Here is a 70,595-nt window from a genome sequence, read left to right as displayed (position 1 = left end):
TTATAAACGTGACCTCCTCTTTCTCCTCGTCTTCTTTTTTTGATCTTCTGCCATTCTGTCATTTTTCGGCCTCATCCTTCCATCTATTAACTGCCCAGTCCTTCAACTCCCTTTACCTTCTCCCCACCTCCTCCTCTTCTACCATCCTCTCCCCTCCCCTCGTCCCCTTTCTGCCCCAAGCCTCTCCGTCCTCTACCTCCCTCTTCTCCACCTCCACCTCCCTTACTGTATTTCCCCCCCCCATCTTCCTCTTCTAAGACAGATAGCCACTTATCCTTTTTTATTTCAGTTTGGTTCCTGTTTTACAGCTCAGCGAGGTGGAGCTCGGAGGTGAGTCGTGCCGAGCAGCAAGGTCACGGCTGGATTTAGCTTTCTCTAGGAACTAAGGGGGGAAGAGACTGAGAGGAAAAGAGGGGGAAGCGGAGGAAGGTCTCGACCTCTAGTTATTGCCTTGTGGGCTGTTTACGGATTACAGGTCACAAATCACGTGAGAGCGGTTCGCACCAGAAAAACAAAAAGTGTTGGTTGGTTGTTTAAACCTGAAGAGCAACCTTCTGGAAATTGAATTTGGAAAAAGGTTAAAGTGAATGATTGAATGTGCAGATTTGCATGATTCAAGTGTTTCAGTGTAATTATGAATAAGTGCAGAGCCTGGATTACACTTCTCTCATTTATACACATACAGGCGTCAACTAAGCACCAAGATATGATCAGATTCTGCCATTTTATTAAACATGCACACAAATAAAGACGCAGATATCATATGAACATTTGTGTGATTTACTGTTTGTCAAGTCAGATATAAAACAAGTCCAGGTGTCGGAGGACGTTCTGTCAACTTGTTTAGACCAGTGAGAAGTTATGGAACAAAGTAAACAAGTTGTATAAATCAGAGTAAAGTCTGAACTTGTTATTAATGTCACAGGTCGAATAAAGTTCTAAATTTGAATTCAGGTCAATTTCCAAACAGGTTTTTCTTCTGAGGTAAAAGTAAACAACAACATCTGAAAAAGAAAGAGTAAAACTAAAGTAAGACAGTGACTCACTGGGGTTGTTTTGAATATTCATTCAATTATATCAAATAACACAACAGTTAAGTTCAGACTGTATTTAGGTGAGAAGTGAGATGCCTCCCAGCTGAGCTCAGTCTGTGTAATGTTACACACTTTAAGACTGCTAATGAAGACTGGCAGTTCAGGCTGTAAGATGAGAATGATAAGGATGTGTGTGTCTGTGTGTGTGTGTGTGTCTGTGTGTGTGTGTCTGGCAGAGGACACCGTTTCTATTTGTGTGCATTTGAGTGTATGCGTTTGTGCATCCCAGTGTGTATGTGTGTCATCAGGGCAATCACCTGATATGTTTGAGGAACCAACGTGAGTGTGTGTGTGTGTGTATTTCTGTTTGCTATAAGAAGTGGAAAATGCATCAGTATTCTTAGAGTGCAAGTGTGTTATAGTTTTTTAACGTGGGGGTCTGCAGCAGAACTATACATTACACACATCTATACTGTATATATACATATTGTATAGTTAAATCAACTTATCTTTGTTCCTTTGACTTCTCAAAGACATGGTCACTCACAAACATATAAATAAAGATATGGGATAAAGAGAAGTCTACACTTTGTTGATGCCTTTATAGAAAGAAATAAAGTATCTGTGTCATTTTATTTTTCAAACATCGACCAAGAATCTTAAAAGAGAAATTTAAACAGGTTTATGTTCTAATCGGAAAATGTGACCTGGGAGTTTTATTTATGTGCAGAAGCTTTTTCCTTCGACTTGTTATCAACTGAGCAGATATCCTCTCACACAGGTCGTCAGTTTGATGCTCGTCCAAACCTTGGAGCGGGTCCACGGGTCAATACCGGGTCTTTTTTAAGAAAGCAGGATTTTCCAGAGGAGCGGGATCAATAACAGATGATAACAATGCAATACGTCTGTTTTGTGTATCGTGCAAATAAATTCCCAAAACCTTCCTCTGGCCACTAAATTAAATTCAGGTTCAGTGGATAGAAGATTATTCTTATAACACATTGCAGCAGAGTTACACTTAAGAGACATTACACTGTATATACTGAGATATGATTCTAGCAGCAAGAAGGGAGAATAGCCTGAAAAGACATTAAGTGTGTGAGGATGGATCTTGATGAACAAATTCAAAGAAATCTGGATTTCCTGAAAGTCTTGTGCAAATATGGATTTAAAAGTGGTTTCATAAGTGGACTGTTGGTCTTCCTGGCAGAGGTGTGTGCTCTACTGAGTGACTTCCTAGTTTCTTAAGACATTCAGAAAACTAAAAACTCTTGAAAGTTAAAGGAGAAAAAGATTTTCCTCTTCTCGTTCCACCAAGTTTGAAGGAAATCGGTTGTGTAGTCTTTGTGTAAAGCCGCTGACAAACAAACAGCGATGAGAACATCCCCTCGCTGGCTGAGCTAATGAGCTGGTGCCACATGTCTGCGATGAAGAGCCAGAGGAAGATGAGGAGGCATTTACTTAAAGCTGTTTGGGGGGGGGGGGACAGCTCTGACACGACAGAGCAGCGCTTCAGGAATAAACACGCATGAGTGTGTTTACATTTGTTTTGCTTGTCTGCACGTGTGTTTGTGAGTGTTCACACAGGACGATGATGTAGGATTCAGCCACTGACCTGATTCCACACTCGTTTATGTGATGATGTTTTTAACCACTGAGGTGAAACAAACTGCAGGTGGCTGCTGCTGAGGTGGAGGAAAATACACACGTCTCAACTCAGTGGACATTATAGAAACGCCACAGCAGGGAAACAACAATAAAACTTTAAGATTCAGACCTTTGACTTTAGACCATTATTCAAAAATGAAGCCAAATTAACCCGGATACAAACATCTGCATCTTAAACATTAAGAGCCAGAGTCTGTGCAGAGGTGATCCAGGAAATGGAGCCGCAGTATAATATTGTTCTTTTATTTTAATGTCCTCTGTGCTCACAAGAAATCATGAGTTTGGAACAAGTAAATAAAAATAGACGACGTGTCTCCACTGAGGCCGAAATAGCTCGATGACGAACGCTGCCAAGTTGCTTTGTTGACGTCATTTGGAGCGTGAGCGTTAGTTTTCAGGGGGTGGAGCCACGGCAGTGAGGTCCTGCCGATACAAGGCAGATTCAGCTGTCAATCATGATGTGTCACCGTGTAAAAAAAAAAAAAAAACTTACCAGAAACATGAACACAACTTCCTAAAACGACAATTTGACGTGTACTACGACGTTTTAGTTTGGTCCAGGTCCAATGGACGAACATGGAGGACGCAGGTTTGTAACCGATACTGCAGCCAGCCACCAGGGGGCGATCGAGACACTTTGGCTTCACTTTTGGGACCCGTCATGTCGTCCATCTTTATTTCCAGTCTTCGGTTCATACTGAACTTTCTTCCCCACATACAGTACATAGTGGGTTGATATTAAATGAGGATCATTACGTGCTCTGGAGCTCGTGAGCCAGTTTGAATAAAACCAGAGCCTCAGAGCCGCTGGTTCTTAATGGTTCTAGATATTATGATCTTTATAATGTCAAACTGTGAAGAAGACGCCTGAGAGGAGCTGTCAGTCAGAGCTGTCACAGTGTTGAGCAGAATCAGACGATCCACGTTGTGTGTGTGTGTGTGTGTGTGTGTGTGTGTGTGTGTGTGTGTGTGTGTGTGTGTGTGTGTGTGTGTGTGTGTGTGTGTGTGAGATGTGCACAGAGGAGAAACAGCTCAGTTTAAAAAGAACTGTGTTTATTCATGTAAACACATCCGTCAGTTTAGGAAAAGTGAAAACTCACTAATTTGTTTTTATTTTATCAGCGAATGAGGAAGAAATTAATCTGAATAAAAGATAATGGGATGATTTATTATGATTGATCAAAAGCTGCGTTAAGCTTCCGAAACTCCTGACGACACAGATGTGGAGGGGATAATAATACTGTGTGTGTGTGTGTGTGTGTGTGTGTGTGTGTGTGTGTGTGTGTGTGTGTGTGTGTGTGTGTGTGTGTGTGTGTGTGTGTGTGTGTGTGAGAGTTTGGGGGACAGCTGATGTCTGAAATTAGGAGCAGCCAAATTCAAACCCCGGACAGATGGGGAGCAGACACACACACACACACACAGAGACGCAAACACACAATAAAACTCACACAGTAACACATATACTGCTTAAAACGTATTCTGACAATGAGCCTGAAAACAGACATTTGAATGACAATGTCCTCACTCCAATGGCAACACACACACACACACAAAATCTCACACAGTAACACAAACTATAACACTTATGTTTTAACAACTATTATAACACTCACACTAAAGAGGGGGATAAAGCAGGTCGAGTACTCACTAGAAGGTCGGTGGTTTGATTCCCGGCTCCTCCGTTCCATGGTCATCACTACTAGAAAAGTGTTTTATAAATACATTTACTATTTACACTGTAACACACACACACTGAAACACACACACACTGTAACACACACACTGTAACACACATTATAGCAGTGCCTCTGCCTCTGTGTGAAACCTCCTGTATCACTAGACGTCTCGTTTGAACAGTCCAAAGATTAAATGTGCACCAGTGTTGAAATGTCCAAAAGATAAACTGGTAAAAAAACACTATAATACTCAGCTTATAAATCGCACACACAATAATATGCTTCTACAGTTGTGAGGACAATCTTACACACAATCACTCACCCCCCCCAACCCTCACCTTAACCACCACAAATAGATCTCCGCCCCCCCCGCCCCAGATCTAATTCTAACCTGAACCTAAGAGCTGAGTCTTAAATATCAAACAACGCTGTGATGTTGTGACGACCGGACTCGACCCCCCCGACCACACGCAGACGCTGCTTCACACCTGAATCCAACAAGTGTGTGAGGATGTTGTGACACAGTCGGTCGCAGCGTCGGCGCCAAGTCGAAGTACGAGTGTGTGTTTTCTCTCCTGCTTTCCACCTCTTCCACTATAAATCATGATACTCAGGATCAGATGTAAATAAGGCAGTGACACACACACACACACACACACACACACACACACCAACACACACCCTTACGTCTTGCATGGAGAGGCACAGATGGCTTGTCCCCCCCCCCGCCCAAGGCTGCTATTAGCAACATGAACAGTTTGGTTGACCGTTGTTGCTCTTAGCAGAAACACACACACATATACACACAGCTGCTCAACAAAGATGAAGACACAACATGCTGGTGGCTTTAAGATTATAAATGATGGTCCTTTAACAACACACACAAACACTGACACAGTGATATTTGTTTTATTTATGTCAGACACACTGTCCACAATAAAAGAAACTACACAATAATGCCGCACTAACAAAAGAGAGAGTTAAGAAGTAAATACAATAAATCTGGTTGTGTCTCCACACTGACCTGCACCGTGTCTCCTCAGTTAAATTGTTTCTTAGCTTTTTCCATTTCGCTCTTCAACACAAACACACACTGCTGATCTGCCACAACTTGTTCTCCTGCTGAAGTCTATAGATTTTTGTTAAATTGTTTCTCTGTGAGAACTGAAATGAACTCAGCTCCTCATCAGGTCACTCACCAGTTATTGTGTTTCCTTTGTTATCGATCCGTTTCTGCAGATTCCGTCAAAATAAATCACTGCGATCACTGAGATATTACATCATATTCTAGTGCATTTTAAATACCAAAGCATTTTCCAGTCTTTACTGTGACGTCTTGCATGTTTCATATTTCAGTAACAGTTCATTAATAAATACTAACCAACAAAACATTCATTTGTCCAAAGCTCCAAACAACCTGACTTTGTGATGTGTGTTGTGTTGTGTTGTGTTGTGATGTGTTGATCTGATTCTGAGGTTATTACAGCCATAGCTTGGCTGCAGTTCTCCCATTGTTCCCTAGGGGGCAGTGGGAATTGTGCACCTATTTATAGCTCAGCTTCAGCTAGAGGACAAGATATTTATAGCCTGAGATCTGTTCACTGTTGTGCTGCTGAGGCTCAGCCACACACACACACACACACACACACACACACACACACACACACACACACAGGGCACGTCCATCCTCCCACACACACACTCTCGAGGGCACAAACTCACACACACTGATTCCAAGACTAATTTCTAAACACACACTCGCTCTCACGCAGTCATTCAGAGGCTGCCGGGCGCCTGGAGGAGCTTTTCTGCATCAAACTGCTCCTGACAGTGAAAAGGTTTTGCTGACGTAAGCATTAATGAGCACGCACGCACACACACACAAACACAAAGACACACACACGTTCATACCACTAAACACAGGCTCGAATGGACACACACGTGGAGTAAAGACAGAAAACTGCACAGGAAATGTTTGCTATCTACAAATATCCAAGAATATCCATAAGATATTCATACGTGCGCATGTTTACTTTTACACCGACACACGGAACATCCGAGTGTCTGCAGCTCCGGCCTCCATGTTCCTCCACACAAACACAAAGGCAGCATTTGTTCACTAAGTGCTGCTCTAAAAGCCCCGAACCAGCTCTGCATTCACACTCCAGTGCCCACTGAAGCCGGCTAATGTTCCCTGTGGAGAGGCTCGGTGCACGCACACGCACACACACACACACACACACACACACACAGGCTCAGATTCCACATGCAGCTCCAGTCTTAAACACAACAGACCAGATACACTCAGAAGATGTGAGGCTACAGCTTTGTGTTACTGTGCAGATCTGCACGCTACACACACACACACACACATAGAGGGTAGAGCCATTAAAGGAAACCACAGAGGAAATGAATGAAAATTGAATATGAATATTTATTAGTGGGATTTATTTGAATTGAGTAGATCATTCATTGTAGATCAGATTGACAATAAGGTGTTATACCTGGAGTTTAACCTCTGGGGAGACAGAGGAGAACAAACCCGCTGCAGCTCTTCAGAGTTTCTCTCCTGCCTGCGAGGCTCCGGTCAAACCAACTGATTTACTGCTGCACAGGATAAAGTGGGTTTACTGATAGAAACACACAACACGAGCGTCTCAGGGTCGGTTTGGTCGACAAAGAAAAAGGAAAAAACATCTCAGCAGCGACTGCAGAGAAGTGAGGCTCAGAGGACGTTACACAAGGAATCTGATTTCTGTTTTTGACGTGTAACCAACCTGAGCAGTTTATCATATATTCATGGATCCCCGGTTTGAGTTTGGCTGATTTCTGTTGGATGTAAACTCTTCTAACTCACAAAACAAAATACCAGTGGCATAAGCACAATAGTTCAACCCCTGAAAATACCTGATACATACTTTAAAGATAAGTGGTACCTGAGTAGTTGTAAACACACAAGCACATGACACAGAACATTCCTACTGACTGAAGTAATTTACTGACACAGTAAATCATAGACTGAAGCATGTATGTTAAAGTGTGTTAAAGGTTGACTACAGACTCGTCCCCTCACACGTCTCTGTCCAAGCATGTAGGAGACACTACGGTGGCCTTCAGGGAACATTCGTCTGTCCTGCACCACTTTAGAAACATGTCAGACTCTTTCACGTCCAGTTCCAGCTTAAAGATCGGAATCTAAAACACTGGATCTTGGGGAAATGGAGCAAAGACAAAGAAAAGAGTGAGAGGGAAGAAAGACGTGATCATGAGTTCATGACGCAGGTTTCAACGTCATGTATGATGAAGGAGGTTAGTGCATTGATCATGTCTGCAAGGGTGTAATGATGCACTGTGGGTAATGTAGGCAGCAGGAAAGAATAATATGTGGAATAAATATGAAGGATATCGCAAATTCTTCTGCATCAATTATCGATTTTCAACAATTTGTCGTATATTTATACAAATTTAATACTAAATAGTTTTTGGGCAGTGTAGAGAAACATAAAGACTGGAATCAGAGAGAAGCAGCCAGTCTGGCAATGTCTGAAGTTAAAAAATTACCAGAGCACGCTTATTAAAACACAGCGTCTCGTTTGAAATGTAAAAATCAACATTTACTTTCATGTCCAGAGAGTTTCATCTAAACCTTGTGTGTTTTTCAGTCACTGATTGACTGATTCTTTCCCTTTTCGTTTGTGTTCATTTCATTAATACTTTGTTTTTCTGTCTTTCAGCGTGAATCTATTCCGGGAGATGTTCGTCTCACTTTCTCCATTTAGTGAGTATCCTGTTTTCACTCGTCTCTTTTATCAACAACATGAACAAAGTGGGTTTTGAAATGAACTAAAAATGATGCTAATAACAGATAAATAACCATCAGAGCACCTGTGGCTGGAGGTTCGTCGTCGGCTGAGAAAACAAAACGGGTAGAAACACCCAGAGAAAAACACAAATTAGGAACATTTAAGACAGACAGTCATATTAAATTCAGAGTAGGTGGGGAATAAAAAAATAATGTCAAAGCATTTCTCTCCACTTTTATTTCTCTGGGAAATATTTGACTCTGAGCTGTTTTACATTCACAGCAGGTGAAGAGAACTGAAGCTGAACTCGCCCATAAGAGAAGCACGGCTCAACACAGCACAGCATACAAATGTGTGTGTGTCTGTGTGTGTGTTCCTCTGCTAAGCTTTCTATTGTGCGTTTGTTTTGCACTCGGCTGCACTGAGGGTGTATGAAGATGAAAGAGGAACCTGTGCGAGGTAAAAAACTCACAACTGACGCTCTGGGAAAACAATAAAACAAAACAACGAAGGTGGCTCAGAGAAAACAGGGATTTAAGAATAGTTTGTGCCGGGAATAAAAAAAAAAAAAAACGAGCGGTGTTCGATCGCTCAGTCGATCCCAGGGTCAAGACGCTTAAAACCAATAAGCAGGACGAGAAGCAGGAGCACGAGTAAACACGCGGTTTCAGATGAAGTGCCAGTGATGTAGTGACAGCTGCTGTGCAAAGAACCCGACAAGTTAGGAAAACAGGCCTGTTCACACCGCCGAGGCCGAAGCCTGCAGGGAAATCAGTTTACTCTGCAAACATGTTCAGTAAGAATCTGACACAACTCGTTTCCACAGAGAGAAGACGGCTCTGCTGGCACGGTCTGTGTGTCGGTGCCTTGCTCACGGGCGCCACCCTGGTAACTGTTGGAGGAGCGAGAGGATGTAGTCGTCAACTTCACACTGGCAACCAGCAAGATGCAAGACTGCCAGTTTGTCCTTTATAGTCTGCAGAAATAAAAACATGTAGATGTGTTTCAAAACAGCTGAGTTCTATACAAACAGCTTCCATGGATTGATTATGATTATGGGTTTGATATTTGTGATATTTCTAGTTTCTTATGTGGTCTTTTTTTCTTGCCTGGTTATTTGTTAATGGTTGTTTTTGTTTTTCTGTAGTTGGATATCACACATGTGTGAAATGACTCGAGGACACTGAGCAGGTTTCTTTTAGTTTTATTAAAGCCACAGTCAATTCACAGCTGACTGACGCTCATCTGGTGTGTTAGTGTGTGCGTGTGTGTGTGTGTGCGTGTGTGTGAGGTGTGTGTGAGTGAGTGTGTGTGAGTGAGTGAGTGATTGAGTTAAACATCATAACTTTGGCCATACTTCAAAGACTTCATCTCTTGTAGCCTTGTGGCGTAAAAAATAATTTAAACCTTAACAAAACACACATTTACAAAGAGATACCTTAAAAACACAAAGTCTGTACAGTAGCTTAAACAAAAATAATCATAAACTAAACATGAACAGAATGTGCAGGAGTCGACTGTGAGCTCAGGCAAACGACTAATACTGACAGAAGGTAAAGTGAAGATGGAGGTAACACACACACACACACACACTCTCTCTCTCTTTCCAGTTGTATGGTGAAATACAAAGTCTCGTACACCCTCTGGTGGCGTGGTGAATAAGTAAAAACAAGTTTGGCAAGGCACAATCTGTGTGTGTGTGTGTGTGTGTGTGTGTGTGTGTGTGTGTGTGTGTGTAAGGACGTCACCATACATGTAAGTTCCATGTTTCTGTTTTATCCAGTTTCTGATCAAATAACATCTTCACTTAAGAAACCCTGTTAAATCCTCTTTCTGTAATACACCGACAGACCAGTCACATTAAAACCTGTAACTGGTTTTAATGGTTTAATGTGTAAATAGTTAAGTTTTTACACCATCTACATTGTTGTTCAGGCTTTTCAAGGGAAACAGAAAACACTCTGCTAAAAATCCGCAGCAGCAGTTTCATAAACTTCATTTGCCACCAGACGGAATTAAAAACAAATACACTGAATACGACCGAAGTAAAATGAAATCAATGTCTGATTAATAACATTTAAAAGCTGGATTTCTTCCTCTCAGCCTTTGAAAGGGTGAAAGCAGGTAAGATGTTCTCAGGTTGGAGGGTTTTTCCTTCATATTCTTTCATCTCACTAACCTTGAGGACATTTGGTATTTAAGTATCATCACTCCCCTCCCTCCTGCTGCTCTGCTCGGTCCTGACATTCAGGCTGATGGGTGAAGCTAAGCTCCAGCTGAGCAGCTCCTGATCCCAGCCTCCCTCCTCCTCCTCCTCCTCCCTCCTCCCTCCCTCCTCCTCCTCCTCCCTCCTCCTCCTCCTCCTGCTTCACATCCACAGCAGCTGATGCAGCACAATTCAGGAAACAGGAGGAGACTCAATATTATACAAAACACGCTCACGTACCGAGAGGGATGTCATATTATTATTGTATTATTTGTGTTTCTAAAAGACTCATTGCGTTTATTATTAGTTGGTCATTGGAAGTCATAATTGGCTGGATGTTAAATTTGTGAAATGTATTATTTATTAAGGTAGAGGCTTTAAAATAAGCTCCCTGGTCTGTCTGCGTTCCTCTGCACTGTATATTAGTTATTTTGACCATTTTTTAAAACTGTATATAAAATAAAACGAGTAAAAGCAAAGATTTTAGCATTTTCTTTCCTTAAATGTCGTCAAAATAATGATAATCACTTAGAAAACTGGGTATTTTTGAGGTTTTACGAAAAACCATGTCCGCTGTTGCCAGAGAGAAGATTCACGAGCGTTTAAAACTACAACCAAATACTTGTGTTGCACCAAGAGAGTGAGAGAAGTTTCTTTAAAGCCTCATCGAGGTGAGATGAGCTGCAGGATCAGGATACAGATGTTCCTCTACATCGATAATTATCTCCATAAATGTCTCATTATTATGTCTTTTAGGTGAAAAGACAGATTTTTGGTATATTTCGATTAATACTGACGTTGTTTAATTGCCCAGCCCGGTTACATGTCGTGATTTTAGCAATTGTTCTTAATAAAAGTTAATATACAAAGAGGAGACGTGAAAAAGATACGAGCAGGTACTCGTCTCTTTTCACGCAGCTCTGTGAACCTCGTGTTGCTCCACTGAACGTTCGAAGCACCGAGACATAATGAAGTGGAACATCTTCACTAATCCGACAAAACACAACCTGATTTCTCCCGGAACGTTTTCACAGTCCAGTCAACTTGAGGAAACGCCGGTGAGACGTGAGCTGCATTGATTGAGCAGTATCCACGGCAACGGCCATCATCAGGTGTCTCCGAACACAGAATCAGGTCATGTTCATCCCGTCGATGCTCTTTTTGTTTCCATGATTTTAAAACTTTGTTCAGCCGAGATGGACGAGTGTAGATCTTAGAGTAACGAGGGAACAGAGACACTTCACCTTCACAAGCTGGAGTGAATCTATGAGATGAAGAGTGAATTAACATCAGGGTTATGAGCAGAGAGGGAACACGAAGGAGGCGGAAGAGGAAACATTCAAACTTCCTCCTCCTCCTCTCTCTCTCACTCTCTGTCTCTCTGTCTATTTTCAGGCCTGGAGACATTTTACATTTACATCCCATTACACAGTCTGAGATGATGAGGGCGTTGTGTACCTGTCAGTCTCGATACAGGGCTGATCCTGCCTCCAGGTGAGGAGGAGGTGACTTCACGCGCACACACACACAGACAGACACACACACACACACCTGTCAGCCTAGCTTCATGTCAAACAGATGCATGCACACACACACACATGCTCAGGGTGTGTAAGCGTTGCAGTTAGTTTGCCAACACATGGACATATGGAGTCTTTTGTCGGTTCAGGGTCTTCGTGTCCAAACGTCTCTCTTCATGTAGAGCTCAGACCAAAACGCTGCTCGTCTTCAAAACCGTTTTCTGATTGTCCGATGCTTTTTTAACATCCTCCGAAATGATCGTCCTTAAGATGCAGGATTAAAATCCGTCTCCCCGCGAGCAAACGCTGCAACCTGCCCAGGTGTCCACGAGCAAGACGCCGTGCTGTACAACTCCCAGCGCTGCTGCTGCTGCTTCCTTCATCTTTCCCCCAGTGTGTCACATACATCAACCACTGGGCTAATATTCACACTTTCTGTGGGACAAACACTGTTCGCGTATCAAAGCTTTTCCTCCCACGTGGACACTTTCAGATTCTTCTCCAGGTTTTACTGTCCGAACCCAAACCCGAGTGCAAAGGTATTAATGTTTTTATGAGATGTTTTTGCACCGTCGAGTTTGAAAGTTTAGCTACAGCACCGATGGCACCGCAGAGAGATTGTTTTTAAATGTTCAAGTCTTTGTCCCCGGCATCAACCAAGACTTCTGGTGTCTCCACTTCAGTGTCGGCTTTTAAAAAATATGCTTTAGGTTAAATAGGCTGAATAATCCCTCGGGAAAATAAAAACAATCGTAGCTTCCTTTGCTTTCCTTCGAATTTGGCCTTTTTCAAGAAATTCTAAATCACTGATTATCACGATGTAGATACTTGCGTTGTTTTATGAGCTTAAAGAAGCAGCTGAATATTACAAACACAGCTGGAAGCCGTCTGCAGAGAGCAGCGGTGAGAACCTCTTCACACCGATGCGGTACGTGCTGCTGTGTTTCCCCAGGTGCAAGTCCTCCCTGTCTTCCCTCCCATCAGTGGTAACTCCCGGGCGGTCCCATCCCCAGTGGCGTGATGGTGAGGTAGTTGGAGGGCACGTAGCCCCTCTGACCACCTCTCCCCTCCACCAGGCTCCACTCGGGGTGCCCTCGTTTGTCGTGGGCCTCCAGGACGCGGACGGACTCGCCGGCCCGGACAGAGACTTCATGGCTTCCTCTGGCTGTGAAGTCGTAGGCTGCCATCACCTGTGAGAGACGACACACACATCCAACACATGAGAAGGAAGACAAAGATCTGAGAGCTGGAATCAGAGCAGAGATCAAGCTGTGATTCAAAGAAGCACATTGAAATATAAAGACTCACTTTGTCAGGTTTAACTCTACTTTTTCAAACTTACTCAGTATTTTAACTTTTAAACAGTCGGAGCTGTTCGAACTTTAGTTTAAACATTTTCACATTCAGACGTATTTTTGATTTACGACGATATCAGAAAAAAACCTAACCATACGATTCCATGACATCATCCTGCCCAGTTGCTGTGGCAACAAGAAAATATGAAGCGTGCCGGTTTGGTGTCAGAATTCACAACACGACTTGGAAGAAATGAGCAAACGGGAGAGGAAGCGCGCACACGGGTACAACTGCAGACGCACACAGACACACTAACACGACCACAAATCATTGTAATACTCTGTGAAAAGGTTAACCCCACTCGTTATGTCTCGACACATCCCTTCTCATCACCGCACACACACACAGACACACACAGACACTCAGAGGGCTTCCTAACGAGGCCTGTGTTGGTATGACGGGGCCCCAGCAGCGCTAATAGCTGAGTTTATCCGGCTGCTCCGTGTCATTAACAAACGCCTCAGCTCAGCTCTCAGCTCCAACTTTCACTCTGCCCTGACGATCTTCACTAATTAGCATCTAATTAGCATCGTGTCACGAAGAGACGGGGAGGAGAGAACGTAAGAAAAAGAGTTAAGTGACCATCGGCTGCAGATTTACTGGAGCCAAGTTTCTGATAGAAATTAAAAAGTGTTGGGAGAAGTGTGGAGAAGCTGATCAGCACCTTTCAGTTATTGTATATATTCATGAAAACATGCTGAGAATACAATTAACTGAGAATACGTACAGAAGCCAGACAACAGTGAAACACTAACATCTGGGATTCCTATGATCACACAGCCAGTTTGTCCAGTACGTTCCATCACCTCCAACAGAGGTGGAACCATTGTCTGCCTGAAGGAATCAAGCTCCATCCATCCATTGTCTTTACTGCTTATCCTCTGAGGGTCGCGGGGGGGGGCTGGAGTCAATCCCAGCTGACATTGGCTGAGGGGTAAACCCAGGACAGGTCACCAGTCTATCACAGGACTGACAGGGCTGAGCTGCAGAGTCTTTGGGCTGGAGGAGGTTCAATACAGAGCGGCTGGCAGGTTAACCACTTTACCACCGTGCCGCAATGTTCACAAGTGTGGATAGATATAGTACATATTTTGTTTGTTTGCTTGAAAAGTGCGACATATATGTGATTATTCATCATTATCTTTGTTTATTTACTTTTTGTTTTCAAGTCGATCCCAGCTCACACTGCGTGGGGGGTGGGGGGGTGTCTCTCAAGGTTTAAGACGTATAGACTGAGAATCAAATGCATCTCTCACAAATCATAGAAAAATATTGCCATCGAGACAAATTTGGCACCTTAATGTCACGGCTACACCTTCATGTCTTAAAAAACGCTGACCGACATAAATCACTTCTGTTTTCTTCAGCCACAACAAAACAGAAATATCTTCAGTGTTTGGATTGAAATTAAATTTTCTTCTTCAGGGGAAAACAGACGCTTCAATGTTGAGGGAGGAACATAATTATGTTGAAAATGTCTTTTTTGTGATTCATCTGCTCCAGTTTGAACACGGTTGTGTGTGTGTGTGTGTGTGTGTGTTTTGTATGTGAGCAGACTCAGGGTCAGGAGGCTCCGACATGGGGAGGACAGGCTGTGAAACACCGCCTCTATAAGGTCACTGGAGCAATCATTCACTTTAACAGCCAGTGTGGAGACATGTCTTTAAAACACACACACACACACACACACACACACACACACACACACACACACACACACACACACACACACACACACACACACACACACACACACACACACACACACACACACACACACACACACACACACAATACCAAAAGCAATTCCGCTTCTCATCCACTCACGTGAATCTCCTTCTCTCTCATGTACACATCCACATAAACCATCACAAATTTACAAGCCATGACACTTCCCTCTCACACACACACCACGTGTGTTGCCAATGTAAATCAATCTCACACACACACCTCCACACACACACCATCTATCTCAGCTTGCAGCAATGCCTCGCATAAATTAACTCAACCCTTCACACAGTAACCCACTTACAAGGTTAAACTGCTAATTATGGACCTTTCCATTAATAACACACACACACACACACACACACACACACACACACACACACACACACACACACACACACACACACACACACACACACACACACACACACACACACACACACACAAGCCCACACACACACACACACACACACACTCTCACACACACACACGGTTTCACAACTGACAGATTGATGCTTCGGTTTCAGGACGCTCCATCATTGATCACTCGACTCTTCAATCACATCCAGAATATGTAACTTTTGATTATAGAAATCAACTCACACACACGTTACCAGTTTGCAGTCAGATCAGATCTTTAAGGATCATGATAGCAAAACGGACGTTCACGTCATTTTCGGTAAGATTTTCATGTTCGTCCTTCCTAAATTTACGAGTAACATTTCTCTACAGACAAGTAGCACATGAGCCGCTCGATGATGTGTAACTGAACTAATGAGGCCTAAAATAATCTGACTGATGCCTTTAGCATATCTGTCAACGTATTTCATTTTCTATATGTCAATAAAATGTATTTTCAACTATAAAAGGAGTTTGTAGATTTAATAGATCATGTTTCCGTGGCGTTAATATGCAGATTTATGTAGAAACATGCTCCAACCTCTAATCAGATCATCTTCCATGATGAAGAACCCTGTGAGGTTAATGTGACGTTTCCATCCGCTGAGTCAGTCAGTCAGTCAATCAATCAATTAATTAATTAATCACCTGGAAGCAAGGCTGGCTCCTGACCGTCAGCGGCCGGCTCTCGGGGGTGTAGGAGTGTCTTCTGATTCCCGTCACGCCGTCGGGCAAGGTCAGGTGTGGCGAAGGGGGCGGGTCCTCTGATGGCTGGTGATAGCGAATTAGCTTCGAGGAAGGAGCGTAGCCTCTTCTGCCTGCGAGGAACAATCACAGATGACGACTTTGATATGCACTTTATTCATTCTATTAACATTAAATAATGTTTTTCTAGTTTACTTTTGCATCAGTTAATAACACCAGAATATAATTTATAACCAACATATAAAGCATGATTTTAATAACTTAGATTTAACAACTTCTAAATGTTCGGTACAAATAATTATTAGTCCTAAACTTCAGTCTAAGACTAACCCTAGATTTAACACTGCCTTTGGTTTTCTTCAGTGGTTAAAAGCTTGTAATAACAATAATCCACCACAAGATGGGAGCCACGAGCTGCGTTTAAAAAGCGCTGGATGAGCTGTTTTCAGACATGAGAGTTTCTTCTCTTTCATGACGGCTCATGTTCTCTGTATGTTATTGCTTCGTACCTCCTGCGTCCACCAGCCATCTGCGTTTGTCCCCGCGTGTGTCCATCTCGCTGATGATGGCCACGAGCTCCCCTTTGGCCAGGTTCAGGTCCAGGTCACGGCTTCCCACAACAACTCCCCCCACCTGGTAGATCTTTCCAGAACCGTGTTTATCCGTGAGCTGCTTCAGGCGGCGCTGGGAGGACGGGCTCAGAGGCTGGCGAGGCAGAGGAGGAATGCAGAGGGAAATGGAATGAGGAAGATTGTTAATTAGATCTGACAAAGGCAGGAAGGACGAGAGAGGCCTGAGCAGGAGAGAAGACAGTCAGTGTAGTAACGGAGGTAATAAAAGTGGCATCGGCAACATGACAGCCGTGTGCAGGTTTAACCAACTTAAATGTGTTTAGAAGTTAAATTATTTCTTAGTGATGGATTTAAATATTCATTTGATATGGAGTTTATTTCTATTAAGAAAATTAGAGAGTTGTTTTAAAATTAGTTTCAGCTTCTAAAGCTGATTCTGAAGATATATTTCATTTGAATTAGATTATGTTTCTGACCACAGAATGTAATTAAAGAGGGATGATGCATCTCCACCGCCTCCCAAATTTAATTAAACCCAAACCATAATACATTATTGCGATAAGAACAACCTAAAATGACAGAAACCATATTTAAGAAAATTTAATTAACCTGTACTTTTATTTTTGTAGTTTGTTCAACATCCCATCTGCCAACATGTTGGATGTGGGGTTTAGGACCAATACTGCAAACAGCCACCAAGGGGCAGCAGAGACACTTTGGCTTCACTGTTTGTGTTGTCCATCTTTATAAACTATCTTGTGTTGATGACCAATCAGAGTTCTGTCTTTTGAGAACTGAAAACTTTTCAAGTTAAATTATGTTTTGAAAGATCTAAATCTGTCGTTGTCCTGATCACAGAACATATTTGAAAATAAAACCACCTTGCTCTGAGTGACAGGTTATAAATACACTAAACGTTTCCAGTCACCGAATAAGATCAAACCGTAAAGTGATTAAAAAACAGTCGCAGAACCAGACGAGCAGCATTCTCAAGGTGACTGATTCATGATGTCACATGCATGACGTACAGCTGCATACGTGAATCACTGTGATGAAGTTGCTCAAGTCCAATCTGTGTCAACTGAGAACACAAAGGAAGCACGACACGGCGGTAACCTGCTCTTACAGTAGGTTATTTATACATTCTGTCTGGCAGGTTTAAGGAATGTAGCCCTGCGCCAGGACATCTGACACGTCGCTGAGCAGGAAGCATAGTTCCACATTAACGTGGACAAACAGTTTAATTTGTCTCATAATGACCTGACGCACTTCTTCTAATTCAAAACAAAAGCACAGTATAAGCACAACAGCATTAGTTCAACTCCAACCTGGACGAAAGGCGCGTTGAGCGTTTCCTCTACACTTCGACACAGAGTCTCCAGCCTCCTCGCCCCTTCCAACGCCGCGGACTCTGCCCACTCCCAGAATGCACCGGGGCTGAGAGAGCTGTGCGGCAGCTGAGGGAAGAGAGAGACGAAACAGAGAGAAAGAAACTAAATGAGCATGACAATTATATTTGACATTTTAAAGAAGTGCGCTGAAAGAAAGCTTTGTGATTTCTTTTCTTATTGAGTGACTAAAACGTGCAAGAAACTGAGTTCACCACCTGTTAAAAAACGATTCTTATACTTTCCAGCAGGGGCTCAGTGGATTACACATGTGATTACAGGATTATCTACCTGTTGTGTAAAGCTCTGGAAAAGTTGTTCCATGTCTGAGGCGAGGTCTTTGTGCAGACAGCTGTACGTCCCCAACATGCTCCAGATCATCTGCTGAGCCAAAGCGTTAAACTGAGGAAGCTCATTGAGGAGCAAAGTATTGATTGTCCTAAGAGAAGAGGAGGAGAGAGAGAGGAGATTCACATGTGAAGTTTTGAAATTTGTATTAAATTTAACACCACTGCAAAAGCCTGGACAGAATAATGTTCAACCCTTTCATTAAATGTGCTCCACAAGCTTATTTCCAGAGGGTGCACTTATGTGGACTGTGATGATTCATAGGACGAAGCAGTAAAAATAGTGTTTATGGTTTGACACCATAATTGACTGGACTTTATGGAAGAGTGTGACTTGTACTCTGGTGCTTGGTCATGTTTTTAAATTGTTTTATATTGAGAGAGGTGTAGATGTAGTACGTTCTGTGTTCAGCCGACAACTTTATGTTTATACAATTGCTATAATAAATGTGTAAACTACTATCTGACAATTTATCATTATTTTGTGGCTGGTTTTACTTATTTATAACTTTATTAAATTAATATATCATCTATTCAAATGCTGAATATGTGATAGCATTAGATTGTGTATTACAACTGGAATGGATCCTGCTACTATGGAAGGTCAAACGGAAACAGTAGTATTATGACAGGCACATGACTCATTGATACTAGAAGTTCAGTCAACAGCAAACTGGTTGTGGGTAATAGCCACAAACTCTCTCCTTGCACCTGTAGGTGTTGGCCACCGCCTGCTCCTCGTAGGTCAGATTAGATTTGGCTTCTATCAGTTCGTAGTCGAGCAGCTTGTCCAGCCTCTTCTTGATCAGGTTCCTCGGGCCCACCAGGAGGTCACGGAGCGCACACAGCGGTTTGTGAATCAACGTCCTCATCCTCTTCTCCTGGGAACAAGGGGGGGGAAGGAGAGACTACGGTCATTTTTTTAGAAGATGAGAAAAATCCTCTGCTGCAAACACGTACAACACTTAAATCAGGGTCTCAGGGAAATCAAAAGAAAACACTGGAGGAGCGTAGCATGGAAATAAAAGAAAAATTATTTTTTTATTGTTCACCAAGGGTGGAAAATTGCCTTCAACTCACTAGTACAACATAAAATCAGACAAACAGATGGGAGGACAATTCTTTAAATTTAAATGGTGGCTTTATAGATTCAACAGAAATGTGGGACTAAAAGTAATAAAGGTTTAGTGAGTAAAGGTTTTATTAACTTGTTTTAACAATGTATTGCTGCTTTAACTTAAATCCTTTGACTTCTTCCACCACTGATACCTGGATAAGATGTGACTGTTAGACTCACAAACGTAGGAAGGACCCACTGTCTGAGCGCTGTGGTGATCTCCTTGTAGCAGATAGGAAGCTTCTCTCCGTCCATGTCAAAGTCAAACTCCTCCGTTTTACAGGCCAGGAAACCCTGCACACAAACAAGATGTCAATCACTACTCAGGTGTCTGACTTCTCTGAATAATTGACCAGTGTTTCCTTATTTTAGTTTAAGGTTTCCATGTGAAAATTAGACGTAGTTAAGAGGTGTTGCTTTGTGAATACACAAGAAAACCAAGTGCTGATGGTCACAGGAAGAGGATAAAAAACAACTTCTCTTCGTAGGAAAACAAGTTTCCACAGGATAATTTTAGAAAGGTACACAGAAGAGTTGTGTGTTTGACCTCGGGGACTTAAGGAGGGTTTGAATTGACACAGCGTGACTCACGACCACAACATGTTCAAGATGTTCCAGTTCTCCATTCGTCACAAGTGACCAGAAAATCACAACATACAGTCATTGGGAGGATGTTTGAATGGGAAGGAATGAATAAGATGTCTTCATTCAATTGTTGTTTGTTGTACCAACACTAAGAATGCGGTAGTGGAACAATGGTGAGAAATGAAAGTATGTTCTAGTAGAATTAATTCTAGTGGCTCTCAAAGCATCGAGGACATGATGAATGCGACACAGATTCTCTTGTATGCAACAAAAACTTGCAAATAATGAATTTTGTAATTTCAACAACGGCAATTAAAACCAATTTTTGGAATTACATCACCAAAGGGACGTTATCCTGGAAGCCGTCACCGTGAAAACCAGGACAAAACAAAACACGTCTCTGCGATTTGATTCTCCTGTCACATGTGGGTCACTTCCAGGAATAGATACGAACCCTCAAGTGAGATGTGAGCGGGAGCAACACTTTAATTCAGATAGTAAAGAAAGTCAAATTAACTGTACACTGAGAATCCGGCTGGAAATCTGGGGTTTAGTGTCTTTTCTAGGCAAATAACTCCTCACGGATAAGAGATTATTATATTTTTGTTCTTCCTCAAACATCCTTTAATCTAAACAGCATTCAGAATTAACATATCAACAGCAGAATGTTAAGTTAGATAAATGAACTGTGTGTTATTATAACCTTGGACATTTGCAGCTTACTTGTAGATGGTGCAGATACGTCTCCACATTCTCCAGGAGCTCCAGGATCCCGTGGCCCAGGACGTAGAAGAAACCTTCCAGGACGTTAAACTCCTCGTCAACCAGCTGCAACACAAAGAACAGAGATTTAATATGATGTTATGAGGATATATATACAATTTAGACACCTTAATCACTCCCATTTGTGAGGATGGTCATGGAGGTAAATTATTAGGTCATTGACCTTATTGGATTAACAGGTGTAACCTCGCTGTAGCAGAGTCTGGAGTGTAAACAGCAGGTTTAATAACAGACCATAATGGATGTTTTCTTCTGTGGATGAATCGCTCCACTGGTCAATTATTAACTGCTGCAGTGAGGGTGTGTACTGGAAGGTTATTTATGGCTCTCAGAGATCCTGTAAACATTACTTATAGCGTTGCTTGTCTCTCTGACGGTGACAAGTCAGTGTCAGTTCCAGAGCAGCATCCTGGTGTTGTTCATGGGCAGTTTAACCCAAAAGTGTGATATTTATAATAGTGCGATGAACTTCATATCCAACCTTAGGAACTATTCCGGTCTCGTGTTTGATTTGCTGGCTGAGCCTCGCCGTCTTTTTGGCAATGCTGTGGGAGTTGAGACGGTGGATCTTGTCTTTGATGGTTAAGGTTTCAGTCTTCTTGTATTTGTCAGCTACAAAACACACAAAAAACACAGATGGCAACTTTAAACAGCAAAACTGAACAAACAAAACAACATATCCACTCTTATTCATCTGTTTATGTTTTAGTAGTGGAACGTTTTGGCAGAACCCTGACTTACCAACTTCTCTGAAGCGTTTGTACTCGTTGATACGACAGTTTATGGCGATAGAGGTGTGAGCCGTGTGCTCCAGGACTGCGTACGAAGGGTGAGCCGGGTCGGTGTGTTTCTTAATGGTCTGCAGGAGGAGCGGGTAGCGGGCGATCCGCTGCACCGGCATCACCAGGAAGAAACTCAGAGAAGTAGCATTCACCTCAGGCCTGGAGACATGAACGTCAACAATCAGACAACTTCAGGACAGGAAGCAACAACTATTCCACAGTTTGAATGAGCTCAGGCCAGTGTGAAAGAAAAGAAAATGTGATGAACCTACGCTGAGGCCTTGATGACACTGACAATCTCGTTCCAGAGCTCCTCCTTCTGTTTGTAGCTGTTTTCCAACACGGTAACATTGTTGTAGTTGGCCAAGTATTCCTTATAGGCTGCTTCGATGTCTGAAGACAGGCTGAGGAACGACGCACCTGTCAGAATGGAAAACGTGTTTACAACAATATAATACAAATGGAGGTTCATACTCAATGGGGACAGTGTAGAGTTGTGTCTCTTACAGAGCGTCTCCAGGAATTGAGGATCTCCCAGCTGAACCTGCGTCTGGTCCAACAAGCTGAGGAGTCGACTCGACACGTCCATCACCTCCTCGATGTAGAGAAACATGCTGTCCAGGTTGGCTAGAGGAGGCTAAAGTTTACAGGCACCCACACAAATGAATTTAGTGAATTACAGGAATGCACTGTGCACATCTCAGACAAAACATATTCAGAAATACAACAGAAAACAAACACTATGAAGGTTGTGCAGCATTAGAATAGTTCCAATTACTTAAAATACTAATTTATCACATGAAGCAAACATCCACGGTACATGTTTGTGTGTGTCTGCTCCTTTTTGTGCAAATTAATGCTAATGCACAGCTGACGAGATGAATTTTGTTTTGCTCCATTCTATTGTAATGAAAGAACAGTGGGAACAATCTGCACATTGCCACAGAAAACAAAGCAGCCACTTTTCTGTCTCACAAAAGGCTTCATTCATCTAAATGTATTCTATCTCTCTGCTCAGCCCTCTTCCTCTCTCTCTTCCTCTTTTCACTCCCAGTCTTCATCTTTCATTATATTCCACCACATTGTTACATCTCCATTTTGAAACCCAATTCAGTCCACGAGTTTCCCTCTTTCCAATTTCATTTCATTGTCATTTGCCTCATCCCGTGTTCCCTCTGTGCGTCAGCCCTGATTCTATTATGTTTTACGAGGCCTCATTTCATTACCACATCCGTAATAAATGATTATTTAACAGTAATAAGCGTCACCTCGGATGTAATGAAAAGCTAGTTATAATAAAGCATCAAGCAGCCTCTGCAAGGGGCTTCGGATGCTGCAGAGACAATTCTACAAGTAGGAGTTAGTTTTTGTTTAAGAGCACAAACAAAAGGGTTTATGATCATAACAATCACAACTAAGACATGATAATAAAACCTAAGTTACTTGAGTGTTTCAGAATTTTTGTTAAATCAGCCTTTTCCTAGCAAAGATGTACTGTGCAAACATTAGTCGAACAGTTTCAAGTAGTTGCAGCTTGGAGCTCTACAACGTGCACAACTACCCAGCTGCTGTCACTGGCCTCAACTGCAGAAAGTTGTGAACTTGTGGTAACATACCTTGCTCATTAATACCAACACTTCATGAATACCTGTAGTGTCTGCAGGTTGCTCCTGATGGTCACTGTGCTGACTTGCAGCAGTCGAAGATAATTCCTCTCAGACTGGACCAGCTCCTCGATGGACATCAGCTGTCTCTGGGCTGCTCTCGCTTTAGCTGCTGCTTCCTCTTCTTCAGATTTCTTCTTGGCCTCTTCAGCCTCCTGTGCTATCCTCTCCTCCGACATTATAGTCTCCTCCGAGAAGCTATCCTGTGAGGAAAGATTTGACTTTGTATCTACAGGTTCCATCGTCTCAGCTGGAGCTTCAACAGAAACGTCCGACTCCTCAGCCTCTGGGATGAATGTCTCTTCTCCAGATTCAGTTTTCTCTGTGGCTTCATCTGTCTCCTGGGGCATCGAATCTTTCTGTAAAGCTCCAAATGAAGCCAGCTCAGATGAGGCTGGTTTGGGGAGAGTCAACGTGAAGGAAGGCTGTCGCCTCCTGGGCATCTCCATGATGGAGATCACTGTCAAAGAGACACTTCGTTTAGACACCATGTTCATATATTTTCAACTTATCCAAGTATGTAGAAACAATGTCTCATCGTCCAAAACAGGACCAACTTCTTCTTTACAGTTATAAATATACCACCACTAGTAAATCCACTGCTGCAAGATCATTTTGTACTAATAGGAAGAGGAGAAGGAGAGGAAGGAGGAGAAGGACAAGGAGAAGAGGAAGGGGAAGAGGGGAAATAGGAGTGATAAGGAGAAGAATGGGCAGAGGGGAAGAGGTAATGAAGACAAAAGATTATAAGAAAATGAAATATGAGTTCTTATGACCAAACCCACTTTTCTTTCCTTATAAAAAAGGAAAGGAAAATCTTTTCACAATGTATTCGACTGTCAGGTTCAGTACAGAGACAGTAGAACCTTGAATCCTGTATTCACACAGCTGTGTTGTCCAAACAGCACCAGAGACAAACACAGCACATTTCACATGACGATGCTACATCTGTGTGGCCCTGACACAAATGTACACAGAATACATGTTAGACCACTGCTGTTGTGTTGGAGACATCCGGTGTTACATTAGCAACCTTTTCACTACTCAGTGTGAAAGGACCAAGTGGTAGGAGGAGTGTTATTGTCATTCAAATTCAATTTCCGGTGTCTAACCTTTAGCAAAAGTGAAAAAAGGAGTTTAGGACAAGTTTATTTAACATCTGGTGCCGACTGAGTCTTCAATAGGAAGATTCTTAGAATTTCAAGGAACATTCCTGCACTTGATTTATGGTTAATAACTTAGAAGTGAAGTGCAGAAGTTCCAGAGAGGTAGAGAAAGGTTAAAACAACCAAAAGCGTGTTGGGGATTACAGCTGAAGTTTCCCATGTGAATTGATCCTTTATAACAGCATCAGCCAGCCCAACAGCAGCAGAGCTACAGATGAAGTGACTTTGTTTACTTTGTTTACGGCACAGAAACAAGCAGTGGGGGGGGGGGACGGGGACCCATTGTCATGGATCCTCTGAGTTGGAACACCACATGTCCGACCCACCAGGAGGCTGCAAGCTGCTTACAGAGCGACTAATGCTGCCACCGCTGTGAAAATTAGCCTCTACACGGTTCAGCTGAACAGCCTTGTGTGGATTCTGAGGCCCGACTCTAATGACAGTTTTATTTCTGACTCTGTGATCAAGTTATAAACCCGGTGTGCGGCGTTACTCATGACACTTAACACTTCTAACACCAGCATCATGACTCAGAGCTTCTTCTTCTTCTTCTGTGCATCACAGTCCAGCACTAAAAGTTAGATCCTGTGACTGATCTGAGAACATGCTCCACCGCATAAAACTGTGTTACTCTGTGTGAGAGGAAGTTTAGTTTCAGACACGCTGTGTGTTTCACTTGGTTTTAATCTTAAACTACTGCTGTTGCCAACCTGAGTGTATTTATGTCACTGCACATGATGAAGTGATGTTCCTCCAACATTGTCACGTAAATAAAAAACTTTAAAAGTGAAATTGTTATTGTTTAAAGAGGATGTTTGAATCTAAAGATCCACAAAATGTTACTGAAAAGGTTCATACTCAATACTCAACCTTAAATGGCCTGAACTTTAATGAGAAAAATATAATTGTACGGTTCCATTCGTGATCCTGTTCCTTTAAATATACACTAATATGCCAGTTTGCTAGATGCACCTATCTTTAAACTTAAGTTAAGTTAAGTTGTCCAATACAACAGCACTGCAGTCATGTTTTCATCATAGTGGATTGTACCTGACAAACAGGAGAGGATAGAAATGTGTGTTTATATTTCTGAAACCTTTTTAAAATGTTTTTGGGTGAAAAAGAATCTGCACAGATGTCTGATGAAAGTTGGATTTATTGTCCTAACTTGAATCCATGAGTTTATTCCAACATCGATCTGTTGACGGAGAAAGATTCTTGGTCCAACGTGCATGTGAACAGTATTTATACTAAATATGAGCGAGCAGATAACAGTCTAGGTCACAATTAGTCATGTCAAGATGCCCATTATCTTCTGGAGAGTGGAGACACACCAGGGACAGGACAGCAACTCCCAACACACAATATAAAACATCCAATCTGAAGCATTCCTGCAGAGACCTTCGGATGTCTCAGCTCGGCCATTTGTGGGTCAGGTGCAAAATATATATATTAGAAATGTCATATACACTATTTAAGGTTTCAAAAGTCACCTTTTCGTAATGATCTGCAGGATTGTGATGGACTGAATTTTACTCGATCCAATCCTGCCTCACAGATTTATCTTTCCCCTCCCTCAGATGGTTTAAGGGTGAGCAGCATATGGTGACCCAGACTTGGGGATAACAGAGTTTCAACAACCAAAAATCTGGCATCAAATACAAACTTGATCAGACAGAAGCTTATTTAAATCCGAATAGTGCTGGTCTGACACTATTTAAAGAACATTTCTTGACTGGTTGCTTGTGTTTTCACATTTGAATGCTTCTTTTTTTAATTGAAAAAGTATATAACTCAACATATAAAGCATTCTTAAGAGGTCTTAGTTAGGAAGACCCAGGTGTCAAATTGCCACAACTTATAACCTCTTTATAAACGAGACTGACGTAAAAACTTTCTACCTTTCAAAACCACTTTGTCATCGCTCCAGGTTTTGACATCTGCTGCCCCATCAAAACCACAGCAAACCTCCCACCACAGCTATGTGTGTGTGAGAGTGACATTAAAACGAATCATTCAGAACAACATGTACATGAGATCCGGTCTTTATTACCTTGTTCAGAATCCCTGATTCAGCTGCAGTGCAGGTCGATCTCCCCTCCGTCGCTGTGCTCTGTCCCAGGAAACTGCTGCAGAGGAGACGCTGCTGCATGGAAAACACAAACACACACACACACACACAGGGCTGGTGTAACTTTCTCCAGTGACTCACACACAGCAGGCTGCTGCTGGGCCTCATGTGGCAGCAGTGTTTCAATGTATATGTGCATGTGAGGGAGGGAAAGACAGCGCATGAGTGTGTGAGGAAAGGGGGGATGGTAGTGGAAAGGAGGGTGGGCTGGCTGTTTTGTAGAGGAAAAGAGGGGGAGGAGGAAAGGGTGGCCACACACACACACACACATTCACACTGCTGAATAAGCTGATTGACTGCAGCAGCTGGTGGGAAAAGGAAGCACCACTCACCCGGGCAGAGGCCGATTGGCTGACAAGTCTTCCAAGTGGGGTGCAGAACCAATCGGTGGACACCTAGAGGGACCTCACGGAACACTGGACGGACCAATGACGACGGAGCCTTGAAGTGATTGAAGTTTTCCTCGCACAGGAAACAAAAGCACCGCGGGGCGTACCATCCTCTTCCAATTGCAGAGGGATTGTCTGGGTTTACTGGGAGGAGGAGACAAAAAGGAGATTTAAAGCTCCCTCCTTTGGACATTTTCTCAGCCGGAAATAAAAGGTTTACGCAGGTTGTATTTCAAACTGTTAAATTAACAACTAAAGAAACTTTTAACCCACTGAGCAGCAAGCATTTAAACACAAAGTTTAGAGGACTGTGTTATTTGGAGGTGTACAGCAAAACCATCCACTTTAATTAAAAAGAAAATGTAACATTATCAGGCCTGTGTAAATAGACATTTGTTTTATCATGACACAACTGTGACAGTAAAAGAGAATTGAGAATCGCTTGTGGTGCAAAAGGCAAAGATGCATATGAAAAAGACAACATTGACACTAGTAGCTTTGAAGATGGACTTAAGAGGGAGTCGGTAAAAAGTGTGACAGTGTTTTGTTTATATTTTGGCTCCAAACCACAGGATGTTGCTGCAAATCCAAAAGATAACTTTCATAATGACGGAGCAGACATGACACAGCTTCTTTCATTTCTATCCTCCTCCTCTGCACTTCAGAGGTTTTATTAGAAGAGGAAGGAATTAACACCTATGATGTGATAGGTAACAGAATTAAGCTTTGGCTTTAAATTCTGTGGAGTTGGTTCATATTTTCTTGTACATGTGCAATAAAAATTCTATAAAATAAAATAAGACTGAACTATTCTGATTTATATGCAAAGCAATTTCAAAATGGTTCTAACATGCATCTTATTACTTTCCTAAAGCATCAGATGATCACATTTATTTGCCATTTTTCCTCCAAAACAATAGTGAAACAAACACATGGTCGTCTCACTATTTGCATGTAAGAATAATTATAATTAGATGCTGGCAGGAGCCCAGCCTGAGACAATGGGGAGATTCACTGAGGGCAGACTGGATGAGTCTGGAATGAGGGAGGAGGGCAGAGTCAGGTTAATCAGATCAGCGTCAGCATGTCAGGGAGGAATGTGGCAGCACTGGATTCTTCTACCAGCTGACCTATGATCATTTCATGAACACAAGTCAGCTGATGGAATAAAGGTGAACAAAGATGGTATTTATCCAACTCTCCACAGAGAACACTTTCTGATTGGCTTGAATGGGAAAGTGACTCAGTCTTTGAACAAACGTATTTCTCACAACTAAATCCTGCTTCATCAAAAAGAGAATCACTCAGTTTCTATAAGGAATGACTCTGCAAGGGCTGCACAGAGTTCTAAAGGCGTTTTATATTTTCTTATTAACAAGAGAGCTACTGCCCAACAGTACCCTGATGAAACCACATTTAAATCTGCCAGATTCCTATTTCTACTTGAATCCACACCACAAAAACATAACCACCTTGGTATATTGTCTGATAACAAGAACGTTCAGCAGAGAAAGAAATCATTACCTGTTGTCTTTATAAAGTTGATTTTCAATAAAGGCAAAAACATTTCCTTGACCGAAAAAACAAGACGTAAATGGTTACGAGGAACTAGATCTTAGATGCTTTTACTTTACACTTAATATTTGAATCTTTATGTCCTTTGCACTTTCCCATAAATGAGAGCAGGTGTCTAAATCTTCCTCAACACGTAGCACTAATGCCAAACACTTGCAGGACAGAGGAGTTGATGACTGGGTGACAAATGTAGAACCATGTTTACTGTAATTACTGGGTTGGGTGACTTCCTGGCTATTGTACAGTATGTGTTCAAATAAAGACACAACTCAAAGCTGGATGTATGTTAAAAACACACCATCATACAACAGCGTTTGATATCAGACACGTAACGCAAGCCCAAAGGGTGACTTGTTGCCACCTTGGGAAATCGGACGGACTCAGATTACTTCTGTAACATGCTTCTCTTGGACAGAGCTTTCATCCTGCACTTGCACGATGACGTCACTGGAAGTTGTCTGTTGACTTTAAGATCCTCCTGCTGTGCGACAAACAGCTGAGGGAACATGACAAAGCTGAAAATGAGCCGTGATGAGTGCATCACTTCTCTGAGTCGGCACTGAATCTGCCCTCAACCTGACATTCTCGTGTTGCCACAGCTTTACTGACAGTGACCGAGGAGTTGTTCCAGGTTGGCTGAGTGACAGCAGATAGTTGTGATCACAGTCACACCTTTCTTCTGTTGAACCGAAGTGGGGGAATTAACATTGTCATATTTACTTTGTCTTGCTTTAAAGCAACACTGCGCATTGTTTTCTACCCAGAAATAGCAGTTTCAAGTTGAGTTTAATGGTTCACTGACTTGGAAAAGGGAGAATGGGGCCGGTTTCATTCCCACTCCTCACCCTGAACGTCTCTTCTGGCTCAATGTAAAGATTTTTCTCAGCCAAACAAGTTTCAAGTCAGACGCATTCTCAACATCAGGAACATTCCCAAAACATTCAGGTGAAGGGAGAGCTCGGGATGAAGGACATGACGAATAGATTCCACTGCGGAGATCAGATGTTTTTTTAGCAAATCATTAAATCATATCATTAAAAAGCTCTGACTCTGACGTTTACCTTTTTACATCCAGCCCCTGGAGAAGATCTGGAGTTCAGTGAATGTACCTTTACTGTACCTACCCATACTTAGGTATATCATCTAGTATGGTGTCCAGAATGACTATAACGAAGTACTGCTCATTAAGTGTATTATTACCTCAGGCTTGGTCTCTCGGTGCAGTTCCACTCAGGACTCCAGAAGCTGCAGCAGAAGGACACATCGTGATATCCTTGGTTTCGTTATCACCGGTGAACTGAAACAAACAAAGTGAAGTAGTCAAAACCGAATTCTTTACCCGTCTGTCTCCTTCTGGAGTGAACCACCGGCTCAGATACAGTTAATCACCTCTTTATCTAATGTACTTTAAATCTGGCTCAATGTGCAGTACATTAAACACAGATAACGAGAACGATAAGATGAATTACTGCACAAAAGAGATTTAAGAGACTGGAAATACTTGATTGTGGTTGAATCCACATACATATTTAACTATGCCTCCACTTTAATATATTTTATTGGTACAAATTAGACACTCAGTTGTATGTTCTGTGTTCAGTTGTAGAATTCAGTTAAATGCAAGATATTTGTATGTACAAATACAACATAAAACATCTTACACACAACTGAATACTAAACATGTGTGTCAACTGTGTACTTATAAATAATATTACTGTGGAAGCATTGTTAAAAATGTCAACCACCAGCAAGTATTTTCAGTTCAGTTTTGTGCAGTATACAAAGTATGTCATCTTCATTTCTTGTGTATAATAATCTATCATTCACGCCATGTTATAGGTTAGAGGTTAAACATTACATCACTGTAACATGTTCACCTGTCGCACGCAGAGTTTAGAGAAATATGAGCACAAATATCTTACACACAACTGAATACAAAACATGTGTGTCAAATGTGTACTTATAAATAATATTACTGTTAATATTACATAGTTCAAAATCTATATGGAGGCAACCACCAGTGAGTATTTCCATTCTCCTAAATCGATTCTGAGCAGTATTTACAGTATGACATCTTCATTTCTTCTTATATTTACTGTACATACTGTACAAAACACACTTTGCAGACTGGAGAGTAAATAAAAATAAAAATAAATAAGAGTACAAAGTTGAGACACGCATGTACCTGTCAACTCCATGTAACTAATGACAGTTACTGCATTTTTTTTACTTCACAACATGTAAAGTACTTCTCTGGTGTATTTACAGTCTACTGCTGTTCCACTATAGCTCATTTTTGTATTACCTTTATGTATAAGTACACAGTACAAGACTCAGTTGTGTGTAGAATGCACCTGTAACCTCCACGTGCAACAGGTGAACATGCTACCGTCATGTGTAGTCATAATATTTAACATGAAACACAACGCGACACGTGTCTTCTCCCATCAAACCAAGATGTGAGCCTGAGGTTCACATCTTGTGTTTCATGTTCGCCATATTGTGAGAGTCTTCTTCTTTACTGGTGATGAACGACACCAGTAAGACCCCCGCCTGTCTGTGCTGGTTCCCATCATGAGAAACCAGCAGCAGCAGGACGACACAGACATGTATTTAAATATCCAGCATCTCCTCCTCGAAGGACATGAACCTGAACCTGAACCTGAACCTGAATCTGAACTGAACCTGAACCTGAAGGAGGTCTGAAACCAGCGGAGCTTCGTGACGGACCTGACGAGAGGTTTCACATGAAAACCTTCATTTCACGAGCCGTCGGACAGAAACACGGTTCATCTGCAGCGGGGGTTCGAGTCCGGGAAGGGGGGAGAGAAGGTTTTACCTCATGTCGCGGTCCTGTCTTCGTGTTCCAGCCTCACATGGTAAATAAAGAGGATCCACCTGCACCCGCCGCCTCTCACCTGCTGTCCGTCAACCCGCAGACTAACCACAGCACATCCGGTCACTGCGCTACAAAGTACAGCACGACGGAAGAGGGAACAGCTTTCAGAGTAAAAGAGAGGACATATGAGAAAGGAAATAAAAACATTCACTCAAACGTGATACTCTACTTCATTTTTAGGTACTTGTACTAGACTAGAGCATTCATATTCTACTTTACTTCATTTTTAGGTACCTGTACTTTACTAGAGTATTCCCATTTTACTTTAGCTCATTTTGAGGTACTCTTACTTAACTAGAGTATTCCCATTTTACTTTACTTCATTTTTAGGTACCTGTACTTTACTAGAGTATTCCCATTTTACTTTAATTCATTTTAGGTACCTGTACTTTACTAGAGAATTCCCATTTTACTTTACTTCATTTTGAAGTAGTTGTACTTAACTTGAATATTCCCATTTTGCTTTAGCTCATTTTGAGGTACTCTTACTTAACTAGAGTATTCCCATTTTACATTACTTCATTTTTAGGTACTTGTACTTTACTTAAGTATTCCCATTTTTATTTATAAGCAACTGCCACTCCACTACCTGTCGTAGTTATACTGTTATACCTATAACTGTCACTTACCTTTCAGATAAACATTGTTCATTTAAGACGTATTATGGTCCATGTGACATCTATGATGTTTTCAGAGTAAAAAGCAAGAAGGAAAATAAAAAACATTCACTCAAACATGATACTTTACTTCATTGTCAGGTACTTGTACTTTACTCATGTATTCCCATTTTATTTATAGGCAACTTCAAGTCCACTAAATGTCATGCTATACTTTTTTACCTACAATTTTTACTTACTTTTCAGATAAACAATATACATTTAAAACTTATTATGGTCCATGTGAGACGGTCCTGTATATGTAGACTGGAGTATGTAAATATACAGTATGTATACATAGCACATGTATAAATATCAACATAGTGTGTGCAACATCAAATCTGTAAGTCAAATGTCTGTACACCCCCCCACCTCCTTTTTTATTAATTGATATACTTTTGTGATGTTTATGGTCAATAATAAATATTATTATTACCCTAATAATAATTGTTACTATTCCTTATGATTGTTATTACTTCTCAAAATTATACATTTTCTATGTTATGAACTGAATCCTCAAAACAAAGTCCATGTACCCCAATTGATGTGTTCTTACTCCTCCACGGCGCCAGGGGGCGATACAGCCGACACATCCCATCGCTGTGGCAGAGGTGGAAAAGTCGAGAGTGTGACAGCGCCACATGCGTGTTGTTGTGTTGTTGACATTTTAAAAGGTTTCATTTCTCCTCGGTGAGTTTCATTGTTGTTTTATCACATTAATACTTCTCAGAGGCGCCGTGTTCCGCTCGCGTGGCTAAAAACACGTCGCCTCTGCTGCAGCAACGGTTTAGCTAACATGTCCAGTTCCATTGTCGGACAGGACGCACATCTTTAAACTCTGACGTCTTATCGTCAGAGTTTAATTAGTAAATTGAATAACGTGTTTTTATATTAGAGTCACAACGTTATTGTGGTTTTACTGTGGTTTATGTGACATGTTTGACTTTGGCTGGATCGTTGTGTTGCTGATGCTGTGAAGGAAGAATCCGACCCAGGTTTACTGAGGAGTTTATAAAGTGTTGTCATACACATTTTGATTTAAAGAGGCTCACAGCTTGTTTGTAAGAAGTGTGTGTGTCCGAGTAGTGATTAATCTAACGTAGCAGTTGTGTTTGCAAGAGAGACAACACACACTTAGTTTCCTACAGGCGTCTTTCAACTGTTCAGTCTGAAAACAACTATAAACCTCAACACAATCGCACATAGTTGTTATTGCTTGTAGAATATACTTTAAAATAATCTGTAATTGACCTTTGCTGTTAATTGGCAAAAGTGTGTAGAGATCACAGACACATCACTTCATTTCTGATTCTTTATGTCAGACTGATCTTATGACAGTTACCTGTCTGTGATTTAACCTTTGAGCGTGTTGGATGTTTCTGTTTTAGGTGTTCTGCAGCGTTCGGGTCCAGACTCGGGTTCGGTGAGTTCTCCATCCGTCCGGAGGTGAAATGAGGAACCTGAAGCTGCTGAAGAGCCTGTGCAGCTCGGAGCTGAACGGTCCCGGCTCACCGCAGTTCCTGTGCGTGCGGGCCGACACCGGCTCGCTGCTGGTCGCCTCTCAGTACTCAGTCACAGAGTACGACCCCCGAGGTGAACAGGTGAGTAATGTGTTCAGGGATTGATCTCTGCTGTAGTTTGTAGAAGAAGCATTTACACTTAATCCTGATCTACAAGTGGAGGTGAAAGTTGTCTCTGACTTTCCTCTGTTCTCCTCCGCAGGTTGTCAATGAAGCCTCATTAACGGCGAATGGTTTCCTCCCGGAGGACGGCAGTGGGGTGGTGGTCGGACTGCAGGACCTGGCGGAACTGGAGTCGGCGTGCGTGGCCACAACTGGCGGCGATGTCGTCCTCTTCAACCTCAACACGTGCCAGGTACTCACATCTTCAAAGTGCTGTTTGAGGGTTAAGAATTTAGCTTTAGCTTTGAGGTTGTTGTGGGATTAAGGACGGAAATTCATTATGTTCATGAGGGTTCTCACAAAAGTCTGTGATCATGTTGAACAGTTGGAGTGTGTTGGCAGCGTGGACAGCGGTCTGACCTCCATGAGCTGGAGTCCGGATGAAGAGCTCGTCATTCTCACAACCGGTCAGAATTTTATACATATAACAAAAACATTTTATTAATAGAATTGTTTACATCACTGCAAACAAAAATGTTCCCGTCTTGTGTCAACATTGGGCTAAAAGCCTTTATCTACTGAATTCTGCTCTACGAGACAATATGTGACATTAGTAAGAGATCAGTGCTCAGTGAGTAAAGTCTCAACTTCAACAAAACGTATCAAACTGTGCTACAAATTAAATAACATTAATAATTTGTAATTACAGGCCAGGAAACAATCATCATGATGACCAAAGAGTTTGAGCCGATCACTGAGGTTGGAATCCACCAGGACGACTTTGGTGAAGGTACGGTGGCTCCAAGTGGACTCTGCTCAGATTAGTGATTCCACGTATTTGTAATATCACAGAACAATGTTTATATAAAGCTTTTATTCTTCTGTATGTTGTGTGATTTGCAGGAAAGTTCATCACAGTGGGATGGGGGAAGAAGGAGACGCAGTTCCACGGCTCAGAGGGGAAACAGGCAGCACAGAGGAAGACCCAGGTCAGGATTCAACGACAGTTTCAGAGTCTGAAAACAAAATAAAAAAAATATTCTGAATGATATGAACTCGCCACACAGGAGGTGCAGCCAGCGGCTGGGTGGGACGACCGCAGGCCGCGGGTGACGTGGCGAGGTGACGGTCAACTGTTCGCCGTCAGTGCCGTCTGTCCTCAGACCGGAGCCAGGAAGGTGCGGGTGTGGAACAGAGAGGGTGTCCTGCAATCCACCAGTGAGCCCATCAACGGCCTGGAGCAGGCGCTCTGCTGGAAGTAAGAGTTCAAGCATGTTTCTTTTTAACAAGTGGAGAACTGTCCACATTTGTGAAGGAACCTGTTGTCTTTTCTAAATACATAATAATCTACATGAAAATAAAGGCAGCATTCATTTAAAATCTTCTGTTTTGGGTTTCAGACCCTCCGGCAGCCTGATAGCGAGCACTCAACGTCATCCCAACAAACACAGCGTGGTGTTCATGGAGAAGAACGGACTCCTGCACGGAGACTTCACGCTGCCGCTCAGCAAGGACCAGGCCAAGGTCTGTTCAACGAAATGTGACTCAGAATATAAGTGGTGGATGAGGATCAGTGTGAAATGATCAGCACGCAGTGTTTTCAGATTATTAGACTGATGAGTGTGTGTCGTAGGTGAAGGATCTGCTGTGGAACACTGACTCCACAGTCTTACTTGTCTGGTTGGAGGACATGACGCCTGGAGAGGACGGACAGGTCAACACTTACAGTAAGTTCAGCCAAAGTTTACCACAAATATCACCGTACAATGTTTTAATGCTACCACTAGGAGTCGCTAAAGTACATAGTTTGAAATCCTAACAGACATTAAACCACATAGTCCTCAATTAAGATTAAACTAACCTGAAAATAAATAGTTAATATTAGCTGAAATATTGTCCTATTGGGTTAATGTCAGCATATTGTGTTTCATGTAAATATGGCAAATGAGAGATTTAAAATACCAGGAACTTAAATCATTTTAACTTTGTAAAGAAGCTAATTTTAAACAGTAGAGATTTTAAATACATGTTAATGCTTACACCAGTCTTTGAATGAATGAAAAATAAACTGTTTGTCATGATCAGATTCTTTAATGAGCTTGTGGTGAGTTCTTGTTAAACTTGTTGCTGCTCCCTCCTCAGTCCAGCTGTGGACGGTAGGAAACTACCACTGGTACCTGAAACAGAGTTTGAACTTCGGCCGAGACCCTCAGAAGGCGCCGGTCTCTGTCTGTTGGGACCCTGAACGCCCCCTGAAGCTCCATCTGGTGAGACGCGACTGGTCCACCACCACTTACGATTGGGGCTGGACAACGGAGCGGAGTCCCGGGCTGGACGCCACTGACAACGCCAATGTGGCTGTGATCGATGGAGGTGAGGACCAATGAGATGAGGAGGTCAGGCTTGTAGCAGGATTCAGCTTGATGTTAATATTCGTCTAATGCCCCTCAGATAAAATCCTGATGACAACCTTCAGGCAGGGTATCGTCCCTCCGCCCATGTGCTCATTGGAGCTGCAGCTGAAATCACCAGCCAACCAGGTGACGTTCCTCTGCCGACCTCAGAGGACCAATCAGCTGGCAGTGTTCACCGCTAATGGAGAAATCTCGGTCTACGGCCAAGGTGGGTTATGGACCATGTTTCATAATGATCTCTCCGCTGTGTTAAAGTATCAAACAGTCTGTCTTTATGCTCTGACCTGTGTCTTCTTTTTATTAAACCTGCTTATTCTCTTGTTAATCCAGATTCAGGAGAACATACCGACAAAACAGCTGATGGCTTCAGGATTGTGACTCGTCCCCTGCTCCTCCAGAAAACCTTCAGGTAACACGACGACCTACAACACTGTGCATGATACTGTCTCCTTCTGGTCCACCCCTCACTGTGTGTGGCTGTTCCTCTTCGTCCTGCAGTGGACCACTTCTACGGGATGACCCGCTCGCCCTGCGGCAGCTGCTGTGGCTGGAGGACGAGCTGTTTGTGTGTGTCAGCTCCGGTCTGCTGCCGACGACCTCCACTCTGCAGATGCTCCGACCTGCTCAGGATGATCGTGACACGCTCGCTGTCAGGTCGGCAAACCGAACAAGCTCCTGTGGCCACTTTCTTTGTCCTGCAAAGCTTGGAAAGAGACGTAATACTCATTTTGTTTATGCCCCAGGTGTGAGATAGAGGTGGACGGTGTGGTGGTCAGCATGGTTCACTGCTCTCAGACCGGCACTCTGGCCTTACAGCTGGAGGACGGACAGATCAGGAAAGTTCTCTGGGGTCAGTAACCAACACTTTATAATCCTAAGAGATGATTCATTGGAAAAATGATCAACCCAAAACATTTTATTTTAATCTTCCATTACAAGAATCATTTTACCACTAACAATTTGCTTCCTGGCTCCATCATGTTAAATCCACAGAGGATACATGATCTGACATCTGACATTTCTTCTATAACTCATATATATAACTTCATATCTTGATTCTTGTTTCCATAACTGAGGCTAATTTGTAATATGTCTGTGCAGATTGTGCTGAGCCCTTGGTGGACGTTTGGCGTGACTCCAGTGGATGTACCACTAACTTCCCTGTTCCCTGCGTTCAGACGGCGCTCTGCAGCATCAGTGGGGAGGTAGAAACACACTGAACTGTAATTACATTATTAATCACAAGTGGAAGAGTTGTTGTGTACAATGTTTCTTCATCTATTCAGGAATATCTGCTGGGCCTGACCGACAGATCCCACATGTACGCTGGAGACACAGAGGTATGATGTCGGCCTTGATGTACCTGCGCTCTCATTACGTTCATTGAGTGACAGGGAGAAACTAATGTTGTGTATATTTTCATTTATGTCTGTTTCTTTCTCAGCTGGCCTCCAACGTTTCCTCCTTCGCCGTCTGCAACAACTTCCTCCTCATCACCACACACTCCCACACCTGCCGCTGCCTCCACCTGAGCGCTCTCACGGTCAAAGGTAAAGTGGAGGCAAACACACGCAGTAAACACGTCCAGAGTGTTTTTAATATATTTAGATTCAAACATTCAGTCAACGAGCCGATAGCAGCTGATTCAAATGACCTTTGCGTCTACAGGGCTGCAGGCGGCTTTGTCCTCGGACGGAGGTCAGAATGACGAGACGCTGCGTCGGGTGGAGAGAGGATCCAGGATCGTCACTGTGGTGCCTCAAGACACCAAAGTGATTCTACAGGTCAGTTCAGCACAGACTCACATGTTGCTTCCTTCCCTGTTTCTACTGTAAAACCTGTGGCAGCACATGGTGAGTGTGTACATATGAATGCAGAAAGATTTTCTGTTAGTTTCTGATTCCTTTCGGTTTGTGTCCAGATGCCTCGTGGGAACCTGGAGACTGTGCATCATAGAGCGCTGGTGTTGGCTCAGCTCAGGAAGTGGTTGGACGGGTGGGTTTGATTTTCCTCCGTCATATAATATACTTGATTTTTAAATAAACTATTTAACGATCCTAAACTATTAGATCGACTATTTCACCTAAACCCAGACTTGCTTTATACCCAAAACATATATATATCTGTATAGATCTGTATGTAGAGTGTTAATCTGAGTCCTACATGTTCTTTTTTGTTTTGATTTTTCAGTTTGAGGTTCAGAGAAGCTTTTGAGTGTATGAAGAAGCTGAGGATCAACCTGAACCTCATTTATGACCACAACCCAAAGGTTTGTACTGAATTCTAACTTGCAGATCCTACATTTTCTCCAATACAGACACTAAATACAACTTCACATGGTCATTATCAAGGGAGGATATTAATCAAACATATGTAATGTCTATTTTCCTCCTGCAGGTTTTCCTGGAGAACATGGACACCTTCATCACACAACTGAACTCCATCAACCTCATCAACCTCTTTCTCACTGAGCTCAAGTAAGTTGCGCCTAAAGAATTAAGATTTCACATAAAACATTTTTAATAAAATCTTCTCTAACATGCATTCTTTCTTCTTCTGTGCCCAGAGACGAGGACACAACCAGCACCATGTACCCTCGTCCTGAGAGCAGCCCAGGTCAGTCCCAGCGAGCCTCTGGGCAGAAGAAGGTGGATGTGGTTTGTGATGCTTTACGGAACGCCATGGAATCAATGGATCCAAACAAGTCAGTGATATAATCTATAGTTTGTTTCATCATAAAACTGAAAGTAGGAATTAGTGGGACATTAAATGATGGCGTTGTCTCCGTCCAGGTTCTGTCTGTCAATACTGACGGCTCATGTGAAGAAGACGGTTCCAGAGCTGGAAATCGCTCTGCAGAAAGTCCACGAGCTTCGAGGTGAGCACACACACAGTTTACAGCAGCTGAACAAACACACACACCCACACACAAATACAGGCACAGTAGAGGGAACATGGAGAGGATGTTTAATTTTATTCTCAGGTTTTACATCATTTCCTGCTCTGTGTGCATTTGTCCAGAAAATCCTTCTGCAGCTCCGGGCGCCGTTAGTGCTGAAGAAGCGTTGAAGTACCTCCTCTTCCTCGTCAATGTTAACGACCTTTACGAACATTCTCTGGGAACGTATGACTTCGACCTTGTGCTCATGGTGGCGGAGAAATCCCAGAAGGTACGACTCAGGACAGGAGGAGGAGACATGTTCTATAAGTTCTCTACAGCACATATAAAAACAGAAATCCTATGTACCACGATATTAGACATGATCACTCATCACTCAAGCTGTAACTTCTGTATGAATTAAACATCTTAGCTTCTGCCAATGTTCATTTATCTCTGTCTGCCCCCTGCAGGACCCCAAAGAGTACCTCCCCTTCTTAAACATGCTGAAGCGCCTGGAGCCGAACTACCAGCGCTACACCATCGACAAACACCTGAAGCGCTACAGCAAGGCCCTGCTTCACCTCAGCAAGTGTGGTCAGTCTCCTTGTATCTGTCATGTTCCTCTTACTGCTTCTTTTTATCTGAAACCCACTCGTGGTTTTCTTTGTAGTGGCGAGTAGTTTATTCTGCTACATGTCTGAAAAGTCTCCAGTGTTAAAGCGGTGCCGGTGTTTTGCAGTTTTATTTTCCAAAGAGCCAAGCAGAGCGTAACCTTCTGTGTTCTGTGCTCAGGACAGGAACATTTCCTCGAAGCTCTGCAGCTGGTTAAGGAGCAGAAACTCTACAGTGAAGCTCTGAGACTGTTCCCAGCAAACAGCGTTCAGTACAAGGTGACGAGTTTCTAACCAACACACCACAGATAGCTCATCATTATAAAGATCCACCTCCTTAAACCTTGACCTTTGACCTCCAGGCTCTGAGCTGCTCCTATGCCGAGCACCTTGTGGAGCAGCAGCAGGCGGAGCAGGCCGGCCTGTTGCTATGGCGATGTGGAGAGTCCGTCAGCGCCCTGCAGGCGTTCGCCAGCAGCTCCAGTTGGAGAAATGCGATCTGTGTGGCGCAGCAGATCCCGCTACCGCCCGACCAGCTCGCTCTGCTGGCCAGGGACCTGGCAGGTAACCATGGCAACAGACGGGTGGCTGGTGAGACATGGTGTGGTTCCATCTGGGCGTCCTCGTCCTGACTGCTTCTCCTTCTTTCTTTTGTAGAGAAGCTGACTGAACAGCGGCGGTTCTCAGAAGCTGCTCTGCTGTTGGACCAGTACGCCAAAGTAAGATCCTCTGCTGATAGAACCACTAACTGCTTGAGCAAAATCAAACCAGCGACAGACGTCTCTCTGTCTGCAGCTGCTGGTCGAGGTCTGAGGGTCTGTGTCTTTGTTTCAGGACTGTGAGGAAGCCATCTTGGCTCTGATCACAGGTGCAGTCTGGGAAGAGGCGCTTCGATTGGTCAGTGAGCAACATTACCTTTTCTCAAACAACTACAAATATGAAGATTCTTAGTCCCTCTGTGTTTGTGTGTTCTCTGCATGTGTGATGGTTTATTTCCTTGTCTGCTTCAGATTTACATGCACAACCGGCAGGACATCACAGAAACTAACCTGAAACCTGCTCTGCTAGAGGGTAAGAACAGTTCAGACTGGAAACTGGAGGAGAAAAGACAAATTGGTTTGAAGCATTTTGATGAAAGAACGTATGAGGAGGATAAACAAAAAACAAACGGGTTTTGTTCAGTTGAAATGAAAAGGCCACACAAAGAAGTATTGTCTTGTGATGTTTCGTTGTGTGTGTTGATGTTGTGATGTTGTCTTGTATCAGCTGTCGGCACTCAGACCGTCTTCCTGGAGGCTCAGATAGCGACGTTCACGCGACACAGGACCCGACTGGCTGTGGTTCGAGAGCAGAAGGAAAAGGCCAGACTGGACATGCTGGGTGAGAATAAGTCACAAGTCATCAAAGAATAGAGGGGGGGTTCAATCACAATTTTTTGGGGTTTTACACAACTAAGGTCCGTCTGTCTTCGCCATCAGATGAGGAAGGTCCAGACTGTCCTGATGCTGAGCTTTACTCTGAAGCCAGCACTGTGATGACCGGCTCCAAATACTCCCAGAGCAACTCCCGCATTTCCTCGTAAGACAAAACCTCACGTGATTCTTCATCTTCATTTCTATCACCTATTCCTTGTGATGAATGATAAAAGTTTTTACGTTAATGCTCCGTCTGCAGGAGATCGTCAAAGAACCGACGGAAAGCCGAGCGGAAGAAACTCAGTCTCAAGGAAGGAAGCCCCCTGGAGGACAGAGCGCTGATGTACGCCCTGGGTGAGATCTTCACCACCGTGGACAAGATGAGAGGTAAGAAGACGGGAGAGAAACACTGAGACGCCTACTCATCTGTATCTTCTTTATATTGTTATAACGAATCCTGTTGATTTGCAGAGGAGGTGCACAACCTGCTGAAGGGCCTGGTGCTGTTCCAGTATGACAAGCAGGCAGAGAAGCTGCAGCTGGGCTACGACGAGGCTCTGCACACGATGGAGGCCGCGCTGCCGGAGGTGTGGCCCGAAGGCCTCCAGAACAACCAGGCTCCGGTAACTACCACACCAGAAGTCACCATTATAATATCAGTCAAATGCCCTTTTCACACTTGAGTTATGAAATATTCAATTTGTCTTCATGTCTTCATTGTTGTAAGTGGTTTAAGATGTGTAGATATATTTTGTGAAAAGACTTTCATGAGGAATTCAGCTTTTTCCTGTGCACTTTTTCTATAAACTTAAATCAGCCTTCAGTTTACAAAGGAATTAATAATATCCCAGAAAGTTAATTCCTAAAGAGTTAAGATTCTACATTGTTCTTTTAATCTTGTTCTTTTCATTTAACTCTCATCTCTTCAGCTCACTGGACCAAACTCGACTGCAAACAGCATCATGGCCTCGTTCCAGCAGCAGCAGCAGCAGCAGCAGCGACCTGCAGCTCCACAACAAGGTCGGCAGCTGCTGTTGTGACACTTGAGTGTTTTCTCAGTTTGCCCAGTATTTGTATTTGTTGACGACGCTGTTTCTTTACAGATGCTGAGGCGATGCCTCCACCGAGGATGAGAAACGGGATCAAGTGGAAGCTCACGATTCTCAATTAGTTCTATTTCTGATGTTTTTAAGTGTTAAATGTTAAATATGTTATAAATAAAGATTCAGTTCATGTGTCCTCTCACCAAATGTGTTCGTCTGTTATTTAAAGTCATTCATTTCATTCAAATTATGTCTTTTACCATTTCTATCAACATGATGTTAAACAAAGAGAAACTTTTAAATGTTTCACCTGAAAATCTCACTTAATAACCTGCTTATCTACATTAAATTAAAATGCCGAAGACAGTCTTACTATATTTGTGGACATGATGCTTTTATTTTGCAAGAATTGTGCAATTACATACACACAACCAGTTGTTCTGCTGCTCCACAGCAGGAAATGTACTTTTCCATAAATCTGGTGTGTTTTCGTACCAGTGTTGAGTTTAAATAAGAGCATTTATAAAAAGAAATGGGGACATGACTCCAGTGAAATCTGATTGTCTCTGAACTCAAAGTGAACTGAACAAGTCCTGCTTTGTTCTCATGTTATCCTCCACCCCCACCTTCTTCTTCCTTCTTCTTCTTCTTCTTCTCTTCTCTTCATCACACCCTCTTCGCCCGTTTGGCTGCAGCAGCCCGCCTCTGGTTGATGGCCTTCGTGGTGACCCGGAGTTTACGCAGACGCAGCTGACGTAGTTTGAGCTGCAGGTCCCCGGAGAGTTTCCCCCCCTTCCCCATGATCAGCTTCAGCCTCTGCTCGGGGATCTTGGTGAGGCGGAAGTCGCAGATGGTCGGGTAGTGGTCGTACATGACCCGGCAGGTCCTGGAGGAGCGGAGGTATCCCTCTGCGCTCACTGTCACTTTGTACTCGCCGGGATTCAGCAGCCGCCAGTAGTCACCATCAGCAACTGGGAAAGTGTGATGTGGGTAAAGGCATTAAATCAGAATACTATGATGGAGGAATATTACTGTATATTATATTCTTTACTAGCTACATCCACGTTTTCCATATGCATTTGCACTTTAAAACATATGCTACAACTTATTAGAACAATACCTTGAGTGACTGAATAAAAATCTAAACTTCCAAGATTCATAAATGTGTTTATTACCAATGTTTTCATCTGTGTTTGTTTGTATTGTTGTTTGTAAGCAACATTGCAAAAAACTACTGGATAAATTACCATGTGGAAGGTTGTGGTATGAGTCAGGGTAAAATCCATTAAATATTGATCTTGATCAGGGGGCAGTGAGAAATATGGCATTTTGACATTTTGTTAATTTACTGACAAATAATAATAAATGGATCTTGATGAAAAACAATCAGGCATATTAAGGATATCTGATTTCTATGAGCGTGTGAGATTTGGTGCATCTTGGCAGTGATATGTGCCGTATTCTAGTTTTGATGAAGAGAATCTCTAATTATCCTCCTTGATTTAAAATCCGAGGTGAGATGTGAAACTGTACCTGATCTTATATGATGATCGATGTCATCAACTTTTATTACAGCATCTGCTATTCCAGCCTCTGTGTCTTTGTCCCGAATCACACCTTTAATCCCCCGGTGAACCTGGAACAATTTGATGACGTATAAAACAATTTTCTGCAAATAGCGACAAATCAGAGAAAGTAGAGAACTAAAGAGAGAGAAGCACTGATGCCGACCTGCTCCATGTAAACCAGCAGAGACTCTCGGTTGTTCTCCCACTCGATGGGAAGCTCGCTGGCGTGAGGGAACTTATCACAGGACAACTCCACCGTCACCTCGAAGCAGTTGGTGTGGAGGTAACTGAAATCGTTCATACCTGCAGGAGCCACAACACAGGAGCAGCTGTGTTTTAGGCCTGAAGCTGTAAAACTTCACTTCCCTCCTGGACAACAACAAGTCTGTACGTTCAAAATAAAGTTATCCATCTATCTAAGTAATATAGAATTATTGATATGTTGATTGACAGCTAGATACACCAAAGAAATAAAGTTAAAGGGCTCTGGAAAGTTTGACCTTAACACAGACAAATAAAACGATACAGTTCTTAGAATATAAGCTTATGAATTTCAGAAAAATAACTCTAGATCAAGCTAAGTTAAGGAAACGCACACTTTCTTACTTCCTGGTACATTGTGCCAGTCGGCTCCGTTGATGATGTTGTTGTATCTGAGGAAGTCCTTGTTGTGGCAGGGCCTCCGGTCCGGGTTGGACATCACCTGCAGCAACAAGAGATGAAGACAACAACATGGTCACGACACAATGACGACACAATCCAACACTTCCTTCATTCAGCAGGAGGAGGACTGGTGGACCTGATTGGTGCTGGCGTACACTGTGGCCAACCAGCGGAAGAAGCTCTCGTCGGGGGTGGGCGTGTGCTCCCGAGGGGCCCAGTCCCGGGTCATGTCGAACGGGTAGGCGACCACCAGCTCCCCCCCGTGGAGGTTGGCACTGAGGACAAACGGGATGTGCTGCATCCAGTCGATCACGGCTCGGGTTTCTGACGCCACCTGATGTCAGTCAGGGGAAAATAGATCCAGCTCAGATTATACAGATGTTTAGAGGACGTCTTTAACTCAAACCTGTTTTCTCCACTATGACAAACTAAGAGTAACAAATTAAATGGTGTATATATATGTATATATATGTGTGTACGTACGTAGGCCTGCTCAGAGGTGTACGCCTCAGGGATGGGGAAGTAGTGGTTGATGAGCTTGGACCGGTCCGTCTCCAGCTCGATGGCGTTCCACATCTCTGAGTTCAGGTCGGCAAAATTATGGTTCATGTCTATTCCCTCGTAGCTGTAACGGCCCACGGCCCAACCGGCCAGCTCCGAGCCCTGAGGATGACGGAGATGAAGAAGGATGGAGAAGTTCAGGTTGTTTTAATTCATATATCAGGTGTCTGATCATTTTATCCAGAGTCCCAGGCACCTTTTTAAAAGCCGTCTCGTGGCCATCAGGGTTCATGGAGGGCAGGAGGTGGATGCGAGTCTCCTTGACGAGGCGGACGATGCGCTGGTCGCCACGTTTGTATTCTTCACACATGTGCTGCATCAGATTGAGAAGAAGCTCTCGGCCCAGCACCTCGTTCCCGTGCATCCCTGCAACGTATCGGAACTCTGGTTCACCTGCAGGGGGCGGCACCACAAACAAACAGGTTACGATCATAGGTTCTAATATACAGTCTGACAGTTTAATGCTTTTACTTCTGGTGTTGCTCATGTTCAGAGTCCAGACATGTCCAGATGAGTTAATACAGATACAATAAAGTCTATATGAAATTATAAATCAAGACACAGTTAGCAAATAAATCTAATATCTTTAATGTGCAGTTACAATCAGATGCTGTGAGGATGAGGAGTCTGTGCTCAGAACTTTGTTATTAACAGAATCTGTGTTTTCACGGAGAAGGACCTGGATCTCCTTCCTGTTTGCTTCACATACATTTCTCTCACAAGTTGCTCTGAAATCTCACACATCCCCTCAAAACCAATAATGTGGAGGAGTTCCACTTCTCTGAACACTGTGTTTCTGAGAGTCTGCTGATCTGGGTTTGTGCAGATATATATATATATATTTATTCTTTGCATATAAAAATCAGTTTCCCTGCACACGACGACATATTTTAAATGCATGAGGTCGATGAATTGATCTGTTTAACGGAGGTGGATCCAAACAGCAGATTCTGTGGTGCTGGGGTTTTGGTCGGAGTTGTTCTGCAGGAACCAGTAATTTAAGAGTCACCATCCCAGTCCGAAAACTGACACTGGGGCCAGAACTGAGTGATGTCATGATGAGATGCAAGAGGTTATGTTTTGAACCGTCACATCGGTTTTCTCCGAGCGTCTCACCCAGCTCGTGTTTCCCAGGATTGTCGGAGATCTCCATGACGTAGAGCTTCAGGCCCCCGTAGCTCTTTCCGATGCTGTAGATACGAGTGATGTCAGGACACGACTCGTGCACGGACTTCATCAGCTGTGGACAGAAACTCTGAGTGTCAGTGGAATCTGACTGAGTGAGAACATGTGGGCTCGAGTCCCAGCTGGGAAACAAACAAACAAACCACATGTTGAAAGAAAGAAAAACCTCAGAAACTTCTCAAACTTGACATATTTTAACCTCAAATAATATTTGTAAAGTGAATTTCAAGATTTTGTTGAGTTAACTGTCAATTAACTAGTAATTATTTGTCTGTCTCTCTAATAGATATAGACACTAACATGAGTTGAGTAATTTGCTTTATGCGTTTATTGGATGAGACGTAAATTAACATCCACAAATCTGTCTGAACCAAATTTAAATGCTGAGCTTATTCCAACATTCCAACGGGCTCCCACGGTGTTTGTCTCTGTGTGTGTGTGTGTGTGTGTGTGTGTGTGTGTGTGTGGCTGTTTTCTGACCATCAGACCCAGGACGGTGTCTTTAAACTGACCACAGGTAGTAGCAGGTCAGTGAGGACACTGTCACGGTGAAGTGAAACCTCACATAATATTTACTTCTGGTGGTCAGACTGGACCACACACACACACACACACACACACACACACACACACACACACACACACACACACACACACACACACACACACACACACACACACACACACACACACACACACACACACAGTTGCACCTTGCAGGAGTTACTATAAAAATAAACAGTTACATTTTTCAACATGGGAATTTTACATATATCATCTCCCCAGACTTAGTGGTTGTGTTAAATCTCAGTTGAAAAGTCACAGAACATTATCTTCTTTATTAATTTGAGGTGATTCAGGACGCCACTCGCTGTCCTACCTTCCTCATCTCTTTGTAGTTGTGGTGTCTGAAGTCCAGTTTGTCTCTGGACTCACTCGGCTCTGTCTGCCAGGCGTAGATGTTATTTGGATCTATATGAAATTCGAGCGGAGTGTGTTACAACCGTTAAACATTAAAATGTATAACATGAAAACTGCGGGCAGCCCGTACCTGGGAGCGTGCAGCCCAACACCTCGGCTCTCAGGCAGACGTCGCCCTGCGTCCCGTTCTGGTACCAGGTCTGAGGGTTGATCCGGATGTACCGAGCCACAGTGGACGTGTTGAACAGGGCGAGGACGGGGGTCTCTAAGTCCTCGTTCCCCTCGAATACCTGAAACACAGGGAGACACAGAGGAATCCTCTATAATAAGACTCATGTGGACAAATTAATAAACTATCTTTGATTCTATGAAACAGGTAAGCTCCTTGAGAAGATAAAAAAGAAGAAGATAAAGTTATGATACTGAAGTATTAATAAAAAACCTTAATTTAACTTCCACGTGTGCATCTTTGTGAGATTTTTCTCTCTTTTTCTTTATGATTTCATCTTTTTGAGATGAAGAACTTTTTAACTTACAGAATGACGTGCGTGCTCGACAAAATACCACAAAGTCTAGATGATGACTTATAAATATCTTCTTTCACCTCAATGAAAACCATAAATATCAATATCACATAGAAATCTGAACATTTTACCGACACCATTACTCTCAGTGGAAAAATGTGTCTGTCACACATCCACTCATATGTTTTTACTGACATTCAACACATTTAATTTCAGCCCCTGAATTGTAAAATGTATATTTCATCACTTTCTGAGTTGCAACTCATAAGCTGAAGTCTTTTTTAGTAAGAAAATGTGAAAGTGGAAAATTATTTCACTGTAATTCAGCCACTGGCTTTTTCCACAATTACAACAAAGTCCATGAGCGACGTCACTGGTTCAACAACCAGAGCAGCTCTGAAATGTGAAAGAGGGAAAATGTACCAAGGAACAGAAAGTCGGAGAGAATCAGTAACAGCAGAAACTCTTCACTCACAGCTTCTTTGGTCCCGTTCATACTCGGTTTCCAGACCAGAGAGTCGTTGCTGAACTGGACCTTGTAGGTGTGCACCACGTTCCAGCTGTTAGAGAGCGAGACACATGTGCTACATGTTATTCTACATGTGATGTGGAGGAGCTAAGGTCCAAAATAAAAGGTCATCAACCAGAGAGGAAAAAACAAGAAAAGCTAGGTCTTAAAATGATGCTACAGTTAAACTATAGAGGGAAATTGTTCTGAAATAAACATATTTTCATGTTGCTTTATAAAACTACATTTCCCATCCCTCTCCCTGCTGCTATAGAAGCTCTGGGCGAAGCTCTGACCTCCAGATGGAGCTGCGGCCCTGCAGGATGACGCCGGTGAAGCGGGTCGGCCTCCGAGCGTCGACCTCCAGCCACTGATTCTTGTCTCTGTACTGAGCACACCAGCCTCCGTCGTAGATATCTCCATCCTCCACCCCCGACTGAGACACAAGAGAAGTGCACGTGTACCAAGTGACAGTGCTGCAGGAGAGCGAGCGTCTGGTTTACGGTGAGTGTGCGTGGTTACCTGGATGTTGAGGCGGCCGCGGTGAGGTCCCAGCCCTCTGCGTTTGAAGGAGGACGCCCTCAGCTGAGTGTCTCTGACCTTCAGGGACTCCAGGCCCAGCGGAGGACACTCTGACACCATCGACACAGATTTTAATCCCAGTTTCAAAATGATCATGTGATGAGAAGCAGGGCAAGTGGAGGGAGTTTGGTTAATTGGGCATAGACGGCGGTAGATGATTAGTTGAACAAGGTCTGCAGAGGTGTTAACTTAAAACTTAGGTTTCAAAGTGCAGCAGGGATTTGATTTGCCACAGAACTCGTCAGACAGACGCTGGTTGTCTGGAGGGTTCAGTGCCTCTTCCTGGCGTTGGGACGTTTTACTGGCTGTTATAAAGTGTCAGCCTGAGGTTTAGAGGCAACGTGAATAAACACTAAATGTATGTGACATTTCCTTGAAAGGCCGTTTCCCCATTTAGCCTTGTAGTCCAGCTGGATCTCTGTGGAGCTGCTTGTGACTCAAACTGTGTCTCAGCTTTAAAGGAGTAAAGTTTCCTTGTTGGTGTCGACCACTGGACTTCTGCCAAAGCAAAGATTTCTCCTGGACGGACTCAGCAAACGGACACATGATGCCCGGAAGACAAAAACAGTCAATTAGCCTAAAGACAAACTGAGGATCAGGTCTCACTTTGTGTTTTTTGTGCGTTTATTTGATCTCAATATTTTTCTTTGAATGAATCTGAGGACGTAAACTTCCTCTCGAGATAAGAGGGACAACAAACAACCTACTGTCTGCTCCCTGTGTTTATCTAAATCTGATCTGCTTCATTTCCTCTTCCTCCTCACAGGGGACGTCGGGGAGATGGAGACATGAGATGTTTCATCAAAGACGTGTTGCGTCTCATCTTCCTGACTTTTATCCACGAGATCTCAGAGCTTCATCCGCTCAGGATCAACACATATTGAGAGGAGCTGTGCAGGATTACAAATTCAACTGATGATAACTTCACTTAAGTTCACAGAAGTGAATCATGTTGTTTTTGCAGGATTAGTCCGAATTATTAACATGAGTTTGTGTCATTGAAATATGGTTTTAATTGCACAATGTGCTTCAAAGTTGATGCAGTTTGTTGCATGTTCAGGGAACAGTTTGCAAACAGTCGCTGATCAACTGGAACAAATCTTCTTTCACCAACGTGTTTCTGCTCGTGACCTTCGACAGAATCCAAACAGTCTATGTATCAAACGTAGCTGCAGTTTGTAGCATGACTCGTGAAAGAAAAGCAACATGGATGAAAATCTGTGGGCTACACTGATATATTTAGAAAATTAAGTGTTTTATACACAGAATATTGTAAATGAGTGTAATAATCACTGTGAGTTAAACTGTGAATAAACAGAAAATCGATTGATTCTTAATGAGGATCAGCTCTGATTTCCAGACGACCTCCACAACTGTATCTCTGCTTCTCCTCCACATACACACTTATACTTATATAAACACACACACATACTACACTGGGCTCAGTTCCAGGTCCAGTACACACACAAGTATACAAGCAACACAAGAAAACCCTAACCCTACACAAAGCAGCTGTTGGACTGATTGCTGATCCCTGAAGGCAGAAACTGAGACATGCAAACCAAACCGTATTCCAAGGTTAGAATTTAAAGGGGTTCGGGTTAGAGTGGAGAGAAGCAGCTCAGATTAAACGGATTTCTTTGTAAGTCTGGATATACAGGATGTGCTGCCTCAGCCTGGAATCAGATGTTGGGAACTTGAACAGCAAATAGTTGAGAAGTGTTTTCCTGGTGCTTTCCTGCGTTTGCTCCAAATGTGGATCTGCTGCAAATCCTGTTGCAGCAGATCCACTTTGAAGGTGAAAGCACTGAGAACTATTTGCCTCTTATATCTGACCCGTGTCTGAGTGACATGCTGAATCCTTCAGGGCCGATCCCGATACATACGTGAGGCCGCGTCCGTGCCGGCCACTGATTGGCTCACGCTCAGTTTGACCTGCGGTTCGGTTTTCTTAACAAGCTTCTCGCTGAGGACTCGGGGTTTCCTCGGCACCACTTTGGGTTTCTTTGCAACGCTCCTGGTTGATCTCCTCGCTACGAAAAGGCAAACGGTTAAATGCACCAGGAAACACGAACATACGGAGTTTGACTTCAGGTCAGTGGTGTTACTCTGCGCTCTCTAAGTGTGTGTGTGTGTACAAAGTTACTCAACAATGCATGGACGGATGTTCACCAAACTTTGTGGGTATGTGACTTGGGAGCGTATCTCCAGATGATTCACTTTCGGGGCTGATAAATCAAAGGTCAAGGGTCAAGACCAACTATAATATGGTCTGAAAAGCACATTTTGAAATATATCTCTTCAAATAATAGCAAAAAAGTCAATATTTTCAAGGTGTCTGCATCCTATTGGATTTGTGACCTTTTAATGAGGTCATTATGAGATAACATCATTATTACAATGTAGAAAAGTTAGCACTGCCTGATTGAGAGTTTATAGACACGTGCAGAGGTTTGCATCGAATCTTTTAGATAAAACTTTTCTCTCACATTTCATGGAAGGTTATGAGGATTCAGTGCAGGGCTGCAACAAGCAGCACAAACCAACTCTATCATCTGAGACTGTTTTCATGTGTTCTGGGTTTTTTTGGCTGCATATGTTTGCGTCTATTTACATTTCAGTCGATTGGCTGCAGCCCCAGTGAGTGTACAGTTAAATTAACACTTTCATGAACCTGAGGGTTTCAGGAGTTACAGAGAGCGAGGGGTCTTGTAACTCTGTTATTTTTTCACATCTGGTTTTCATCAGTAGAACACGGCTGAAAGCTCTCTGTGCTCACAGGGTAGAATGCGGAACATCCTCCCCCAACCCTCGGACACTGACTCTCTGACCGCAGATATGCGAAGACCAGCAAAGCTCGTTTTCACCCTCTGATAATCTACGAATCTTTGAGGAACATCTGACATCCTCCACAACTCAAACACCTCTGAGCTTCTAGATAGTTTGTTGCATCTGATTTACAAGTTAAACAACACATTTTTAATGGGAGGTTTGTTAACAGTCAAACTGACACACAACGTTCAAAACAGTAGTTTTTTACATCACCACAGATGTTTTTCTTCACAGGAAAAGGAAACACGTGAAACCAGAGTTGTACAAAAGTACAACTATAGTGAAGCAATAATCCTTAAAACAGGTCAAATCTATAAATCAAAAGAGTAATATTGAATCCACGTTATATTATTAATTTAACAATTACTTCTTGCAGAGTTTTTGATTGGAGATCAATGGAATTAGAATAAAAACAATAGAAAATTTTATATTAATTCAATATTATTTCAGTGGGCACTCACCAAACTCCAGAGGCCCTTCATCCTCTTCCTCAGCTTCTGGTCTGGGAGCTTTTCTCTCGGCTGTTGCTTCAGTCACATGCTTGCTGCTCGTCTGAGGTTTGTCTGTTGTGAATCCAGTGGGGGGGTCTTCAGTGTTGTTTGCAGCGCTCACAGTGTTTCCTGCAGAAAAGGGGGTCACAGTCGAAGGAGAAGCAACAGTGGATGTCACTGAGTCGTCAGCAGGTCCGGAGGAAACGAGGATAAGTGATCCATGATGCAGAAACACGAGCAGAGTGAAGAGCAGGACTTCAGCCATAGTATCTGTGAACTCTGCAGAAACTCCAGTGACTCCACAGACACTCATTCATCCTCCCTGAGCCTCACTGGCAACACACCCACAACACAGGAACCACATCCGGGCACAGATGAAGAAAATAAAACCCAGGAGGACGAGATGTATTTAATGCACCAGGAAACACGAACATACGTGATATAATACAAAACTATGTGAAGCCTATTTCTGCCAGTGAGAGAAAAGAAAGGTAAATGCTGAATCGAAATTGAGATTAGTCATACTTTTTGAGATTCTAACTTATTATTTTAAGGAAGTTTCTCATAATATTGACTTTAAAGTGACAGAAATGGATTTCCATAAAAAGCAAACAAATTTAAATATCTGATAAGAGATTAAACCTTTCAATCATAGTTTTACAAAAATGCCAAGGAAAGGAAAAGTTGTTATTCTGTCGTATGATGGTAAAATTAATATATTATGGTTTTAGGCTTTAGGTTTTTGGATAAATGAAGGAATTTGAAAGCAACATGATTCACAACTTTCTGATGTTTTAAAGACACAATAGCTCAAGAGAATAATCAGGATGAAATTAACCTTTTGTTTATACAGACATATCAGGTTTACTTGCATATCATGTCTGAATATCACACTTAGTTTTTCTGCTCAGAATTTAAAGCTTGTAATGATGCTTTGCATTAAAAAAATGTTTTATTCAAAAATATTATAAACACAATTCCTGGAAACTCTTTCTTTTAATTCCATATATTACACTTATTATTGCTTGTAAAAAGAGCAACTTTGAAAACATCAGCATCTATAACCATCTTAACCTTGCTTTTATTTTGAAGGTGCAACTAAAGCCCTGTCATGTCTCTTCCTGTCAGACTTGACTCTCCTCTCTGCAGATGTTGAACCAACAGCCGCTCCACCAAAGTTTATCCACGGATTAAATGCAGTCAACCCTCCTCTTCATCGAGGAGCAAACTGTTCAGTCCTCTTCCTGTTGCACAAAGGCTCCGTGCATGGCTGGAGAATTTCTCCTAATAACACACGTCTGCTTAAATCTCCTGCAAAGACATTTAGTGACGGTCGTACAGTGACCTCTGGTGTCCTTGATTCTTTAAACCTTCTGTACAGTTCAGAACTACTCAGATACTTTGATTCTCCACCAACACAACTCTCAGACGCTCGTTCCAGTTCTGGTTAAATAGCTTTAATGGCAAAGACAAGAAACACACGGGACACTTGAACATCCGAGTTACACAATCTGTGGTTTGGGTGAATTATTGGTCACTTATGCACTGAGGGAAGTTTCCTAAATCACCCGGGGGCCTAACTCCAGGAATAAGAAATAAAAAAGATGCCTGATTAAAAAAAAGAAGAAAGAAAATATAAAGTCTCTACAAATTCACGTTTTGAAAAGGGAGGAGAGAGGATGACTTATAAAACTGAAATGTGTTGTTCTATATTGCAGAAGGCGACAGTGTGACTTGAGGAAAGACACACAGACACACAACTTTTTAACCAGGTCTTCTTGAAAAGACAAAAACAAAGATGTAAAAAAATATATTTACAAAAAATGGAATTTTCAAAACAAGAACTAAAGTCTTGTTTCTGTCTCGTTCTGAACATCTGACTCCTCAACTGGACCTGAACCCTCTGGAGTCGTGAAACCTTTGTGAGAACAGAAATGGAAAATGTCTCTTGAGTGACTGTAACGTGCTTTTTAAAGCAGCTTTCATGAGACCAGTTAGTTCTTTCCGCCACTTGAATAACATGACACCCTCTGTTTCAAACTCAGTGTCACAAGTTGCTTTGTAAGATGCACAGAAACAGTTTCTATGAACTTGAACAAACTGAAAAAGTAATTTAAAGATATAAAAAGAGTCAGATTTGAGAAATTGAACGAAACATTTCCAGTAAAAACTACTGGAAAGATGAACCTTTACTCTCAGAGGTCGAGGTAAATAAAGCTCAGCTGCACAAACATCCAGCTGCATGTTCTCAATCACACAACATTTGTTTTTTATTAATTACACACAATGACCAATTCCGCGTGAAAACATGCAGCTGGATGTGACGGATCATCGACGTGTGCGTCCACACGAACCCGGGAGAGATTCACTGTGGATGAACACAGAGTCCAGAGAGAGGAGAGCGGCTGCCCAGTGAGAACGTCCAGTTTCAACCTGGTGTCCACACGTCAAGGCTTCCAGAGCTTCAGAAGGCCGTCCTCACTGTAGGTGCCGATGAGGTTCTGGTGCGGGTGGTGGGCGATGCCGATCACATCCTTCTCGTGGATCTGGAGGGGGGGGGAGGAGAGAGAGATGTGAGCGAGATGCTGTGGTTCATAGCGAAGAGGAAGCAGTAGAGAGGAAACTTCAATATCAAACAATGCTGATTCTAGGTGGAGTTTCATTAAGTTGGAAAAATGATGATGTCTAAAGTGACCTTCAGCAGCTACAGATACAATCCTGGAGTAATAATGAAATCATTTGTTCTAGCAAAAGTCGTAAATCACAAGAATTTACAACAAGCATAAATTCAGTATTAAACCAAATCAGTGCAACAAAAAATGAAACTATGCTGAAATGACCTTTGGACATCAAAACAAAACAATTTATATAAATATAATATTCTGGTTGTGGTAATTCTTCCTTCTCAAAAGACAGCATGTCTATAAACAAGCATATACATTATTATCTTCCTGGGAAAACTAGGAAAAATCTTTTTAAATGTATGTAAATAAATAAATATGTGGTAATATCATTTAAACACGTTAAAAGTCTTTATAGTTATTAGGGTGTAATTACAAAAAGTAAAATTTTAGTTTTAGTTTTGTCTTATTGTCTTTAATTTTCTAGCACTTTAAACTACACTATCCTGAATGAGAGATGCTATACAATAAAGTTAGATTGAAAATACAGTAAAGTCCAAACAGGTTTGTTTACAGCACATGAAGAAAATGCAGCTTTGTCTTTTCTTGTTTATTATTAATATTATTATTTAAAGGTGGTCCTTTTCTCTCTGATGTTGTTTTAGTTATTCTATCACATATTCACATCCTGCTTTCAACACTTGGATCAAAACTTCACAGGGAGAACTTTGTGTATCAGCAGCAGATGAGCGAACACGCTGTGATGTCTCCGTCTCTTTGATGCAGCCACGTACCGTCAGTGTTCTCTCCAGTTTGCCCGTCACTGTGCTGAAGCAGTAGAGCACAAAGTCCTCTCCCACGCAGTAGATCCACTCGCCGCGGGGCGACAGCGTGCAGCACACAAAGTCACCGCCTTCCCTCTTACCGGAGCTGAAGCTCCTCACGATCTGCACCAGGAATCCAAACACACACAGCATGAATGTGAGAAGGTAGGTGGGCAGTTTATTACCCTGGTTTCATAATGAAAACATTTTTAAAACCCTCAGTATTCAAAGTGTTGACGACATTGGGGTTTGGAAATTACAACCGTTTGCTGTTTATCGTATTTCAACAAAAATAACCTACATTTCAAATTTGTAGAAAAAAGAACCTGATCTCCACATTCAAGTGTAAATAATGTTTCAGCAGCAGAGAGTGTTTCATGAATAAAGAGCTGTGATGTTTGATGTCGTGGTGGTTTACACGGACCTGTCCCTGCATGTTCATGATGACCACCGTGTTGGAGCGGTTACACACGACAAAGTGCTCCGGGTTCTTGGGCAGAATGATGACGTTGTTGACGGTGATGTCGGTGCCGGCCGACGTGCCCAGAGGTTTGTAGGTGTTTGAGCACTCGCTGGTCTTCATGTTCCAAACCTGGAGGAGAAGACACAGACCATAATACACATACTGTTAGTAAAGCGAAGAAGAAAAGGAAATGAAGGAATGAATAACGTGGATGTTTCTTTCAGCAGCTGCTTCTCTCACCTTCACTGTCCCGTCGGAGGAAGCGCTGAGGACGTGGTGACCATCCGGTGTAAACGTGGCCTCGTTGACAAATGAGGAGTGACCACGGAACTCCTTCAGAGTTTTACCTGACTTCAGTCCATGGATTCTTCAGAAAAACACACAGAAACAACGTTCACAAACATTATCCAAGGACTCAACTCCTTCCACAGCGGACTTTCATGAATCTTAGATAGAAAACAAAGGGTTGAAGGTGTTTGGTGTTTCAGATCGGAGTTTACCTGATGGTCTGGTCAAAGGAGGCGCTGAGGAGCTGGCTGCTGTCTTTACAGAAGCTCACGCACGTTACTCCTTTGCTGTGGGCACGTTCGAATCTCCTCAGACACTGACCGCTCTGGATCTTCCAAACCTAAACACACACGTAAACATGTTTTAATGGCAATTGAAATGTCTTTCTTCTTGTTGATAATAGCATGAAGTTATTTTTAATGTTCAATAACAAAATAAAATCAAAACACGAGTAAGACACAAGTAAAGTTTGTCCTCTACCTTGATCTTTCCATCCTGCGCTCCGGTAGCCAACATCTCTGTGTCCCGGCTGAAGCCCATACACAACACGGCATCATCCATCATCATGAAGTTGTCCTGAGCCTGGTACTTCAGATCCTTTACACCACAGGGAAACAGTTACTTCAACAGAGCAGGTGTCATTTTGAAATAAGTATGAATGTAATGTGACATTATCTGGAAAGGAAAATCCGGTTTGTGTGTGCGTCTCTCTTGTGCGTCAGCTACCTTTCTGATTTTGCCGGTGGTGAAGTTCCAGACCTCGATGAAGCCGTCCACGGAGCCTGTGACCAGGTACTGACCGTCGGGGGAGAACCGGGAACATTCCACATGAGATTTCTGTCCAAACTGTGGAGGGGAGAAAAATAAATCGCATTTGACAACATGTTTCCTACAAAAACAAGAGTGTGCTTGGCTGAGTGCAGCCTTCTACCATCTGTACGATGGGACGGTGTTGGTACCTTGACGTGTCTGCAGAGCTGAGTGGGGAAACGCTCCTCCTCCACATCTTTCACAGCAGCTTTACCCCTGAACAGATCAATGGTCATACCAGGAGGAAGGAGACCCTGGTGCTGCTGCCACTTCAGTGACTGGTGGAGAAAGAAAATCCTCGTTAGGACTTTATATGGATGGTAGCAGAACTTTTATGTATTAGAAGTATTAATAAAAAAAGCACAAACATGCACACGTCACTCATCCAACCTGCAGATTTATAGAGCACATACCTGTCCCAGCAGAGCCATGAGACGAGAGGGGGGCACCACACTGACCTCCCCGGCCAGGGCATGGGCGATGGCCGCTCGGCGCTTCTCCTTACTGCTGCCGTCTGGGTACGCCTGAATGACAGGAAACATAAATACTAAAAATACAGCTCGAGACAGAAACACAGATGCGTCAGCTGTTCTTTTATAATAACATTTAGAACTGAACCAGTGTGTGTCCATGATGATAAACCAGCTGCAGGGTCGTCACCGCTCCACCGGCTGGTTTGGACTCACCTCTCTGGGGTCGAAGTAGGAGCGAGCCAGCAGGTTCTCCAGGTTGATGTATCTCTCTGGTTGGGTTTGTTTGAGCATGATCATGGGGTCAGTCTGCCTGAGAAGGGAACGAGCCGCTCCCAGCTCTCTCAGCTCAATCAGCTCCAGCACAACCTGGTCAGGAGACAACACACAGTCCGATTCAGAACAAAGGAGATTTCAGCTGTGATCTAGGTTTAAATTGGGAGATCTTGAAGCAAATTAGGCTTTTCTTTTGAGACAATCAATTAAAACATCTACAGTAAGAAGAATTATAGATGAAACAAACTTCTTCATTGAATAGAAACAATAGAATTTACAGATTTCTGGACAGTAATATCATAACAATGCCACAAACAACAACACTACAGAAAAGACATCAGCAGAAATCAACAGTTAGATATCTACAAAATACACCTGGCATTCAGTTTATAAAGTGGTAAGAGCATGGGCATAAGAAGCATGAGTTGACAAGGAGATAAAATGTAGACGATGTTTGAATCCAACCCTCACCTGTTCATAAAGGTCTATCAGAGTCTTGTCTGGGAGCTTCAGGGACTGGATGGCTTGAAGGACAGTGTCCCAGTGGCCACTGTTGATGTCTGCAACAAAACTCTCAATGCTGTCCACGGTGTTCAGGGACACTGTGGTCTCCTCCTGCAGGGTGACCAGGGTCCGGTGCAGATTGTTTTCTTTCAGATACTGCATGATCAGACGGATCACGCTGTGGAAAACACAAATGATGCAAGTTGTTAAATTAAATATATCAAGACGGAAAGAAAACTGATCCAACAAAGAGTTGAACACACGGTCGTATAAGTATAATTAACAATAGTGAGATGAAAACAAACTATTGGGTTAGATTAATTTTGCCGCCTCAAAAGTGAAGTGGTAAGGATTATTACAGATTATTCTTATTGGCACATACACTCCTGAGTTATAAGCATTTCAGATGTTAAGATTATTTATTATCACACCATGAATCCATCAGAGAATCAGAAGAACGAGTCCTGCAACAGACGGTCTATGATCTGAACGTCTTTTTGCGTTAACTGCATTTAGTGTGAAGTGATAAATATTAAATATCAATGGTGTTATATCTGAAAGCATCTTCACTTTACTTTGAATGCCTACAATGTTTACACCGTGCTGCATGTAAACAGGGAGCTGCAGGAAGTGTGAGATACTGTGGAAAAGGTGATTCACAAGTTGTGTCAATAACAACAACTCGCTTATAACAATAATTATTCAAACATATAAAATCCAGACACAGTTCACATCTTCTACTTATGTTGTTTCGCTAGATAAATAAATAGAAACTTTATTGATCCAGAGAGAAACACTACAAACTGTCACTGTAAAGAACTTTGTGCTAATGGAGACATTGAAAGTTGTTTTAAGTAGAAGGTGATTGAATGACACAAATACTGAAGCCAAATATTAATACAGATATAAAGATAAATAACTGAAGCTTTATAAAGTTGTGCATTAGACTAACACAGCCTGTGAGGTGATGGTGCAGCAGAAAACTGTGCAAGAGTAAAACCTGAAATACAAGACATGTAAGGAATATAAAATCAAATAAAGATAAACACAGGCAACAAGGGTAATTATTAATATTTTAAAATGAATTGGATTCTGCAGGAATTTGACAAATCCAATATTAGCATCAGCCTCAAACATCTGTCACTGGAAACACGTTAAACTGGGAGATTTTAACTGGGAAATCTATTTTACCATCAAACATTGGTTCTGCTCCTGTTGTGACTTTAATTGAATGTTTGTAGTTTAACTCAGGATCCACTGGGTCTGCAGCATCTAGCAGAGCAGCATGAGCTAATGCTAACTGACTTTAGCTCCACCTTCAAACTCCATCTAATCCACAGTGAAGTGGTGACAAATTGAAACAGGATCATTTAATTCATCTAATAAACCAGAAACACTTCAACCCGAAGTTAATTCCGCTTCACAAACAACTGAACCAGAGCCAACAACCGCACGTTAGCTTAGCTCCTGGGTTAGCTTGTAGCGCTAATGCTAACACAGGCTGAACCAGGCCTCGTCGAGACGAACTGGGATTTAAACGCGGATTCGGACCCGAGTCGGTTCGTGAAGGAGGAGAAACAGACGGAACATGAATGAATGTGAAGAACTCACTCTGCAGATTCCACCTCCAGAGACATGATTATTAATCTGAGAGCAGCAGCTGATCTGAAGCTGGGACACAGACACGAGCACAGGCGCTAACACGGAAGTACCGGGCGGACAGGGGGGGCGGATTTTCACAATAAAAGTCCAAGTGGAGGATGAGGGTGTGAATTCAAATTAAATTCAAATTTTTATAAACTTTATTTGTCCCCAAAGGTTAATTCTCAGAAAGAAAACAACAATGACATCAGTGCAATACACTAATTATCAAGTAAGAGCAGGATTAATAGGAATGTACGTACAGGACCAGGTAGCAGCAGATGAATACATATTGTAGCGTATGAATAAATATATATACAACAGATAAATACATATACAGATTATGCACAGTTAAGGTGAATGAAGATGTGCAGGAACAGGGAGCAGCAGATGAATAACTCTTGTAGCATATGAGTAAATATATATATACAGCAGATGTGTAATAGATAGTATAAATACAGCAGCGGATAAATAAATCTAAAGCTGATGAGTTAGTATATAGTGGGGGTGTGTAGGGGAATGTCTGTGCTTGGGCAGGGGGGAGAATACGAAGAGTGTGTGACTTTAATACATGTAATGTTTGTTGTTATACTTGTTCTAAGAACGATTATCATTATGTGCTATAATAACATTTGTCATATAATAATTATTTATTATTATTATAGGTTCAAGGTGAGACCTTTGAATCTATAATCAACACATACCTTCACTGTATTTTCTGGTAAAACAACTGAATTATTATTCTGGCAGAATTAATAATACCTGTTAACATATATTCCATTAAACTGTATTTTCTCTCCTCCCTATAAGAGGTTAAAGTACAGATACTGTAGGTTTTTCTCCCCTGAAATATATAATGTATAATAATAACGTTATTATAAGTATTTGGAAATTGCACAGCCTTTGATATTCCTCTTTTTCCCCGAGATGATCAACGGGTGGTGCTATCAGCACAGCTTTTCTCTCAGAGGCCCTCTTGACTCCTTCCTCGCTGCCAGTGAAGGTCTTTCAAGGTTATGATGATGAGGCTCAGTGCAGCACCACTTCAGTCGGCGGTCCCGAGGCCTGGGCTTGATTGTTTTTCGGCAAATCGCGACATAATCCTACTCTGAGCCTCATCCACATTGGAAATGAATTTGGCACCAGGAACGCAGCAGACCACGCTTGGATCCATTTGCCTTTGCAGATGGAGAGAAATATTGGGACGTGATGGGGGGAGGTGGAGAGGACGGGGAGGGGAGGTGTTTTCATACATTGCCATAACACCGCAGTCATATATGAATATATTAACACGCGAGCAGAGGGAAGACGTCAATATGATTCCGCCGTCTCCTGGCGTGACAAAGCAGACGCTGTTGGGAAAATGTTTCCCAGTGAGGGAGACACCGCCACCATGCTGGAAGAATGACAGCGAAACAAAGGGCTGTAATGTAATCACTTTATCCTTTCTGAGAAAAACAAAGAAAGTTCTATATTTATGTGAGGCGCCAGATAAACGTAGCCCACCCATTATAATTAGAACACATTACCACCACGGCATCTCCTCTGGAAGGATTTAGAGACAACAGACACACGTCAACTGTGTTTATTCACATCTAATTCATTCATTTGATGTTTTCAAGCAAAGAATAAAGTGGAAGAGAAAGTCCTGACATTCATGAACTAAGTATTCATCTGCTTTTCACTGCCTCAAAAATCCCATCTTTTCCCAAGCAGGTACTTCTGCCTCCTTGGCCCAATCTTCACAACTCAAATCTCTTGTGTTCTCATGGAAACCATTTAAAAATGCTTCACTGAAAAAAAATGACCACTTGGCCACACTGAACACTCGCTGACAATAATAATAAATCAAAGTGCGGCGCCAAAGGGAGATTTACAGTGGAATGAACCAATACATGACAAGAGGGCTGAGGAAGACGAAGAGGAGGAAGAGCACCATCCAAGCTGGATCTGCTCAGACAGACCAGATTACAACTTCTGTTCAGGCGTCAGACAGCGATCCAACTTTCTTTAAACTCAGACCATTTAGGTTTAAGTTTCCTGTGCTCTCATTCTGTTGTGGAAGTGACATATTTACAAGACTCATATCTATGAATCTGTGCAGCTTGAACGAATTTAAGGAACAGTTGGGCCTTGTTGTCACCGTCCGGGGTCTTTCGGTAAGGAGTTCCATCTTGTTCCCGTCTGCGTGAGTTGTCCCCCAGGTATGTGTTCTAATGATTGCCATTCTTATTTCTGTGTTCTGCTCTGTTAAGTTTATCGAGAAGCATAAGAACTGTCAAACGTTTCCCAAGCTTCCAAATACTTGTGATGTATGTGATGTGATAAATACCTTCTGTACATCATAGCTGAGCTTCAGTGCCGTTACTTTTTAATAAGGATTAATGACATAATACACATAATAGTGAATCTCAGTGATGTCTTGTCAGCTACAGGATTACAGGTGTGCTGTCAGAGTAAGATGCACGGGCTTTTCTGAGATTAGAATAGCAAAGATGATTTGTGTGCATGCTACGCTCTGCACATTCTCAAACATGGAGATATTGAAGGACAAAAAGCACGTGTGTGTCAGAACACGACTCCGGTTGAGATGCTGTGCCACAGATTCACGATCCAGATCAGAATAGGAAACTGATAATTGATGTGAGACAGTGTCAGATCCATTGAGCGTCACATGGAAGTGTGAACAATATCCTGAACTTCGACACTTTCTCATGCAGTGTGAGCTGAGCCGTATGGGCTTCAGATCTGCAGCCTGTTTCACCAGAGACCACAGCCCTGGGTGTCAGAGTCTGACGCTCTGTGTGGCAACGACTCCTTCCTCCCTCCTTCAGACTTGTTGTGTTGGCTTAAAGATGTCAAGGTACTTCCTCCTGTGCTTCTGTGTTTCTCCAAGACCAAGAACGCTTCCATCGCCCCAAATCTCGTCCTTCGCCTTCAGATCCTGCGAATCCACGTTAAGAATCCATTTATAAGGATTACCAGTAACCAGCCGATGCAGAACACACGACTCTGTGAATAAAAAACAGCCAAATTAAACATCAGAGCCTCGTTGCTTTGTTTGGTTTTTGTTTATGTCTCTTTAAGAGCTTTGCCCTTGAGTGTAACTGGCGGCTGAACACAATGAACAAGGGTCCATTAATTTAAGGAGCTACTCACGGCTCCTTGCTAATGGCTGATTTCTCCGTCAGTCAGTCAGCCCCTCGAGTAACGAGTGGCGGTGGGAGGAATGTGTGTGTGCGCTCTCGTGACTGTGTGTCCCTGAGAGGTGTTGGTGATGGGGCTGCTGCTGCTGCTGCTGCTGGTTGGTAGTAAGGCATTCAACCTTGATGGATTTGCTGCTCGGATCTGAGCCTCAGCCCAATCGGCACGTCCATTATTCCGAATGCTCGTATTATAAAACCAAAAGGGACTCATTGAGAAGCCCTTATTGATGTCCTCAACCTCCTTCACACACAAAAAAATTGGAATAAGGACCAACGCTGTAGCCAAAGAACAGTATTCAGTTTGCCGGAGAGCAGGTGCACGAACCCACACAAAGCCACAGAATCGGGCTCTATCGTGCTGCAGCAGCTTGCGTTGCAGCTCCATGAATTACGGGTCATCAAGGCGACAAAGCACTGAGCTGGAAATGGGATTGTGCCTGTAAGGCGGCGAACCAGGCAGCGCCCACGTGAGCTGATATACGTTCGTCTCTCAGCAGTCTGGAGAGGAGAGATACACACCGTGTTTCCACCTGTAACAATGCAAATGGAAGCTCTCACTTCCCGGGTGAATGCTGCTGCCGCTTCTCATTGAAAAGCTCCCGGGGCTGAAGAAAAACACCCGCAGAGTGCTGACACGACTCGGTGGTTTCAAGTGGGTCTTTCTCCGCTTGTTCCAGCGCCTGCACACGTTAGTCTGACTCGAGGTGTCAGGTTTTTCTTAAAAATTCACTGGAGGGCTTTGTGGACATGCTTTCAGAATGGCCATGATACACTTTGAGATGTCAAATATTTTTGAGGACACAGAAGAAGCTTGCATGGCAGTCTGTAGTTCCAGGTCAAAGCTCCTCAGGTCTCTCCACCAGGAGCCTGAGGAGCAGAGAGTGAGGAAATCTAGTGCAACTAATTTAGTTCAGAAGCTGATTCAATGAGTTAAATCACTCAGTGTGATCAGTAGTAACCCAGTAATTGCTGGACAGATTTGATTTGAGGATGTATTTGATGACTTTGCATCATGAAAGACAAGAAGGTCAGAATTCAGAAGGTTGCTGTTTATTAATTTTCCATTTGTATATTTGTGTATGTTTATGCTTGTATATAATTCATGGTATTTATGGTTGTTATTCATATGGACTCACCCAGGGCACCACACAAGCTAGAACCACCAGTGAGAAGGGGACACCAAACATCATATAGTCCACAGTCTGATTAGATAACATCCTAATGAACTGCTTTGAATGACACGAAGACAAACTACTCTTTGCTTCACGCTCTTCTCCACATATGTACATTTCACAAAGCAGCTCCACTGCTGGTGGAAGAGGGACATGTTTTCATTTCTTGCTCAAATTAAAAAACCCGAGAGCCTTTTCTTTAGAGAAGCCTGTGACCTCGTATGACTATAAAATCTTCAGTGTTACAGAGCAACGGATAAAAAGCCTCGGATCTTCGTATTGAGACTCACAATTAAAAACCTAATTGTCCTCAGGAACCCATAGTAGGAGAATGTGGAAGGTTGAAACGAGGTTATTATGCAAAACGCAGAAGACAAAGGGAGGCTGTTTGCAGTTAATTAACGTAGTAATTCTCTTCGTAAGGTCTAATAATTTATACAGCAGCGAGGATGCGGTTGCGTAGGTCTCTCTCTCTGTGCTACTGTGTTGCACCGCCTCGCTTGTATAGCCTGGCCTGACCACTCATTTGTATGCTCCTCACGCTCCTCCCAGAGAGTTATTGATTCCCCCGGTCTCGTTCATTGGCATGCACAGGCACGATAATAAGTAAATCCATCTTCTGCCAGTCCCCGCAGAAGGGTCCTGAGGGGGAAGAGGCCAACATATGGAGGTCCAATTTTTCTTCTGTCGTCTTTTGTTCAGGATTACCGAGGTATTGTTCTGTCCCGCACGGTCCCAGCACGCCACACTGAGCCAGGCTGTGAAGAGCAAGGGGACTCGGGAAGGTTTGGGATATTCGGCGGCACAAAGAATCCAATAATAGAGTAAATTCATCCGTGGTGGTTTAATTAGTGTGTGGTGCTGGGCTGGAACAAAGCTCGTGGATGGGATACAAAGACTCGAGCAATGACTCAAGTACACTTCATGGGACAGATCCACCCAAATTAACCTACAGGGGGGGGATTGTTTCATCAATTTAACAACTGAACGTTCGGACCAAGTCTTTGTTCCATTATTTACTTCTGGTTTGTTTTGGTTTCACATTGTAATTTAGGGAGTGCACTAAAGACCGTTGATGACATATGTACGTCTTGTGGTCATCACAAACGTGGACTTGACATTGAATCGTTTGTAGACGGACGTGCATCTGATGTTGGCGTCTTGATTAGTCCACAGAAAAAAGTTGTCTTTCCGTTAGACTGGAGGAAATGAATTAACCAGTTCACTTTGTCGGAGGTGAAGACTGCAGCTGCTACTGAAGTGCCTCTGTCCTGTCATTCGTCTTCTTCTTAAATAAACTAGTCCTCTACCAACAATACTAACAGTTGATATGATAGCATCTTAAGAATGTTTTTCTTGAGAAAACAATGTGCTTTGTTAAAAAATATCTTCAACGCTGTGTGGTTTTGTTCAAAGCTTTAAAGCTAACTGTAAAGAAGGAACGACTTAAACTTGCACTTTACTGAATCACGGACAATTGCGATGTAATTGGTCCCTCTGTGTAAAGTGTGGCCCCTTTATGGCCTCTGATTTAGATCTGCGGCTTCTTCTTCTATTGTTTAATACTGTCTCAACTTCCTGATCCAGACCGAGAACACCTCTTCTGGTCGGAAATAAATCTTTGTCCGTTTGTCTGGACCGTGGTCTGAGGAACAGGTAGAAGTGAAAAAAGCCTCGGAAACAAGTACAATACGGACATTTTGAAGTATTAAATATATTCCAGTTGATTTTTTTGGCCTTATTCTTCCCACACACTGGGTTTTTCTATATCGTGTTAACATGTCAACTGTCCACTTGGCCTCCGAGACCCCGGTGGTTTTCACAGGAAGTCCTCAACATTTCATTCTTTGCTGATTGAGGCTATTTTCACTCTTCCACAGCAGCACATCTCAGCATGGAGACGATTTCAAGCTGAAATAATGGCCGTGGACTGTCAGTGTGCCCCATGGCAGTTGTCATCTACAGAGACAGGAGTGGCGTGCATGGCTCCTTTTCAAATATTGGATTGGGGTGGAAATCATCGGTGGGTTTCTACAGCGGCGACTGCAGAAATGGAACAAGAAGTGTGAAATGTCACTGCCTCTCCTCATCTGTCGTAGAGTCATATTACTTTTTTCTGTGGCATTTGGTCTCCACTGGAACGGGCCGGAGCGTCACAAGTGAGTGAATGAACAGAAATAGCCCATTTTGCAAAGGTCATAATGAGAACCAGATTGGCCCTTTTTTTTCATATTTGCATTTTGAATTTATGATGCCTGATATAATAAGGTGCAATTACTGTCATGATGAGTGGAGTCTTATTTTTCGCACCGAAGAACAAAGATTTTTATAGTATTTGCTTTGTGAGAAGAACATTTGACATTTTCATACAATTATACTTCTTTTATTACTTTAACATTTTCACAAATGAAGAAATTGCTTGTAAATACAAATTTTTGTTGTCGAGTTCTTATCCTTTGCTCATTATATTTGTGTGGGATTGAAAAGGTCAAGAAAAAACTGCCTGGTTCAATGAAGCTCCTACAGCGATTGGTAGAATATATAATAAACCAAGGCTGTTCTGTACTGACGGATGTTTTCTGTATGCACATGCACTTCCATTAATCCTATGTACAGTAATTAGAAATAGAAAGATAAGCTTCTTAAGTCGTCTTCTCGATATTTTGTCAGTCGCTCTCTTGACGAGAAACAGAGGAGAACATGAATATCTGTCCAGTAAATCTTACAGCCGACATAAAGACTGGAAACAGCTTTATACTCCGGCTCTATCCAAAGGTGAAATCATCGATCCACCAACACCTCTTAAACCCACATTAAAAACAGGTTACACATCATTCGGACATCGCAGTGACACCAATCGTTTGTTATCACGACGAATCCTCACATATGCAGAGAAAGCCCCTGAAAAGGGGATGTTTAAATGTTTTCCCTGTAGCTCTCACACACACACACACACCCCAGGTAGACTCTGTGGGTGTGCAGCAGGAGAAGCAGAGTGTGTGACAGCCTCCGTCAGTTTCTCTCCTGCCCATCGCCGAGCTTCAAAGAGGAGCCCAATCAGCCGGACGTGAGGAGAAAGCGAACGCGCTGGCTGCCGCATCATGAGGTATTATCTCCTACAGCTGTCGGCTGCAGCCGGGGAGGCCGCAGACATTGATTGGTTCGATGTGATCTCGCGCTACACACCATCGCATCACTTTAAATCCAACAGCTGTCTTCCTACCACACTGGAAACAAGGGTTCTTTACTCTCCTTTATTTATATGCATTGATTCATATTTAATCCCTTATTAGGAACATGTGCTGTTTCCTCGCAGGTGGATGGGGTGTTCCCGTTGCACTGTGTGATGCATGTGGGGTGAAACAGGGGCCAAAGACACGAGAAGCACCAGCATCATTTCATAAATGTTCTCATGCATAAACATTTGGCTGCCGGCTAATTGAACGGGCGGAACAGACCGAGCTCTCTGTTGTTTCAAGCTTCTGCTGCATGAATGTTAATTATTGATTGAGAGACAGAATCAGCCCCGAGCTTCAGAGAAACATATCTGGAAGTTGAAATCATCGTTTGGTTTCCAAATGTTATCAGGTGGTGGAATTCAGTGTTTTTTGTGCTGTTCCACCTTTGTGCTCAAGCCGATGGGCGACACTGGCAATCATACCAAGCCAAAATAATGTGTAATTAGGGTTAAGTCTGGAGATGAGAGAGGAAGAAGGAGGACATATCAGTAAGAATCTGAGGCTGCATCCTGCGTCACAGCGGCTCAATCAGACCGTCATATTGCGAAGGCCCCCCCCCCCCAAACGTGGGTGGATCCCTCTCCGGCCAACCTATCCCAGGATTCATTGCACTTGGCTGATGAACCGTGTTTTCAAAGAGGTAATGGCGCCGTCATGTGATGAGATGTCCATCAACCTAACGGCACACGTGTTAAAGATCCAGGGGCGTTAAAACTTTCTCGTGGTGCCCAACTGCAGCAGTGAGGGGGGGACAAGCTGGCAATCAAATGTGCTATGGGTGAGTCAGAGGTGCCACGACACAGGTCACACTTAAAAACCACGGATGTATTAACAAGAACACGATGGCGACTCACTCGATGCCATAAAAGTTGCTAACTGGGAACAGAAATAGCCTCATTGGGCTTCCTTACACTTCCATGTTGTTGAGCGCTCTCACTAAAGCCTGATGAGCCGATTCACTTCCTGCACTCGAGAACAGGAGGAGATGATTAAATCAACAGGCTCCTTTAGACTTTGGTTACTGGACCGAGTCGATTCTCCCAACGGCCGCTTCTTAACCTGTCGTCAGAAGAAATGCTCTTGGGCCAGTTGTAACATGATCACAAGCATTTCTGGGGATTTGTTGCTCATATTTTCGGTCATAAAAGTGTAACATTTCTATAAATGTGGCAAAACTTAACAATCTGTATACCTGGTTTTCATTGGTGTTCATTTGTGCAGGAAGAACCCAGTACATTTGTGTGGATCGTTGGACGTTAGTAGAAGAAAAAAGCAAACACAGATAAAGTAGCCAAAGACTCTTACAGACTCAGAGCGAATCAAACCCATAAACCTGACAGTTCTGACACTGACTCACTGAGCTACAGACGCCCTTTAGCCAGACACTGAACATGAGGAGAGCTGCACAAGCTGCTCCCCGCTTCCCTTCCACTCAATATTTACTCTGAGAATCATTATCAATCCCATTTTCCTGATTCACTTTCTGAGAAGAGGCGTACGGAAAAAAAGAGAAGTGAGAGATGATGTAATGAGCGTCGTTTGAGGCCGAGGACAATGAAAGAAATGACGGATGTGAGAGAGGAGCAGAGGTGTTTCTGAACTTCCATTCATTGGAGTAAAGAGATTATAAAACACTGAAACCCCCACGAGGCCAACGCTGCAGAGCCGATGAGCCTCGGAGGCGTTTCCAGTGCGTTTGGACGCAGCTGCTGGTTTGTTCCCTGTGTCCTTTTGCAAACAGGACACTTCCTTGATTTAATCCGTTTTGGACAGCCGCAGACAAAAAGAGCCATTTTCCTGAAGGAGAAAAAGACAAATCATAGAACCACCGGACGGAGACAAGAAGCAGGGACATTTCTGATTTCTGTTTCAATCCCTCAAGTGCGTCTTTCCTCCAACGTGGACTAAAGGGCTCATCAAGTTTGGATGTTCGTGCTTTTGTAAACTTTTCGATATTCTCTAAGAACAACTAATCTGATCAACTTCACACATTTCAATTTTAAACAGAACATGGTTACCGTGGCAACCATCTTTTCTTTAGTCGCCGTCATTAACATCGTGTTCTAGCTTGATGAGCATTTGCATCATATGTTTAGTTAGATCTTTTATTTTCTTACATTACTTTCACATCCTTCCACTGATCCCCTCGGCTTCATCTGAGCCGCTGTGACATTTAGGACAAATGGGCTAAAATAGTCAGATCCTTTTTTCTGTGTGTGAACTTCATCTGTAAAAACTTACTTCTTTGAGGTTTGTGATTAAAGACTCCGAGGTTCAGATGACATTTGTGAAAAGGGCAGATTTCTTTTGTCCGGAGTGAAATGCTGCTCGCCCGGCCGCTGTGACAGAGAGCAGATCTGCAGGAGCCGGCGCCTCGGGGCTAAACGCTGTGTCCTGTTGACTGGTGTCAGAAAAGACCTGATTCAGTATTCTGGAAGGAACAAGAAGTCTGGAGTCGCTCGGCCTCTTTTCTTTTTTCTCTTCTCCGTCTCCTCACATGAACTCACTCTCTCAGCCACGTGACATCATACCTTTTAGATTCTAAATATCTGGAAGATCTTTAATATATTTTCCTAATTTATTGCTGTCTTTATTTATATCCTAAAACAACAGCTCTATACCCTCCATTGTCTTTTCATTCTTATTTCTTATTATCTTAAGATCGTTCCTTCACGAACTGACGTCTCTGTTCTTCGCCGCCGCCTCGTGCCCCCGCAGGGATCAATAAAGTTTATTTTATCTTGTCGTCTTTCTCCAGGGAAAGTTGACTGAGCGTGCGTTTCCTTTATCGTTAATGTGATCAGACTCACTCACAGTTAAATGAATCCTCAGCAGGACGCTGCCTAATGAAACCACAGTCTGCTGAGTGCCGACCGAACAAGTCCAACCGAAGCAGCTTGGTGTTTGTCTGCCTTGCTCAAGGGCATTCTGATAATACAGTTCTGAGGGAGGGTATAGTGTGTCCCGACCAAATCTTTAATTTAATTATTTTTTAATCTTTGATGCAAATGAACTTCAGATACAGGATCAGTGAGATGAGGTTTCTCTGCGGAGGGAGGAGCTGCTTGCTCTCTATGTGATTTGAACCTATTTTTAGCGATTCCACTTTAA

General features: G+C 42.8%; 4 protein-coding genes across 6 annotated transcripts; 1 reads left to right on the top strand and 3 right to left on the bottom strand.

The window, feature by feature from the left end:
* Positions 1–10,514: 10,514 nt before the first annotated feature.
* On the bottom strand, positions 10,515–31,549 carry arhgef37 (Rho guanine nucleotide exchange factor (GEF) 37). 2 transcript variants are annotated; one of them, XM_035161317.2, is made up of 17 exons: positions 31,434–31,549; positions 29,795–29,891; positions 26,963–27,163; positions 26,553–26,645; positions 23,318–23,793; positions 22,177–22,306; positions 21,942–22,089; positions 21,629–21,828; positions 21,369–21,499; positions 20,828–20,932; positions 19,700–19,813; positions 19,114–19,283; positions 18,347–18,494; positions 17,996–18,124; positions 16,605–16,800; positions 16,039–16,208; positions 10,515–13,097 (listed from the first exon to the last, which is right to left on the bottom strand). In XM_035161317.2, the coding sequence occupies exons 5-17, from the start codon at positions 23,780–23,782 to the stop codon at positions 12,888–12,890; spliced, it is 2,316 nt and encodes a 771-aa protein (XP_035017208.1). In that variant the 5' UTR covers positions 23,783–23,793; positions 26,553–26,645; positions 26,963–27,163; positions 29,795–29,891; positions 31,434–31,549; the 3' UTR covers positions 10,515–12,887. The 2 variants fall into 2 exon arrangements, 1 of the variants encoding a protein (XP_035017208.1); XR_007032817.1 differs by lacking the exons at positions 26,963–27,163; positions 29,795–29,891; positions 31,434–31,549 and having other exon boundaries at positions 11,923–11,938; positions 11,976–13,097; positions 26,553–26,831.
* A 1,184-nt stretch (positions 31,550–32,733) lies between these two features.
* Positions 32,734–42,337, top strand: elp1 (elongator acetyltransferase complex subunit 1). Its single transcript, XM_035161701.2, has 36 exons — positions 32,734–32,839; positions 33,538–33,750; positions 33,872–34,024; positions 34,157–34,238; positions 34,481–34,561; positions 34,675–34,760; positions 34,839–35,029; positions 35,172–35,295; positions 35,405–35,498; positions 35,914–36,144; positions 36,223–36,393; positions 36,516–36,594; positions 36,684–36,839; positions 36,929–37,035; positions 37,287–37,390; positions 37,472–37,525; positions 37,630–37,735; positions 37,854–37,969; positions 38,107–38,180; positions 38,376–38,454; positions 38,583–38,662; positions 38,752–38,889; positions 38,978–39,063; positions 39,207–39,355; positions 39,537–39,660; positions 39,859–39,956; positions 40,040–40,241; positions 40,335–40,396; positions 40,512–40,574; positions 40,688–40,748; positions 40,944–41,057; positions 41,156–41,255; positions 41,352–41,479; positions 41,564–41,715; positions 42,022–42,112; positions 42,196–42,337. Exons 2-36 carry the CDS (start codon positions 33,601–33,603, stop codon positions 42,261–42,263), a joined length of 3,954 nt encoding a protein of 1,317 aa, XP_035017592.2. The 5' UTR covers positions 32,734–32,839; positions 33,538–33,600; the 3' UTR covers positions 42,264–42,337.
* Positions 42,338–42,782: 445 nt separating this feature from the next.
* On the bottom strand, positions 42,783–52,286 carry LOC118112415 (probable carboxypeptidase X1). 2 transcript variants are annotated; one of them, XM_047340697.1, is made up of 16 exons: positions 51,941–52,286; positions 50,534–50,680; positions 48,950–48,952; positions 48,588–48,697; positions 48,362–48,501; positions 48,033–48,117; positions 47,164–47,323; positions 46,993–47,084; positions 46,044–46,167; positions 45,124–45,320; positions 44,850–45,029; positions 44,503–44,700; positions 44,310–44,406; positions 43,867–44,006; positions 43,669–43,771; positions 42,783–43,106 (listed from the first exon to the last, which is right to left on the bottom strand). In XM_047340697.1, the coding sequence occupies exons 1-16, from the start codon at positions 52,281–52,283 to the stop codon at positions 42,802–42,804; spliced, it is 2,424 nt and encodes an 807-aa protein (XP_047196653.1). In that variant the 5' UTR covers positions 52,284–52,286; the 3' UTR covers positions 42,783–42,801. The 2 variants fall into 2 exon arrangements, with proteins under 2 accessions (XP_047196653.1, XP_035017593.1); XM_035161702.2 differs by lacking the exons at positions 48,950–48,952; positions 50,534–50,680.
* Positions 52,287–53,411: 1,125 nt separating this feature from the next.
* On the bottom strand, positions 53,412–59,946 carry smu1a (SMU1 DNA replication regulator and spliceosomal factor a). Its single transcript, XM_035162035.2, has 12 exons — positions 59,838–59,946; positions 58,194–58,404; positions 57,663–57,815; positions 57,390–57,500; positions 57,126–57,254; positions 56,893–57,012; positions 56,647–56,763; positions 56,379–56,506; positions 56,119–56,245; positions 55,840–56,007; positions 55,386–55,538; positions 53,412–54,516 (listed from the first exon to the last, which is right to left on the bottom strand). Exons 1-12 carry the CDS (start codon positions 59,861–59,863, stop codon positions 54,418–54,420), a joined length of 1,542 nt encoding a protein of 513 aa, XP_035017926.1. The 5' UTR covers positions 59,864–59,946; the 3' UTR covers positions 53,412–54,417.
* Between the last annotated feature and the right edge of the window lie 10,649 nt (positions 59,947–70,595).

The sequence above is a fragment of the Hippoglossus stenolepis genome, chromosome 7, assembly GCF_022539355.2.
Source record: "Hippoglossus stenolepis isolate QCI-W04-F060 chromosome 7, HSTE1.2, whole genome shotgun sequence".
Lineage (NCBI taxonomy): Eukaryota > Metazoa > Chordata > Actinopteri > Pleuronectiformes > Pleuronectidae > Hippoglossus > Hippoglossus stenolepis.
This window is presented reverse-complemented; position numbering and strand designations above follow the sequence as displayed.

Bases quoted from the DNA above. Each gene is read 5' to 3' on its own strand.
- arhgef37 (XM_035161317.2), bottom strand. From the start codon at position 23,782: ATGGAGATGCCCAGGAGGCGACAGCCTTCCTTCACGTTGACTCTCCCC. The intron at 22,090-22,176 runs GTAAGAGACACA...CCATTCTGACAG, and splicing joins TCAATTCCTGGAGACGCTCT to GTGCGTCGTTCCTCAGCCTG. The intron at 21,500-21,628 runs GTAAGTCAGGGT...TGTGTTTTGTAG, and splicing joins CAAACGCTTCAGAGAAGTTG to CTGACAAATACAAGAAGACT.
- elp1 (XM_035161701.2), top strand. From the start codon at position 33,601: ATGAGGAACCTGAAGCTGCTGAAGAGCCTGTGCAGCTCGGAGCTGAAC. The intron at 34,239-34,480 runs GTCAGAATTTTA...TTGTAATTACAG, and splicing joins GCTCGTCATTCTCACAACCG to GCCAGGAAACAATCATCATG. The intron at 40,749-40,943 runs GTAAGAACAGTT...GTCTTGTATCAG, and splicing joins GAAACCTGCTCTGCTAGAGG to CTGTCGGCACTCAGACCGTC.
- LOC118112415 (XM_047340697.1), bottom strand. From the start codon at position 52,283: ATGAGTGTCTGTGGAGTCACTGGAGTTTCTGCAGAGTTCACAGATACT. The intron at 50,681-51,940 runs GTGAGTGCCCAC...GCCTTTTCGTAG, and splicing joins TGAAGGGCCTCTGGAGTTTG to CGAGGAGATCAACCAGGAGC. The intron at 45,030-45,123 runs GTGCCTGGGACT...CGTCATCCTCAG, and splicing joins ACGAGACGGCTTTTAAAAAG to GGCTCGGAGCTGGCCGGTTG.
- smu1a (XM_035162035.2), bottom strand. From the start codon at position 59,863: ATGTCTCTGGAGGTGGAATCTGCAGA. The intron at 57,013-57,125 runs GTACCAACACCG...TCCCCTCCACAG, and splicing joins AGCTCTGCAGACACGTCAAG to TTTGGACAGAAATCTCATGT. The intron at 56,764-56,892 runs GTAGCTGACGCA...TGTGGTGTAAAG, and splicing joins CCACCGGCAAAATCAGAAAG to GATCTGAAGTACCAGGCTCA.